This window comes from Crinia signifera, unplaced genomic scaffold (assembly GCF_055691185.1).
Source record: "Crinia signifera unplaced genomic scaffold, ASM5569118v1 HAP2_SCAFFOLD_61, whole genome shotgun sequence".
NCBI lineage: Eukaryota > Metazoa > Chordata > Amphibia > Anura > Myobatrachidae > Crinia > Crinia signifera.
The window spans coordinates 1,448-73,536 of NW_028142503.1; the positions used below are offsets into that span (position 1 = coordinate 1,448).

The 72,089-nt window shown below is 46.7% G+C and overlaps 1 protein-coding gene across 1 annotated transcript; it reads right to left on the bottom strand.

Moving 5' to 3' along the window:
* Positions 1-29,114: 29,114 nt before the first annotated feature.
* LOC146055807 (uncharacterized) lies at positions 29,115-45,619 on the bottom strand. Its single transcript, XM_083168318.1, has 13 exons — positions 45,555-45,619; positions 45,411-45,464; positions 44,372-44,452; positions 43,903-43,980; positions 43,227-43,307; positions 42,758-42,835; positions 42,203-42,313; positions 41,531-41,615; positions 41,386-41,450; positions 31,944-32,157; positions 31,580-31,738; positions 30,811-31,064; positions 29,115-30,679 (listed from the first exon to the last, which is right to left on the bottom strand). The coding sequence occupies exons 4-13, from the start codon at positions 43,964-43,966 to the stop codon at positions 30,501-30,503; spliced, it is 1,290 nt and encodes a 429-aa protein (XP_083024444.1). The 5' UTR covers positions 43,967-43,980; positions 44,372-44,452; positions 45,411-45,464; positions 45,555-45,619; the 3' UTR covers positions 29,115-30,500.
* Between the last annotated feature and the right edge of the window lie 26,470 nt (positions 45,620-72,089).

Here is a 72,089-nt window from a genome sequence, read left to right on the forward strand (position 1 = left end):
CCATTCAGAGTATAGATCATGACATGGCTGAGGGTTGAGATACTTATGGCCACGCCCCTTTTGCCTAGGAGCCCATAAACCCATTGAAATAGCTTTGGGGGTTTAAATTCGTTAGGCCCCGCCCCTTTGGGTCCAGAAGCCCAGAATACCATTCAGAGTATAGATCATGACATGGCTGAGGGTTGAGATACTTTTGGCCACGCCCCTTTTGCCTAGAAGCCCCTAAACCCATTGAAATAGCATTAAGGGTTTAAATTCGTTAGGCCCCGCCCCTTTGGGTCCAGAAGCCCAGAATACCATTCAGAGTATAGACCATGACATGGCTGAGGGTTGAGATACTTTTGACCACGCCCCTTTTGCCTAGAAGCCCCTAAACCCATTGAAATAGCATTAAGGGTTTAAATTCGTTAGGCCCCGCCCTTTTAGGTCCAGAAGCCCAGAATACCATTCAGAGTATAGATCATGACATGGCTGAGGGTTGAGATTCTTTTGGCCACGCCCCTTTTGCCTAGAAGCCCCTAAACCCATTGAAATAGCATTAAGGGTTTAAATTCGTTAGGCCCCGCCCCTTTGGGTCCAGAAGCCCAGAATACCATTCAGAGTATAGATCATGACATGGCTGAGGGTTGAGATTCTTTTGGCCACGCCCCTTTTGCCTAGAAGCCCCTAAACCCATTGAAATAGCATTAAGGGTTTAAATTCGTTAGGCTCCGCCCCTTTGGGTCCAGAAGCCCAGAATACCATTCATAGTATAGACCATGACATGGCTGAGGGTTGAGATTCTTTTGGCCACGCCCCTTTTGCCTAGAAGCCCCTAAACCCATTGAAATAGCATTGGGGGTTTAAATTCGTTAGGCCCCGCCCCTTTGGGTCCAGAAGCCCATAATACCATTCAGAGTATATACCATGACATGACTGAGGGTTGAGATACTTTTAGCCACGCCCCTTTTGCCTAGAAGCCCCTAAACCCATTGGAATAGCATTAAGGGTTTAAATTCGTTAGGCCCCGCCCCTTTGGGTCCAGAAGCCCAGAATACCATTCAGAGTATAGACCATGACATGGCTGAGGGTTGAGATACTTTTAGCCACGCCCCTTTTGCCTAGAAGCCCCTAAACCCATTGAAATAGCTTTGGGGGTTTAAATTCGTTAGGCCCCGCCCCTTTGGGTCCAGAAGCCCAGAATACCATTCAGAGTATAGATCATGACATGGCTGAGGGTTGAGATACTTTTGGCCACGCCCCTTTTGCCTAGAAGCCCCTAAACCCATTGAAATAGCTTTGGGGGTTTAAATTCGTTAGGCCCCGCCCCTTTGGGTCCAGAAGCCCAGAATACCATTCAGAGTATAGATCATGACATGGCTGAGGGTTGAGATACTTATGGCCACGCCCCTTTTGCCTAGGAGCCCATAAACCCATTGAAATAGCTTTGGGGGTTTAAATTCGTTAGGCCCCGCCCCTTTGGGTCCAGAAGCCCAGAATACCATTCAGAGTATAGATCATGACATGGCTGAGGGTTGAGATACTTTTGGCCACGCCCCTTTTGCCTAGAAGCCCCTAAACCCATTGAAATAGCATTAAGGGTTTAAATTCGTTAGGCCCCGCCCCTTTGGGTCCAGAAGCCCAGAATACCATTCAGAGTATAGACCATGACATGGCTGAGGGTTGAGATACTTTTGACCACGCCCCTTTTGCCTAGAAGCCCCTAAACCCATTGAAATAGCATTAAGGGTTTAAATTCGTTAGGCCCCGCCCTTTTAGGTCCAGAAGCCCAGAATACCATTCAGAGTATAGATCATGACATGGCTGAGGGTTGAGATTCTTTTGGCCACGCCCCTTTTGCCTAGAAGCCCCTAAACCCATTGAAATAGCATTAAGGGTTTAAATTCGTTAGGCCCCGCCCCTTTGGGTCCAGAAGCCCAGAATACCATTCAGAGTATAGATCATGACATGGCTGAGGGTTGAGATTCTTTTGGCCACGCCCCTTTTGCCTAGAAGCCCCTAAACCCATTGAAATAGCATTAAGGGTTTAAATTCGTTAGGCTCCGCCCCTTTGGGTCCAGAAGCCCAGAATACCATTCATAGTATAGACCATGACATGGCTGAGGGTTGAGATTCTTTTGGCCACGCCCCTTTTGCCTAGAAGCCCCTAAACCCATTGAAATAGCATTGGGGGTTTAAATTCGTTAGGCCCCGCCCCTTTGGGTCCAGAAGCCCATAATACCATTCAGAGTATATACCATGACATGACTGAGGGTTGAGATACTTTTAGCCACGCCCCTTTTGCCTAGAAGCCCCTAAACCCATTGGAATAGCATTAAGGGTTTAAATTCGTTAGGCCCCGCCCCTTTGGGTCCAGAAGCCCAGAATACCATTCAGAGTATAGACCATGACATGGCTGAGGGTTGAGATACTTTTAGCCACGCCCCTTTTGCCTAGAAGCCCCTAAACCCATTGAAATAGCTTTGGGGGTTTAAATTCGTTAGGCCCCGCCCCTTTGGGTCCAGAAGCCCAGAATACCATTCAGAGTATAGATCATGACATGGCTGAGGGTTGAGATACTTTTGGCCACGCCCCTTTTGCCTAGAAGCCCCTAAACCCATTGAAATAGCATTAAGGGTTTAAATTCGTTAGGCCCCGCCCCTTTAGGTCCAGAAGCCCAGAATACCATTCAGAGTATAGATCATGACATGGCTGAGGGTTGAGATTCTTTTGGCCACGCCCCTTTTGCCTAGAAGCCCCTAAACCCATTGAAATAGCATTAAGGGTTTAAATTCGTTAGGCCCCGCCCCTTTGGGTCCAGAAGCCCAGAATACCATTCAGAGTTTAGACCATGACATGGCTGAGGGTTGAGATACTTATGGCCACGCCCCTTTTGCCTAGAAGCCCCTAAACCCATTGAAATAGCATTAAGGGTTTAAATTCGTTAGGCCCCGCCCCTTTAGGTCCAGAAGCCCAGAATACCATTCAGAGTATAGACCATGACATGGCTGAGGGTTGAGATACTTTTGGCCACGCCCCTTTTGCCTAGAAGCCCCTAAACCCATTGAAATAGCATTGGGGGTTTAAATTAGTTAGGCCCCGCCCCTTTGGGTCCAGAAGCCCATAATACCATTCAGAGTATAGACCATGACATGGCTGAGGGTTGAGATACTTTTGGACACGCCCCTTTTGCCTAGAAGCCCCTAAACCCATTGAAATAGCATTAAGGGTTTAAATTCGTTAGGCCCCGCCCCTTTGGGTCCAGAAGCCCAGAATACCATTCAGAGTATAGATCATGACATGACTGAGGGTTGAGATACTTTTGGTCACGCCCCTTTTGCCTAGAAGCCCCTAAACCCATTGAAATATCATTAAGGGTTTAAATTCGTTAGGCCCCGCCCCTTTGGGTCCAGAAGCCTAGAATACCATTCAGAGTATAGACCATGACATGGCTGAGGGTTGAGATACTTTTGGCCACGCCCTTTTTTGCCTAGAAGCCCCTAAACCCATTGAAATAGCATTAAGGGTTTAAATTCGTTAGGCCCCGCCCCTTTGGGTCCAGAAGCCCAGAACACCATTCGGAGTATAGATCATGACATGGCTGAGGTTTGAGATACTTTTGGCCACGCCCCTTTTGCCTAGAAGCCCCTAAACCCATTGAAATAGCATTGGGGGTTTAAATTCGTTAGGCCCCGCCCCTTTGGGTCCAGAAGCCCATAATACCATTCAGAGTATAGACCATGACATGGCTGAGGGTTGAGATACTTTTGGACACGCCCCTTTTGCCTAGAAGCCCCTAAACCCATTGAAATAGCATTAAGGGTTTAAATTCGTTAGGCCCCGCCCCTTTGGGTCCAGAAGCCCATAATACCATTCAGAGTATATACCATGACATGGCTGAGGGTTGAGATACTTTTAGCCACGCCCCTTTTGCCTAGAAGCCCCTAAACCCATTGGAATAGCATTAAGGGTTTAAATTCGTTAGGCCCCGCCCCTTTGGGTCCAGAAGCCCAGAATACCGTTCAGAGTATAGATCATGACATGGCTGAGGGTTGAGATACTTTTGGCCACGCCCCTTTTGCCTAGAAGCCCCTAAACTCATTGAAATATCATTAAGGGTTTAAATTCGTTAGGCCCCGCCCCCTTTGGGTCCAGAAGCCAAGAATACCATTCAGAGTATAAACCATGGCATGGCTGAGGGTTGATATACTTTTGGCCACGCCCCTTTTGCCTAGAAGCCCCTAAACCCATTGAAATATCTTTGGGGGTTTAAATTCGTTAGGCCCCGCCCCTTTGGGTCAAGAAGCCCATAATACCATTCAGAGTATAGACCATGACATGGCTGAGGGTTGAGATACTTTTGGCCACGCCCATTTTGCCTAGAAGCCCCTAAACCCCTTGAAATAGCATTAAGGGTTTAAATTCGTTAGGCCCCGCCCCTTTGGGTCCAGAAGCCCATAATACCATTCAGAGTATATACCATGACATGGCTGAGGGTTGAGATACTTTTAGCCACGCCCCTTTTGCCTAGAAGCCCCTAAACCCATTGGAATAGCATTAAGGGTTTAAATTCGTTAGGCCCCGCCCCTTTGGGTCCAGAAGCCCAGAATACCATTCAGAGTATAGACCATGACATGGCTGAGGGTTGAGATACTTTTGGCCACGCCCCTTTTGCCTAGAAGCCCCTAAACTCATTGAAATATCATTAAGGGTTTAAATTCGTTAGGCCCGCCCCCTTTGGGTCCAGAAGCCCAGAATACCATTCAGAGTATAGACCATGGCATGGCTGACGGTTGATATACTTTTGGCCACGCCCCTTTTGCCTAGAAGCCCCTAAACCCATTGAAGTAGCTTTGGGGGTTTAAATTCGTTAGGCCCCGCCCCTTTGGGTCCAGAAGCCCATAATACCATTCAGAGTATAGACCATGACATGGCTGAGGGTTGATATACTTTTAGCTTCGCCCCTTTTGCCTAGAAGCCCATAAACCCATTGAAATAGCTTTGGGGGTTTAAATTCGTTAGGCCCCGCCCCTTTGGGTCCAGAAGCCCAGAATACCATTCAGAGTATAGATCATGACATGGCTGAGGGTTGAGATACTTTTGGCCACGCCCCTTTTGCCTAGAAGCCCCTAAACCCATTGAAATAGCATTAAGGGTTTAAATTCGTTAGGCCCCGCCCCTTTGGGTCCAGAAGCCCAGAATACCATTCAGAGTATAGACCATGACATGGCTGAGGGTTGAGATACTTTTGACCACGCCCCTTTTGCCTAGAAGCCCCTAAACCCATTGAAATAGCATTAAGGGTTTAAATTCGTTAGGCCCCGCCCTTTTAGGTCCAGAAGCCCAGAATACCATTCAGAGTATAGATCATGACATGGCTGAGGGTTGAGATTCTTTTGGCCACGCCCCTTTTGCCTAGAAGCCCCTAAACCCATTGAAATAGCATTAAGGGTTTAAATTCGTTAGGCCCCGCCCCTTTGGGTCCAGAAGCCCAGAATACCATTCAGAGTATAGATCATGACATGGCTGAGGGTTGAGATTCTTTTGGGCCACGCCCCTTTTGCCTAGAAGCCCCTAAACCCATTGAAATAGCATTAAGGGTTTAAATTCGTTAGGCTCCGCCCCTTTGGGTCCAGAAGCCCAGAATACCATTCATAGTATAGACCATGACATGGCTGAGGGTTGAGATTCTTTTGGCCACGCCCCTTTTGCCTAGAAGCCCCTAAACCCATTGAAATAGCATTGGGGGTTTAAATTCGTTAGGCCCCGCCCCTTTGGGTCCAGAAGCCCATAATACCATTCAGAGTATATACCATGACATGACTGAGGGTTGAGATACTTTTAGCCACGCCCCTTTTGCCTAGAAGCCCCTAAACCCATTGGAATAGCATTAAGGGTTTAAATTCGTTAGGCCCCGCCCCTTTGGGTCCAGAAGCCCAGAATACCATTCAGAGTATAGACCATGACATGGCTGAGGGTTGAGATACTTTTAGCCACGCCCCTTTTGCCTAGAAGCCCCTAAACCCATTGAAATAGCTTTGGGGGTTTAAATTCGTTAGGCCCCGCCCCTTTGGGTCCAGAAGCCCAGAATACCATTCAGAGTATAGATCATGACATGGCTGAGGGTTGAGATACTTTTGGCCACGCCCCTTTTGCCTAGAAGCCCCTAAACCCATTGAAATAGCATTAAGGGTTTAAATTCGTTAGGCCCCGCCCCTTTAGGTCCAGAAGCCCAGAATACCATTCAGAGTATAGATCATGACATGGCTGAGGGTTGAGATTCTTTTGGCCACGCCCCTTTTGCCTAGAAGCCCCTAAACCCATTGAAATAGCATTAAGGGTTTAAATTCGTTAGGCCCCGCCCCTTTGGGTCCAGAAGCCCAGAATACCATTCAGAGTTTAGACCATGACATGGCTGAGGGTTGAGATACTTATGGCCACGCCCCTTTTGCCTAGAAGCCCCTAAACCCATTGAAATAGCATTAAGGGTTTAAATTCGTTAGGCCCCGCCCCTTTAGGTCCAGAAGCCCAGAATACCATTCAGAGTATAGACCATGACATGGCTGAGGGTTGAGATACTTTTGGCCACGCCCCTTTTGCCTAGAAGCCCCTAAACCCATTGAAATAGCATTGGGGGTTTAAATTAGTTAGGCCCCGCCCCTTTGGGTCCAGAAGCCCATAATACCATTCAGAGTATAGACCATGACATGGCTGAGGGTTGAGATACTTTTGGACACGCCCCTTTTGCCTAGAAGCCCCTAAACCCATTGAAATAGCATTAAGGGTTTAAATTCGTTAGGCCCCGCCCCTTTTGGTCCAGAAGCCCAGAATACCATTCAGAGTATAGATCATGACATGACTGAGGGTTGAGATACTTTTGGCCACGCCCCTTTTGCCTAGAAGCCCCTAAACCCATTGAAATATCATTAAGGGTTTAAATTCGTTAGGCCCCGCCCCTTTGGGTCCAGAAGCCTAGAATACCATTCAGAGTATAGACCATGACATGGCTGAGGGTTGAGATACTTTTGGCCACGCCCCTTTTGCCTAGAAGCCCCTAAACCCATTGAAATAGCATTAAGGGTTTAAATTCGTTAGGCCCCGCCCCTTTGGGTCCAGAAACCCAGAATACCATTCAGAGTATAGACCATGACATGGCTGAGGGTTGAGATACTTTTGGCCACGCCCCTTTTGCCTAGAAGCCCCTAAACCCATTGAAATAGCATTAAGGGTTTAAATTCGTTAGGCCCCGCCCCTTTGGGTCCAGAAGCCCAGAATACCATTCAGAGTATAGACCATGACATGGCTGAGGGTTGAGATACTTTTGGCCACGCCCCTTTTGCCTAGAAGCCCCTAAACCCATTGAAATAGCATTAAGGGTTTAAATTCGTTAGGCCCCGCCCCTTTAAGTCCAGAAGCCCAGAATACCATTCAGAGTATAGACCATGACATGCCTGAGGGTTGAGATACTTTTGGCCACGCCCCTTTTGCCTAGAAGCCCCTAAACTCATTGAAATAGCATTAAGGGTTTAAATTCGTTAGGCCCCGCCCCTTTAGGTCCAGAAGCCCAGAATACCATTCAGAGTATAGATCATGACATGGCTGAGGGTTGAGATTCTTTTGGCCACGCCCCTTTTGCCTAGAAGCCCCTAAACCCATTGAAATAGCATTAAGGGTTTAAATTCGTTAGGCCCCGCCCCTTTGGGTCCAGAAGCCCAGAATACCATTCAGAGTATAGATCATGACATGGCTGAGGGTTGAGATACTTTTGGCCACGCCCCTTTTGCCTAGAAGCCCCTAAACCCATTGAAATAGCATTAAGGGTTTAAATTCGTTAGGCCCCGCCCCTTTGGGTCAAGAAGCCCATAATACCATTCAGAGTATAGACCATGACATGGCTGAGGGTTGAGATACTTTTGGCCACGCCCATTTTGCCTAGAAGCCCCTAAACCCCTTGAAATAGCATTAAGGGTTTAAATTCGTTAGGCCCCGCCCCTTTGGGTCCAGAAGCCCATAATACCATTCAGAGTATATACCATGACATGGCTGAGGGTTGAGATACTTTTAGCCACGCCCCTTTTGCCTAGAAGCCCCTAAACCCATTGGAATAGCATTAAGGGTTTAAATTCGTTAGGCCCCGCCCCTTTGGGTCCAGAAGCCCAGAATACCATTCAGAGTATAGACCATGACATGGCTGAGGGTTGAGATACTTTTGGCCACGCCCCTTTTGCCTAGAAGCCCCTAAACTCATTGAAATATCATTAAGGGTTTAAATTCGTTAGGCCCCGCCCCCTTTGGGTCCAGAAGCCCAGAATACCATTCAGAGTATAGACCATGGCATGGCTGACGGTTGATATACTTTTGGCCACGCCCCTTTTGCCTAGAAGCCCCTAAACCCATTGAAATAGCTTTGGGGGTTTAAATTCGTTAGGCCCCGCCCCTTTGGGTCCAGAAGCCCATAATACCATTCAGAGTATAGACCATGACATGGCTGAGGGTTGATATACTTTTAGCTTCGCCCCTTTTGCCTAGAAGCCCATAAACCCATTGAAATAGCTTTGGGGGTTTAAATTCGTTAGGCCCCGCCCCTTTGGGTCCAGAAGCCCAGAATACCATTCAGAGTATAGATCATGACATGGCTGAGGGTTGAGATACTTTTGGCCACGCCCCTTTTGCCTAGAAGCCCCTAAACCCATTGAAATAGCATTAAGGGTTTAAATTCGTTAGGCCCCGCCCCTTTGGGTCCAGAAGCCCAGAATACCATTCAGAGTATAGACCATGACATGGCTGAGGGTTGAGATACTTTTGACCACGCCCCTTTTGCCTAGAAGCCCCTAAACCCATTGAAATAGCATTAAGGGTTTAAATTCGTTAGGCCCCGCCCTTTTAGGTCCAGAAGCCCAGAATACCATTCAGAGTATAGATCATGACATGGCTGAGGGTTGAGACTCTTTTGGCCACGCCCCTTTTGCCTAGAAGCCCCTAAACCCATTGAAATAGCATTAAGGGTTTAAATTCGTTAGGCCCCGCCCCTTTGGGTCCAGAAGCCCAGAATACCATTCAGAGTATAGATCATGACATGGCTGAGGGTTGAGATTCTTTTGGCCACGCCCCTTTTGCCTAGAAGCCCCTAAACCCATTGAAATAGCATTAAGGGTTTAAATTCGTTAGGCCCCGCCCCTTTGGGTCCAGAAGCCCAGAATACCATTCAGAGTATAGATCATGACATGGCTGAGGTTTGAGATACTTTTGGCCACGCCCCTTTTGCCTAGAAGCCCCTAAACCCATTGAAATAGCATTAAGGGTTTAAATTCGTTAGGCCCCGCCCCTTTGGGTCCAGAAGCCCATAATACCATTCAGAGTATAGATCATGACATGGCTGAGGGTTGAGATTCTTTTGGCCACGCCCCTTTTGCCTAGAAGACCCTAAACCCATTGAAATTGCATTAAGGGTTTAAATTCGTTAGGCCCCGCCCCTTTGGGTCCAGAAGCCCAGAATACCATTCGGAGTATAGATCATGACATGGCTGAGGTTTGAGATACTTTTGGCCACGCCCCTTTTGCCTAGAAGCCCCTAAACCCATTGAAATAGCATTGGGGGTTTAAATTCGTTAGGCCCCGCCCCTTTGGGTCCAGAAGCCCATAATACCATTCAGAGTATAGACCATGACATGGCTGAGGGTTGAGATACTTTTGGACACGCCCCTTTTGCCTAGAAGCCCCTAAACCCATTGAAATAGCATTAAGGGTTTAAATTCGTTAGGCCCCGCCCCTTTGGGTCCAGAAGCCCATAATACCATTCAGAGTATATACCATGACATGGCTGAGGGTTGAGATACTTTTAGCCACGCCCCCTTTGCCTAGAAGCCCCTAAACCCATTGGAATAGCATTAAGGGTTTAAATTCGTTAGGCCCCGCCCCTTTGGGTCCAGAAGCCCAGAATACCGTTCAGAGTATAGATCATGACATGGCTGAGGGTTGAGATACTTTTGGCCACGCCCCTTTTGCCTAGAAGCCCCTAAACTCATTGAAATATCATTAAGGGTTTAAATTCGTTAGGCCCCGCCCCCTTTGGGTCCAGAAGCCAAGAATACCATTCAGAGTATAAACCATGGCATGGCTGAGGGTTGATATACTTTTGGCCACGCCCCTTTTGCCTAGAAGCCCCTAAACCCATTGAAATAGCTTTGGGGGTTTAAATTTGTTAGGCCCCGCCCCTTTGGGTCCAGAAGCCCATAATACCATTCAGAGTATAGACCATGACATGGCTGAGGGTTGAGATACTTTTAGCTTCGCCCCTTTTGCCTAGAAGCCCCTAAACCCATTGAAATAGCTTTGGGGGTTTAAATTCGTTAGGCCCCGCCCCTTTGGGTCCAGAAGCCCAGAATACCATTCAGAGTATAGATCATGACATGGCTGAGGGTTGAGATACTTTTGGCCACGCCCCTTTTGCCTAGAAGCCCCTAAACCCATTGAAATAGCATTAAGGGTTTAAATTCGTTAGGCCCCGCCCCTTTGGGTCCAGAAGCCCAGAATACCATTCAGAGTATAGATCATGACATGGCTGAGGGTTGAGATTCTTTTGGCCACGCCCCTTTTGCCTAGAAGCCCCTAAACCCATTGAAATAGCATTAAGGGTTTAAATTCGTTAGGCTCCGCCCCTTTGGGTCCAGAAGCCCAGAATACCATTCATAGTATAGACCATGACATGGCTGAGGGTTGAGATACTTTTGGCCACGCCCCTTTTGTCTAGAAGCCCCTAAACCCATTGAAATAGCATTGGGGGTTTAAATTCGTTAGGCCCCGCCCATTTGGGTCCAGAAGCCCATAATACCATTCAGAGTATATACCATGACATGACTGAGGGTTGAGATACTTTTAGCCACGCCCATTTTGCCTAGAAGCCCCTAAACCCATTGGAATAGCATTAAGGGTTTAAATTCGTTAGGCCCCGCCCCTTTTGGTCCAGAAGCCCAGAATACCATTCAGAGTATAGATCATGACATGACTGAGGGTTGAGATACTTTTGGCCACGCCCCTTTTGCCTAGAAGCCCCTAAACCCATTGAAATATCATTAAGGGTTTAAATTCGTTAGGCCCCGCCCCTTTGGGTCCAGAAGCCCAGAATACCATTCAGAGTATAGACCATGACATGGCTGAGGGTTGAGATACTTTTGGCCACGCCCCTTTTGCCTAGAAGCCCCTAAACCCATTGAAATAGCATTGGGGGTTTAAATTAGTTAGGCCCCGCCCCTTTGGGTCCAGAAGCCCATAATACCATTCAGAGTATAGACCATGACATGGCTGAGGGTTGAGATACTTTTGGACACGCCCCTTTTGCCTAGAAGCCCCTAAACCCATTGAAATAGCATTAAGGGTTTAAATTCGTTAGGCCCCGCCCCTTTTGGTCCAGAAGCCCAGAATACCATTCAGAGTATAGATCATGACATGACTGAGGGTTGAGATACTTTTGGCCACGCCCCTTTTGCCTAGAAGCCCCTAAACCCATTGAAATATCATTAAGGGTTTAAATTCGTTAGGCCCCGCCCCTTTGGGTCCAGAAGCCTAGAATACCATTCAGAGTATAGACCATGACATGGCTGAGGGTTGAGATACTTTTGGCCACGCCCATTTTGCCTAGAAGCCCCTAAACCCATTGAAATAGCATTAAGGGTTTAAATTCGTTAGGCCCCGCCCCTTTGGGTCCAGAAACCCAGAATACCATTCAGAGTATAGACCATGACATGGCTGAGGGTTGAGATACTTTTGGCCACGCCCCTTTTGCCTAGAAGCCCCTAAACCCATTGAAATAGCATTAAGGGTTTAAATTCGTTAGGCCCCGCCCCTTTGGGTCCAGAAGCCCAGAATACCATTCAGAGTATAGACCATGACATGGCTGAGGGTTGAGATACTTTTGGCCACGCCCCTTTTGCCTAGAAGCCCCTAAACCCATTGAAATAGCATTAAGGGTTTAAATTCGTTAGGCCCCGCCCCTTTAAGTCCAGAAGCCCAGAATACCATTCAGAGTATAGACCATGACATGCCTGAGGGTTGAGATACTTTTGGCCACGCCCCTTTTGCCTAGAAGCCCCTAAACTCATTGAAATAGCATTAAGGGTTTAAATTCGTTAGGCCCCGCCCCTTTAGGTCCAGAAGCCCAGAATATCATTCAGAGTATAGATCATGACATGGCTGAGGGTTGAGATTCTTTTGGCCACGCCCCTTTTGCCTAGAAGCCCCTAAACCCATTGAAATAGCATTAAGGGTTTAAATTCGTTAGGCCCCGCCCCTTTGGGTCCAGAAGCCCAGAATACCATTCAGAGTATAGACCATGACATGGCTGAGGGTTGAGATACTTATGGCCACGCCCCTTTTGCCTAGAAGCCCCTAAACCCATTGAAATAGCATTAAGGGTTTAAATTCGTTAGGCCCCGCCCCTTTGGGTCCAGAAGCCCAGAATACCATTCAGAGTATAGACCATAACATGGCTGAGGGTTGAGATACTTTTGGACACGCCCCTTTTGCCTAGAAGCCCCTAAACCCATTGAAATAGCATTAAGGGTTTAAATTCGTTAGGCCCCGCCCCTTTGGGTCCAGAAGCCCAGAATACCATTCAGAGTATAGATCATGACATGACTGAGGGTTGAGATACTTTTGGTCACGCCCCTTTTGCCTAGAAGCCCCTAAACCCATTGAAATATCATTAAGGGTTTAAATTCGTTAGGCCCCGCCCCTTTGGGTCCAGAAGCCTAGAATACCATTCAGAGTATAGACCATGACATGGCTGAGGGTTGAGATACTTTTGGCCACGCCCTTTTTTGCCTAGAAGCCCCTAAACCCATTGAAATAGCATTAAGGGTTTAAATTCGTTAGGCCCCGCCCCTTTGGGTCCAGAAGCCCAGAACACCATTCGGAGTATAGATCATGACATGGCTGAGGTTTGAGATACTTTTGGCCACGCCCCTTTTGCCTAGAAGCCCCTAAACCCATTGAAATAGCATTGGGGGTTTAAATTCGTTAGGCCCCGCCCCTTTGGGTCCAGAAGCCCATAATACCATTCAGAGTATAGACCATGACATGGCTGAGGGTTGAGATACTTTTGGACACGCCCCTTTTGCCTAGAAGCCCCTAAACCCATTGAAATAGCATTAAGGGTTTAAATTCGTTAGGCCCCGCCCCTTTGGGTCCAGAAGCCCATAATACCATTCAGAGTATATACCATGACATGGCTGAGGGTTGAGATACTTTTAGCCACGCCCCTTTTGCCTAGAAGCCCCTAAACCCATTGGAATAGCATTAAGGGTTTAAATTCGTTAGGCCCCGCCCCTTTGGGTCCAGAAGCCCAGAATACCGTTCAGAGTATAGATCATGACATGGCTGAGGGTTGAGATACTTTTGGCCACGCCCCTTTTGCCTAGAAGCCCCTAAACTCATTGAAATATCATTAAGGGTTTAAATTCGTTAGGCCCCGCCCCCTTTGGGTCCAGAAGCCAAGAATACCATTCAGAGTATAAACCATGGCATGGCTGAGGGTTGATATACTTTTGGCCACGCCCCTTTTGCCTAGAAGCCCCTAAACCCATTGAAATAGCTTTGGGGGTTTAAATTCGTTAGGCCCCGCCCCTTTGGGTCCAGAAGCCCATAATACCATTCAGAGTATAGACCATGACATGGCTGAGGGTTGAGATACTTTTAGCTTCGCCCCTTTTGCCTAGAAGCCCCTAAACCCATTGAAATAGCTTTGGGGGTTTAAATTCGTTAGGCCCCGCCCCTTTGGGTCCAGAAGCCCAGAATACCATTCAGAGTATAGATCATGACATGGCTGAGGGTTGAGATACTTTTGGCCACGCCCCTTTTGCCTAGAAGCCCCTAAACCCATTGAAATAGCATTAAGGGTTTAAATTCGTTAGGCCCCGCCCCTTTGGGTCCAGAAGCCCAGAATACCATTCAGAGTATAGACCATGACATGGCTGAGGGTTGAGATACTTTTGGCCACACCCCTTTTGCCTAGAAGCCCCTAAACCCATTGAAATAGCATTAAGGGTTTAAATTCGTTAGGCCCCGCCCCTTTGGGTCCAGAAGCCCAGAATACCATTCAGAGTATAGATCATGACATGGCTGAGGGTTGAGATACTTTTGGCCACGCCCCTTTTGCCTAGAAGCCCCTAAACCCATTGAAATAGCATTAAGGGTTTAAATTCGTTAGGCCCCGCCCCTTTGGGTCCAGAAGCCCAGAATACCATTCAGAGTATAGATCATGACATGGCTGAGGGTTAAGATTCTTTTGGCCACGCCCCTTTTGCCTAGAAGCCCCTAAACCCATTGAAATAGCATTAAGGGTTTAAATTCGTTAGGCTCCGCCCCTTTGGGTCCAGAAGCCCAGAATACCATTCATAGTATAGACCATGACATGGCTGAGGGTTGAGATACTTTTGGCCACGCCCCTTTTGTCTAGAAGCCCCTAAACCCATTGAAATAGCATTGGGGGTTTAAATTCGTTAGGCCCCGCCCCCTTTGGGTCCAGAAGCCCAGAATACCATTCAGAGTATAGACCATGGCATGGCTGACGGTTGATATACTTTTGGCCACGCCCCTTTTGCCTAGAAGCCCCTAAACCCATTGAAATAGCTTTGGGGGTTTAAATTCGTTAGGCCCCGCCCCTTTGGGTCCAGAAGCCCATAATACCATTCAGAGTATAGACCATGACATGGCTGAGGGTTGATATACTTTTAGCTTCGCCCCTTTTGCCTAGAAGCCCATAAACCCATTGAAATAGCTTTGGGGGTTTAAATTCGTTAGGCCCCGCCCCTTTGGGTCCAGAAGCCCAGAATACCATTCAGAGTATAGATCATGACATGGCTGAGGGTTGAGATACTTTTGGCCACGCCCCTTTTGCCTAGAAGCCCCTAAACCCATTGAAATAGCATTAAGGGTTTAAATTCGTTAGGCCCCGCCCCTTTGGGTCCAGAAGCCCAGAATACCATTCAGAGTATAGACCATGACATGGCTGAGGGTTGAGATACTTTTGGCCACGCCCCTTTTGCCTAGAAGCCCCTAAACCCATTGAAATAGCATTAAGGGTTTAAATTTGTTAGGCCCCGCCCCTTTGGGTCCAGAAGCCCAGAATACCATTCAGAGTATAGATCATGACATGGCTGAGGGTTGAGATTCTTTTGGCCACGCCCCTTTTGCCTAGAAGCCCCTAAACCCATTGAAATAGCATTAAGGGTTTAAATTCGTTAGGCCCCGCCCCTTTGGGTCCAGAAGCCCAGAATACCATTCAGAGTATAGATCATGACATGGCTGAGGTTTGAGATACTTTTGGCCACGCCCCTTTTGCCTAGAAGCCCCTAAACCCATTGAAATAGCATTAAGGGTTTAAATTCGTTAGGCCCCGCCCCTTTGGGTCCAGAAGCCCATAATACCATTCAGAGTATAGATCATGACATGGCTGAGGGTTGAGATTCTTTTGGCCACGCCCCTTTTGCCTAGAAGACCCTAAACCCATTGAAATAGCATTAAGGGTTTAAATTCGTTAGGCCCCGCCCCTTTGGGTCCAGAAGCCCAGAATACCATTCGGAGTATAGATCATGACATGGCTGAGGTTTGAGATACTTTTGGCCACGCCCCTTTTGCCTAGAAGCCCCTAAACCCATTGAAATAGCATTGGGGGTTTAAATTCGTTAGGCCCCGCCCCTTTGGGTCCAGAAGCCCATAATACCATTCAGAGTATAGACCATGACATGGCTGAGGGTTGATAAACCAGATATTTATCTGATAAGATTAGATATGATTGATAACCCAAACCAAATATATTTACTTTATTACCTTTAAATATAACGGCAACGCTGAAATGATTGCACACCCACACAACCTTTTTATAAAATGTATGGCAATGCTTTACTTAAAGAATAGCTTCGTTACAGGTATTTGCAAATGCAGACTAACACAAGAAACATAAAATTGATTAGCTAATACTTAAACAGTAATTCTAAATCAAATCAAAATGGACACCTTTCAAGGACAGTGATCAGCCATGATTAAACCTCCTTCATAATTACCTCCAGCCCCCTGTGCTTCCTTGTTCTTTCTCAACTGCCTTCCCCCTCCTTCTATCACTCTGATATTTAAACCTTTATCACATTAATTAATTAATTACTCATAAGCATTGAGTCTTATTGGAAAGCTCTGCTTTCAATCATGATGTCATAATTAACCCAACACCCAACTTCAGTGGCCTTGTGGGTCTACGCATGTGTGGCCTTGTTCCCATCTTATTCAGTTTGTGGAGACTAACTTTCTGTCCTTGCTACATTATACTGTCAACATCACATTCTTAAGCTTCTAAAACCAAAAACAATATTCTATGAGAAATCACTTTTACAGCTCTGTTCTGAATGATCAGCCATTTTAATAATATTATTATGCAAGTCATGCCTAACAAAATGGCTGCTGCTTCTAACAAACACCTGCTGCTTAGCGCAAAGGGTAGGCCTCATACGGCGTGGCTAGTACCTTGTGCAACAAGCTAACGCCACCTGCAGCAATAAATAACAATATTTGAGAAAACAGAGTATAACAAAAGTATATAATTATTGATGCGTTATTTCAGTTTTAACAGTCCATCCTCTGAACTTCTCCAAAGAAAGTTCATATCTCTTGCAAAACGCATCATTTGTTTCTCTCTTAATACATCGGAAAACCTTCTTGAAGCATTTCACTAGTATACAGAAAAATCAATAATATTATCTTGGCAAAAACATCAAACTTCTTAAAGCATATATAACATTGACTTATGCGAACCAGTTATTGGGGTTCAACCAAATAAACCAACTGTAGGGAATCACATCACTCACACCTGTTCAATAAACTAAAAAAATTTTTCAACCCAAATCATTTAATTCAACTTTCCTTTTAACGTCACCATCAGTTTAGTATTTGTGATGCTTGTACCATATTTTAATTATATTCACAAATTCAAATACAATTTTATAAACTTGGGATAATGTAACTAAGTGTGTTTCTTTAATATACCATGTGTTACTTTCAACTCTTCATGTTGAATCACCACTGTATTAATTAGTAAAAGTAACATTTTCTTACAATAGATCGTGTTTGTAACCATTTAGAAACCTTATAATCCTTGTGGTAATGTCCATGGCTTATGAGACGGTATGTTTGAGAAAACATCATAAGAAACAATTCAATGAGTACCCCTTTTTATTAAGATTTTCCACTAGCTCACCCAACTCTGTCACATGATAACTACATGTTTTGTTGTACTCCAAAATATCTACTGTTATTACACTCTTTACCAATTTTAAACCTAGGGAGAGTCAGTAACCTTATAAGATTCACTTGTGTAAATCCTACATAGAAAATGAAGTGTTGTTTGATTTGACTGCAAATATAAGTAGCCATTAACCCAACATTACCAGAGTGATACCGTAGATGACAATATAAACAACAATCAGTTTACCTTATTGTTCTTTTTATCAGCTCATGATGAGCGTCTTAAAGAAGAAATGTCAGTTTGCATATAGATATTATATTTGCACCATTGTTACCATCCTTATTTAGAATGCCTCTTCTTTACTGATACCTTACTAGATGTATTCTATCAATGGTTCTGGTGTGGATGTTCTTAGTTACTTTTATGTTATTACTCATATATTTATTTTAAACCTTCTAATTAGTTTAACATATTGGCTATCAGTATTTTATTACCATCCTCTGATGCATACCGAAACCTGGGAGCATCAGTAGTATGATGTATATGTGTGTCTGTTATGATTATTACTTGTGGGATTAAAATTAAAAGCAGAAGTAGAATACACCACCATGACTCTAGTAGTACCTCTTTGATAACTATACACACTGTCCTTGCCAGCAACCAATCCCTGGTAACCCTCATTCACTATAAAAATATGAAAACTTAAAAAAACAAAAATGACTTCTTCAGTTAGTTAATGTATGGGAAACTTGGTCACTCATGGGGATCATTGTTTTACACCTTGTCCACAACCCGCAGGGACACCACTAAGGGTATCCCCCGATTCCGTGGACCTCTTCTTGCCCACAACCCGCAGGGACACCACTAAGGATGCCCCCCGATTCCGTGGACCTTGTCTTGGTCTGTGTGGGGGCCCTGGACAAGCCCATCATCAAATAAGTTTATTAAGTTAGAATCACAGTCACAATATTTATCTGCATCAGTTTCTTTTTCTTTCAACTGATATCACCACCAGGTCGGAAACCTTCTTGCAGTGAGACGCATTAATTCAATCGGTTTGTTTCACAGGGACGGGTCTTGCCTTTGATCTACGAGACATTTAATTGTAAGAATTTTCTCACCATTGCATAGTCTCCAGGCTGGACCTTATAACAACATCCCTTCATAAGCTTGTTTGCTTTTCTGGTAAAGTATTTAGATGATGTGAGAATTAGAGTGACAAGTCTGCTGCTGGATGTTGAATAGGGATTGATGGTCTCCCAAAAAAAAAAAAATGTTTATATCAATTAAAATAATGATCTTATAAGGGGACAGGTTTAGTGGCTGCTGAGGAGTAGTGTGAATGTCATACAAAACCGAAGACAAAACTTCAAGTCAACTCATGGTAATTTCTACACCCACCCTAAATAATGTGTTCTCAATGTGCATTTGTTAACATGTTCAATTTTGACTAAAACCTTTAAGTGTGTGGTGAGTGCAACCAAATTTTCATACCCATATTTTGACTTATTCCTTAGAATACCCTTCCTGTCAAATATGTACCTCTATAATTTTTTTTTTTAATACCATATACCTTATGGGATAACATATCTGAACACCAATTTCTCAATAAATTTCTTTGCTGTAAAGGATGCTGTACATGGGACAGCTGGGATGTTCCTTATAATCAAGATAACATCAGATACCATTTAAATATAATGACAATTTTAAATGCATGTAAATTCTCAAAAAAATATTTTTAACCTTAGGAATGGACCAGTGGTAGGAGAAATGTTTGATGGTTCTATAGGAATAATTTTCCTGAGTTCATTCTTCTGCAGATGCGTTTGGGCCTCTGCATAAGATGAAATCAACATACATGCCCTCTCTCTCCTTACATGGGTCATCCCATGGGCAGCTTCCGCATATGCCAGGAGGAGGGGTTTGGGGAGCTACTGATCTGCCCCCACCATCTTTACATAGGCCATTAGCCTTTTGACTGTATCCATTCATCATCCATTGGCACATTCCTTTTAAATACACAACTCTTGATGCTTTATGAGCTTCTGCTAAAAAAACATTAAATTGTATAGTGGTGTGATTCACAACAGTGGTCATCCTGTTTTTTTGTTACCAAGTGAAACAAGATCACTTTATAACATGTGAGCTTGACACTTAACAACTACTGCCTTTGCAGGGAGTTGCACAGCCTCGATGAGCTCCTTTACTTGCTGTGATATTAGCGTATTATATCATAGCAAAATCACGATGGAAAATGAGGATCTCTAAATCCAATACTACCGCATATCCCGTATATGGCCATCCTGAGTCTCCTTGTTGGTGACAACTACAATCTTTGTAGATGGTAGTGGCGTGTCAGAGATATCAGGTCTAATTGGAGAAATTTTGCTTTAAATATTCCTCACAATCATGTTCTAAATCCTGCATCTCATCCATCCTCTGGGACTCCCGGGTCCCACCAGGTAGCAGAGTAGCAGGATTTAGCGTACCACACCTGACAATAGTCAGGTCATGTGGCGCTGGGAGCAAAAGTTCCCAACGAGAGAACCATGCACTGGAAATGTATCTTGTCCGTGAAAAGTTCATTAGAAAAGATGTAGCATTAGAGACACATTGTGTGCGGTGTTCTGTAATTTCTATACAAAGGCTGCAGCAGCCGCCACAGTCCTTAAACATGTTGGTAAAGCAGATGCCACTCGGTCAAGTGTGCAACTGTAACACCTGATGGGTCTATGTGAACCCCAATGTATATGTGTTCAAACTCCCAAGGCCTCTGCTTGTTGTTCATTACAGTAAAGACAGGTATATGATAAATCTGATATATCCAGTGCTGTGGTTTCTGTCAGTGCGTGTCTCAGAGCCTCAAATGAAGCAATGATGTCAGTATATTGTTCTTTGCCAGCTCTGTGTCAGTTAGATTCAGTAGTAGTAATAGAAAAGGTGTCAGTAAGAGAATCCTGTAAAGAATTTAAACACATCATTAGATCATAAGCATATTGAATCAGCAATGTGGTAGGAATCATGCAACTCATTGTGGGACATAGTGGGGCTGTCCATAAAACTTTGGCTTAATTGAGTCCACGTATATTGGACTGTGCTGTAAATAAATGTAGTAAGTACTGACTATCTGCTATTTGATAGTAAGAGATATGCAGATCATAAATCAATGATTAGATGACTGTAATACTTCCATAACTGTAAAGTGAATTGATTTACACTAAAAAAATAATCAGAATAATCGCATTGGGTAGATAACCTGCAATAACGGAGTGTTGCAACTACTATGGGTATTAGATAATACAGATGGCGCCGGCCTTATTATTGCCGCCTGGACGCCATGGCGGAGGTTCTGGCGCATCGATATTTTTATGGCGCTGGCGTCCGCCAAGCGACATGGTTGCTCGCCATGTAATACAATCTGCCACCACTGGGTGGCTAATGCTCCATCAAGATACAGTCGGAGTGATTCCTCCATTCGCCGTATTACTATACTGTATGAGAAGCTCGTGCGCGATTAGACGCTCATGCACGATGAGGTGCTCGTGGGAAATGATAAAGTACAGTACAGTACAGTAAAGTAAATTAAAATGAGACACTAGTGAACGTACAATACAGTACAAGTGAGCAAATGGAGGAGGCGCTGAAGTCAAAGTGCCTCCTGCCTTTCCAGAGTTGGACGGTATCGACTTGCGCTAAAATAAAGTACAGTACTACAGTACATGACAGCACTAATCTATGAAAGGACAAACTCAGACAATCCATGAAAGAACTACAGGTATCAGACGCTGGCGGGCCGTCCTCGGGGTTCTCGCAAGGGGGGCGTCTCAGAGGCTGCAGGGGTACTGGTTTTGCCATCACATCCTGCCACGGATTACATGACAGTACAGTAGTCTAGTGGTTAGCTGCGCGGCAAACCAAGCAGGAGGCCCGAGTTCGATTACGGAGGGGAGGGGGTTGTAAGATAATTTTGATGTTTATTTATTTATTTATTTATTCATTTATTCATTCATTTATTTATTTATTTATTTATTTATTTATTTATTTATAAATGCACAGTAATCAATAAAGCTAGCGTAGACCACTAAATGTGTACTGAAGGATTCACAAGCCGAGTCCTGACAGACCAGACTTCACGGAGGTTCAGGCGCATCTGCGTCCGAATCTAGATAGTACACTCGGGAGATTTAGCCGCTAATGCGACTGAACCTCCGCGAGGACCAAGAGTTACAGTATGAGTTGAAGCGTCCAGTGCGAGGTTTGCCGGGGGTGACTGGTTTAAGAAAGCCCTATTTCACACGCTGCAATACTGTATTGTCTCTTGCAAGGAGTAATGAAGTCAAGCGCCTCCTCCCCTCCCCCCAGGGGTGGAGGGGGTCGGCTAATACAGGTCATTACACTTCAACATCTCCTGCAGAGCAAAGAATCCACGAAGGGGCGGGCCGTGCCGTCCTCGGGGTTCTCGCCAGGGGGGCGTCTCAGAGGCTGCAGGGGTACTGGTTTTGCCATCACAACTGCTGCTCCTCCTCCTCCTGCCACGGTTTACATGACCGTGCAGTAGTCTAGTGGTTAGCTGCACGGCAATCCAAGCAGGAGGCCCGAGTTCGATTACGGAGGGGAGGGGGTTGTAAGATAATTTTGATGTTTATTTATTCATTCATTCATTTATTTATTTATAAATGCACAGTAATCAATAAAGCTAGCGTAGACCACTAAATGTGTACTGAAGGATTCACAAGCCGAGTCCTGACAGACCAGACTTCACGGAGGTTCAGGCGCATCTGCGTCCGAATCTAGATAGTACACTCGGGAGATTTAGCCGCTAATGCGACTGAACCTCCGCGAGGACCAAGAGTTACAGTATGAGTTGAAGCGTCCAGTGCGAGGTTTGCCGGGGGTGACTGGTTTAAGAAAGCCCTATTTCACACGCTGCAATACTGTATTGTCTCTTGCAAGGAGTAATGAAGTCAAGCGCCTCCTCCCCTCCCCCCAGGGGTGGAGGGGGTCGGCTAATACAGGTCATTACACTTCAACATCTCCTGCAGAGCAAAGAATCCACGAAGGGGCGGGCCGTGCCGTCCTCGGGGTTCTCGCCAGGGGGGCGTCTCAGAGGCTGCAGGGGTACTGGTTTTGCCATCACAACTGCTGCTCCTCCTCCTCCTGCCACGGTTTACATGACCGTGCAGTAGTCTAGTGGTTAGCTGCGCGGCAATCCAAGCAGGAGGCCCGAGTTCGATTACGGAGGGGAGGGGGTTGTAAGATAATTTTGATGTTTATTTATTTATTCATTCATTCATTTATTTATTTATAAATGCACAGTAATCAATAAAGCTAGCGTAGACCACTAAATGTGTACTGAAGGATTCACAAGCCGAGTCCTGACAGACCAGACTTCACGGAGGTTCAGGCGCATCTGCGTCCGAATCTAGATAGTACACTCGGGAGATTTAGCCGCTAATGCGACTGAACCTCCGCGAGGACCAAGAGTTACAGTATGAGTTGAAGCGTCCAGTGCGAGGTTTGCCGGGGGTGACTGGTTTAAGAAAGCCCTATTTCACACGCTGCAATACTGTATTGTCTCTTGCAAGGAGTAATGAAGTCAAGCGCCTCCTCCCCTCCCCCCAGGGGTGGAGGGGGTCGGCTAATACAGGTCATTACACTTCAACATCTCCTGCAGAGCAAAGAATCCACGAAGGGGCGGGCCGTGCCAGACGTGCTTCCAGAGCTGGCGGGCCATCCTCAGGGTTTTTTCTATTGGAATACAGTGTGTACAGTATTTTGTAGAATGATATTTAATAAAACTATACAGTACAGTATGTCCTAGCGATTTAGTATCTCCAAACTCTTTTAAATAAAGTTTTGGGCGCATGATGAAAGTCATGTGTCTAGGACCCCCGCGCCGAAATTTTGCGTCACCTGTGCTTTATTGTACTGTATGCTGTGCACCACTGCATTGTACAGTACAATGGCGGAGCGCAGAGAGGGCCCGTACAGCACCCGGGAGCTGAGGCACCTTGTGCGCTGGAGAGACAGGACTCTCTCCAGCAACAAGGAGAAAATGAAGGCCTACAGAAAGACCCGCAGGGCTATCCTTAGGGACACTGGCCGTCAGCGGTCTATCCGCTCCTTAGAGCGGCGCTGGAGTGACCTGGTCAGGAGGGATCCTGAGAGACTTCAGGCCATCAGGCGCTGTAAGCACAGTACTGTACCGAGGGGGGTACAGGGAGGGGGGGTTGGCGGCTCTAGAGAGCACCGTCGATATGGTCTGTGTGGGCCCTGGGCAGCAGACCATATCAACGGCGCACTTTCACAGTACGGGATGCGGTCATAATGTCGAATGACATAATGTCGAATGTCAAAATGTCGACACCACAATGTCAAATGTGTAAAAATGCCCTAAGCATCGCGAGCGAAGCGAGCGATGCGAGGGTCCGATTCACTATGTCAATAGTGTCCATGTCGACACTGTTGACATTTCGGGCCAAAAAAAACCCAAAAGAGCAATTCGACATAACCCCAGTCAACATTATGGCAGTCGACATTTTTGAAATGTCGACATTAACCCATGTCGACATTTTTACACATTTGACATTGTGGTGTCGACATTTTGACATTCGACATTATGTCATTCGACATTTCAATCCACACCCTACAGTACATGTACTGTACAGTACACCATAAACAATTGGGGCTGTGTGTGAATAGGGATCAACAATGCGGTGTACTGTAGGAAGGAAGAGGAGGATGAGGTGGAGCAGCAGGAGGACCAGGAGCCAGGCAGTGAGTACAGTGGTCCGGTGGAGGGGGTGCTTTGTGGGATGCGGACATAGGCGTGCGCAGCCCGTTTTATTAGGGGGTGCACCATTGGAGGGGGCGTGTCCATCACTATCTACTGGGCGTGTTCATCATCTCCTATTATTACACATAATGAAACACACTAGATATAATGTCACGCACAATAATGCCCATCACACATGCCACACACCGTAATGCCCATTACACATTATGTTAGGGCTTAAAAAAAAATATTATTAAAACAGGGACAATAGGGACTGTGCACGTCGAAGGCGCGCGCCAAAAATTAACACATACTTACATGCATATTACACATCACACAGCCATTACTGTACATAGTATACCACATTCCATAATGCCCATTACACGTTGTACGTGTAATTCCCATTACATGTTACGCCTCACACCATGATGCCCATTACACGTTACGCCTCAGACTGTGATGGCCATTACAGATTATGCCATGGGGGGGGATGTGAAATGTTCTTTGCCAGAAGTCACATGCTCCCTGGGAAGGGGGTGGTTAAATGCTCATTGACAAGGGGAGTTTCATGCTCATTGCTGGGGGTGCGCATTGCACACCAGTGCTCCCGTGAATCCGCACTTACGGGTAGCGCTGTGCACTCTTCTTATAAGATGCCCACCGGAGCCGCAGCCTCCTTCCCTTTTGAGCCGCTGGCCGGATGCTGCACGCCGCACACTGAAGCTACTTTACCTGTCAGCGGCAGGCAGCATCTGGTCAGCCGCTCAAAAGGGAAGGAGGCTGTAGCGGGCACGGGACACTTGTACCCCAAGTGCCCAGGGGCAAATGCCCGCCCGCACACATAGTGTACACACACACACACACACACATACAAACAAACAAAAAAAAACGGTTTAACCTCAATATCCCTGGAATCAAATAATCCATATGGATCCGCCTGGTATCAGATTGAAGGCCCAGCGATTTGGGTTCGACTGAAATCAACCTCGAGCTTCAGTGATGCCGAAGGGGGAATTGGCAGCCATTGAACTGGGTGGGGGTCGGAATTAGCGGGTCCCATGTTATCCTATAGGGAAAACGTTCCAGCTTTGCCTGGCAGTATCTCCGGTTCCCAGGGGGCTAGAGACACGGGGCTGGGCTCGTTGGAAAGCCCCATCCCTCAGCTATGATTAGGAGGTGCCTGTGCACCCCCGGCACCCCCCTTGCGCACGCCTATGGATGCGGAGGTGGGGGTTGGCTGTTGAAGTGGTTGGAAGTGCAGGTGGTTCTGGAGGAACTGAAGATGCCGTTCAGCGAAGGCATTCACTTTGGGGTGCACTGCATTGAGTGTCACGCAGCCTTTGGGCCTTTGCTGGTTGTACAGTACATATGTACACATCCCAGCATGCCACTTTTTGTATACAGTACAGTATGATGGATTGTTAAAACTGTGGCATGGCATGCTGGGTGGGATGTGTACAGTACTTCCACAACAATTGGAGGGCCATGACTTTGACACAACCGTTCTATGGAGTTCTAAAAGTAGAAGGGAATTTACTGTACAGTACAGTACGTTTACAATGTTTTTTTTTTTTTTTTTTAATGCAGCATTACTAGGCCACACCCGGGAAGAAGAGGCGGTTCCCCTCGACACCGAGGAGGAAGAGGAGGATGAGGTGGAGCAGCAGGAGGACCAGGAGCCAGGCAGTGAGTACAGTGGTCCGGTGGAGGGGGTGCTTTGTGGGATGCGGAGGTGGGGGTTGGCTGTTGAAGTGGTTGGAAGTGCAGGTGGTTCTGGAGGAACTGAAGATGCCGTTCAGCGAAGGCATTCACTTTGGGGTGCACTGCATTGAGTGTCACGCAGCCTTTGGGCCTTTGCTGGTTGTACAGTACATATGTACACATCCCAGCATGCCACTTTTTGTATACAGTACAGTATGATGGATTGTTAAAACTGTGGCATGGCATGCTGGGTGGGATGTGTACAGTACTTCCACAACAATTGGAGGGCCATGACTTTGACACAACCGTTCTATGGAGTTCTAAAAGTAGAAGGGAATTTACTGTACAGTACAGTACGTTTACAATGTTTTTTTTTTTTTTTTTAATGCAGCATCACTAGGCCACACCCGGGAAGAAGAGGCGGTTCTCCTCGACACCGAGGAGGAAGAGGAGGATGAGGTGGAGCAGCAGGAGGACCAGGAGCCAGGCAGTGAGTACAGTGGTCCGGTGGAGGGGGTGCTTTGTGGGATGCGGAGGTGGGGGTTGGCTGTTGAAGTGGTTGGAAGTGCAGGTGGTTCTGGAGGAACTGAAGATGCCGTTCAGCGAAGGCATTCACTTTGGGGTGCACTGCATTGAGTGTCACGCAGCCTTTGGGCCTTTGCTGGTTGTACAGTACATATGTACACATCCCAGCATGCCACTTTTTGTATACAGTACAGTATGATGGATTGTTAAAACTGTGGCATGGCATGCTGGGTGGGATGTGTACAGTACTTCCACAACAATTGGAGGGCCATGACTTTGACACAACCGTTCTATGGAGTTCTAAAAGTAGAAGGGAATTTACTTTACAGTACAGTACGTTTACAATGTTTTTATTTTTTTTTATTTTTAATGCAGCATCACTAGGCCACACCCGGGTAGAAGAGGCGGTTCTCCTCGACACCGAGAAGGAACAGGAGGAGGAGGTGGAGCAGCAGGAGGACCAGGAGCCAGGCAGTGAGTACAGTGGTCCGGTGGAGGGGGTGCTTTGTGGGATGCGGAGGTGGGGGTTGGCTGTTGAAGTGGTTGGAAGTGCAGGTGGTTCTGGAGGAACTGAAGATGCCGTTCAGCGAAGGCATTCACTTTGGGGTGCACTGCATTGAGTGTCACGCAGCCTTTGGGCCTTTGCTGGTTGTACAGTACATATGTACACATCCCAGCATGCCACTTTTTGTATACAGTACAGTATGATGGATTGTTAAAACTGTGGCATGGCATGCTGGGTGGGATGTGTACAGTACTTCCACAACAATTGGAGGGCCATGACTTTGACACAACCGTTCTATGGAGTTCTAAAAGTAGAAGGGAATTTACTTTACAGTACAGTACGTTTACAATGTTTTTATTTTTTTTTATTTTTAATGCAGCATCACTAGGCCACACCCGGGTAGAAGAGGCGGTTCTCCTCGACACCGAGAAGGAACAGGAGGAGGAGGTGGAGCAGCAGGAGGACCAGGAGCCAGGCAGTGAGTACAGTGGTCCGGTGGAGGGGGTGCTTTGTGGGATGCGGAGGTGGGGGTTGGCTGTTGAAGTGGTTGGAAGTGCAGGTGGTTCTGGAGGAACTGAAGATGCCGTTCAGCGAAGGCATTCACTTTGGGGTGCACTGCATTGAGTGTCACGCAGCCTTTGGGCCTTTGCTGGTTGTACAGTACATATGTACACATCCCAGCATGCCACTTTTTGTATACAGTACAGTATGATGGATTGTTAAAACTGTGGCATGGCATGCTGGGTGGGATGTGTACAGTACTTCCACAACAATTGGAGGGCCATGACTTTGACACAACCGTTCTATGGAGTTCTAAAAGTAGAAGGGAATTTACTTTACAGTACAGTACGTTTACAATGTTTTTATTTTTTTTTATTTTTAATGCAGCATCACTAGGCCACACCCGGGTAGAAGAGGCGGTTCTCCTCGACACCGAGAAGGAACAGGAGGAGGAGGTGGAGCAGCAGGAGGACCAGGAGCCAGGCAGTGAGTACAGTGGTCCGGTGGAGGGGGTGCTTTGTGGGATGCGGAGGTGGGGGTCAGCTGTTGAAGTGGTTGGAAGTGCAGGTGGTTCTGGAGGAACTGACAATGCCTTTGGTGTAGGACTTCACTTTGGGGGGGCTCTGCGCTGGGTGTCACGCAGACTTTGGGCCTTGCCTGTTTGTACAGTACACTACTGTAGGTGGGTGGTGCCCGCTTGGAGATGGTGTGTAGACATTTCAATCTACACCATTAGGACCTTCTTCTATGGAGTTGTACTGTACAGTACATGTTCAGTACAGTACCTGTAAGTAGGCAAATGATGTTTTTTTTCCTGTACTACTGTATTTTCCTTTCTCCACTCAGACATCATTGAGGTGGAGGCCATGGAGCTGGAGGAAGATGAGGAGGAGGACGATGAAAGTGGTAAGAATTACTGTAGTACTGCACTGTAACCAGAGGTGTAAAAGTGATGGGCAACTGGTTTCCAATGGTAGAGGGAACTGAGTTCCGCCTCTGACACAGTCCTGAACAGTAATTCCAATAGAAAAGCCTGTCCCACCCACCAGCTTCTTCTTTTGGCATGGCATGCTTTATTTTATGGCATACTGTACAGTACAGTACGACCACCACCGTTGAAGTGAAGAAGGGCCACTAAGTGGAACAGGTTCTGTACATGCTGTATTGTAATGCTCACTTTTTCTCCCACTACAGTGCCAATCGTCCATGGGGGCCCAAGACACCAACTGCGGATAAGCCAGCACAGGCCAGGATCAGACTCGCAGGGGCCTGGCCCGGGTCCCGGCCCCAATTATAGAGGTACAGTTACAGTACAGTATGTCAGTGGTTGGGATTGCTTTTGTAGAATAATAATACAGTACAGTACAGTACTTACCGTACAGTACACTATAGTAACGTTAACATTTTACTTCCCCACCACAGAACAACAACAGAGGGCTCAGCGGCTCAGGGCGCTTGAGGCGGTGCGGGTGCTGATGCACCAGTTCATTGATTTCATTTTCCAATTTTTAGTTCGTTTAATTTAATTGTTATTCTGGCGTTGTTTCTTTTTTTTTCATACTGTATTTATAAATATTTTATTGTTACTCCAATGTATCCTTGTCTTTTTTCCAGCGTGAGACGATACTGTACAGTAACTTATTGTATGCTACTGCAAATACTGAATACTGTAGTAAACACTTTTATTGACAGCAGATGGATGATATGGCATACAGTACAATCAGTGGGGAAAATGTAGCAAGGTACAGTACAGTACAGAATAGAAAAAAAAAAAAAATCACACACAGATTATTTTTTTTTTTTTATTTGTTTGGGGTGGGGGTTCAGCAAGACACACAAATACAGTAAAACAGACTGTCTACAGTACAGTACATTGCACCGAATCAACATTTTTCTACTTGTTATCCACATGTACAGTACAGTAAAATACTTTTATTGACAACAGATGGATAATATGGCATACAGTACAATCAGAGGGGACAAGGTACAGTTCAGTAGCAAGGTGCAGGACAGAATAATAAACAAAAGGTACTGTACAGCAGTGGTGCAGGTAGAATTTTTTTCTTGGTGGTACAGTACTCATGGGCTCTACCAAATACTGTATGGGTGTGGCCATGTGTCATGAGTGTTCGTGGTCACACAAAGCTAGAAGAGTGACTAAGGGCCTTATTCGAATTTACTCTTTCTGACAAAATTCTTCTTAGATGGACAAAACCATGTGCACTGCAGGTGGGGTAGATTTTACTATTGCAGAGAGAATTAGATTTGGGTGGGGTTTTACTGTACTGTACTTCAAAGTACAGTACAGTAAGCTCTATATTGCAGTGTAACAATAAAGCAGTCAGTATTTTTCCTGCACAGAAACAAAATACTGTAACTCACCCAAATCTAATTCTCTCTGCTCATTATACTGTACATCTGCCCCACCTGCAGTTTTGTCCATCTAAGAAGAATTGTGACAGAAAGAGTGAATGCGAATAAGGCCCTAAATGACAATAGTGGCGTGGCATCAGGAGACAGGGAATGAGAAGCAGGAAATGACTGGGGGTCGGTTGGCTCTTGCTTGGCGGAGAGCTGGGCAGATTGTGCTTACAATTGTGGAGCCTGCTCTTCATGCTATCGCCACTGCAGATGCCTGTCAGTGTGACAGGCTAAATCAGCAGTAGCGGTAGCTACGCCAATCATAACGCTGAGTGGGCGGGCTGCGGATGTATTATATTTAGACTTAAATTAAAAATAGAATTGACAGTGGGTCAGGGAGTAAGTGGTACTGCGTACCTGCAACATACTGTATTTCTTACAGGTACTGTACAGTACTCTGTACCACACCGTACCCCCTTGCTTGCAACACTGCTGTACAGTACTGTAACATCACACACACAACTTTTATTTTTATTATACAGTATTTTGGGGTGGGGGTTCATAGAGAAACACACAGAAAACAGACTGATTAAGTACTTCTATACTATTTTAATACAGTACTACATACCACTGGGTTGTCCATTTATTTTGACTATAACAGGCAATACTTTATATAGATGATTTATGCAATTATTACAAATGTCCGGTGTCAGCACTTCTTGCCAAAATTTACGGATCCCATCCAACAGCTGCTGTTTTGTTGTCGGCTTCGCAGTGTTCCTGATGTAATACTTCATTTGAGCCCATACCAATTCAATTGGATTCATGACCGGGGATCTAAAGTAAACAGTATGATACAATAAAGGTATTTCAATAATGTTTCTTTTAGAACATAAAAGTACAGTACAATATTAAAGCAATACTCACTCTGGTGGTGTGCGTTCCCAATTGATGCCTTTCTCTTCCATGAATTTTGCAGAGGCAGAGTGTTTAGGATCATTGTCCTGGAATAGTCTATGATGCGATGGGAAACGTTTCCGCACATATGGCACCATACATCCCTCTACTATTCTTTCTTGAAAGAATTGTTTATCCATGATCCCTAGAGAAAAAAGCAGTATTGTTTATTAATAACCACTGCATTCAATTTTAATTATTGTAGTGTACAGTATAGTACATTATTTCTTACAAACACAGACAACGCATGGTACTGTATACTGTACTATACTGTACCTTCGAACATTAACAATGGGCCAGCTCCCAATCGTGATATGGCTCCCCATACGTGGACTTTCAGTGGATGCTTTGGCCGTGGCTTCAATGAGATATGGTCCTTCTTACGGAATGACATTCGCGAGAACCTCTCGAGTGCAACTGAGGATTCATCGGTGAAAAGGACATCCTGAAAAGTTTCACCGCTCTCAATCCAACGACGTGCCTGTTCCACTCTCTTCTCTTTGTTGACATCTCTAACCATGGGAGTTATCCTGTCAACAGCACAAAAATATACAGGTAATTTAATACAGTACTGTATTATAGACATCATTAAACAACCGTGCAGTACTGTATGCAAATAATGTAGGTATTAACCACTTGAGTGGTACTGTACTGAATGCCTGGAGATTTTCCGGATTCAGCTGTGCTGGTGCAGTGGGCTGTCCCGGAAAATCTCAAGGCATGCCACTATACAGTAGGTGTACGCCAGTGGTGTCCTTGTGTGCACCACTGGTGCAGCACCTCCAGTCAATTCCCCCACCCCTCCCCCACTGCCGGGTATGGTTGGTGCGGCTTGTGGGGGCTGGCGAGTGCTCAGGCCGAGTCCTCCAGAGCTGCCACGAAAATCCCTCATCATGACGCCATTGTCACTATGAGGAACAGTAGCATCAAGCTCTGCCGCCGCTGCCCTGGTACTGTAGGTTTGTACAGCAAAACCCACCACTCAAGGGGTTAATGTGAAATGGCGCGCATTACTGCTCTATACAAAACTCTTACTGTACTGTACCTTGTAGCACAATATTTCCATCCCATTCTCCGACGCATTTTTCGAATGCTGGTGAGTGATATGTCAAAATCATACTCTGTTTTGAAGATGTTTTTAATTTGTCGAGCAGAGATTTCATCATTCTCACGAGTTATTTTCTCCACAATTTTTTCAGCTCTCCTACAGTGCACACAGTAAATAAGAGTTAATGTACAGTACAGTACAAGGCAATGACTGAAACGTTTCATGTTCTATATTACTGTAGTACAGCAAAGGTTAATACTACTGGACATACTGTACAGTACAGTAGTTTATACAGTACCAGTTTAACAAACAATACAGTACAGTACATTACAGGTAATTTACTACACAACACTGATCTTACCAAGAGCACTTTGGAGCAAATATTTCCTTTCTGGCCGTTGTTCTCTCGAAAGCATGATAGCGCACTGTTTGTAAAGTGACTACAATCCCACTTTCCCTCAGCCAAGCCTGGATCTCTTTGGTAGTTTTATTTTCTTTTTTCATGTTTGCAATTATTTTGCTCATCGCCTTGTTGATCTTAACTGGCATTTTGGACAGCTGTACTAGAGACTTCCCTGTATGAAGAGAAGACAGTACATTTAGAAATACAGTACATGGACTTTTTCGCAATACAAATTACTATAGTACATTAAACATTTTTTTTAAAAAATGTTACAGTACCTTTACCCCCCCCCTCCCCCCCCCCCAAAAAAAACAACGTTGGTGGTAATAATTGACAATGATGTACTGTACAGCACTCATTTGCTAATGCGTCAACTTCTCGTTAGCTCGAGCGTCTCATTAGCTCAAGCGTCCCAGGCTCCGGGGAGGAGGGGTCGGTGTGCTATACGGGCAAGCGTCGGTCGCTCGATATACCGCCAAACGCCTAGGGGCCTCGTGGAAGCGGGGGGGGGGAGGGAACACTGGGAGAGGTTTGGGAAAGGTTGGAAGCACAGAGAAAGGACGGGGAAACCAGGGCCGTGCGACGGGGAGCGGGCATACAGTATCCCCGGGGAGGAGGGGCAGCGTCGCTCGAGAGCGCTCGAGGCAGTTTCGCTCGGAGGCAGGGTTACACAAAATGGCCGCCAAATGTCTACGGGCCTCGTGGAAGCGGGGGGGAGGGAACACTGGGAGAGGCTGGAAGCATGGCTGCACGGAGAAAAGACGGGGAAAGCAGGGCCGAGCGACGGGGAGCGGATACCGTCGTTGCTGCTCGAGCGTCTCATTAGCTCGAGCGTCCCATTAGCTCGAGCGTCCCATTAGCTCGAGCGTCCCAGGCTCCGGGGAGGAGGGGTCGGTGTGCTATACGGGCAAGCGTCGGTCGCTCGATATACCGCCAAACGCCTAGGGGCCTCGTGGAAGCGGGGGGGGGGAGGGAACACTGGGAGAGGTTTGGGAAAGGTTGGAAGCACAGAGAAAGGACGGGGAAACCAGGGCCGTGCGACGGGGAGCGGGCATACAGTATCCCCGGGGAGGAGGGGCAGCGTCGCTCGAGAGCGCTCGAGGCAGTTTCGCTCGGAGGCAGGGTTACACAAAATGGCCGCCAAATGTCTACGGGCCTCGTGGAAGCGGGGGGGAGGGAACACTGGGAGAGGCTGGAAGCATGGCTGCACGGAGAAAAGACGGGGAAAGCAGGGCAGAGCGACGTGGAGCGGATACCGTCGTTGCTGCTCGAGCGTCTCATTAGCTCGAGCGTCCCATTAGCTCGAGCGTCCCATTAGCTCGAGCGTCCCAGGCTCCGGGGAGGAGGGGTCGGTGTGCTATACGGGCAAGCGTCGGTCGCTCGATATACCGCCAAACGCCTAGGGGCCTCGTGGAAGCGGGGGGGGGGAGGGAACACTGGGAGAGGTTTGGGAAAGGTTGGAAGCACAGAGAAAGGACGGGGAAACCAGGGCCGTGCGACGGGGAGCGGGCATACAGTAGCCCCGGGGAGGAGGGGCAGCGTCGCTCGAGAGCGCTCGAGGCAGTTTCGCTCGGAGGCAGGTTTACACAAAATGGCCGCCAAATGTCTACGGGCCTCGTGGAAGCGGGGGGGAGGGAACACTGGGAGAGGCTGGAAGCATGGCTGCACGGAGAAAAGACGGGGAAAGCAGGGCCGAGCGACGGGGAGCGGGCATACAGTATCCCCGGGGAGGAGGGGCAGCGTCGCTCGAGAGCGCTCGAGGCAGTTTCGCTCGGAGGCAGGGTTACACAAAATGGCCGCCAAATGTCTACGGGCCTCGTGGAAGCGGGGGGGAGGGAACACTGGGAGAGGCTGGAAGCATGGCTGCACGGAGAAAATACGGGGAAAGCAGGGCCGAGCGACGGGGAGCGGATACCGTCGTTGCTGCTCGAGCGTCTCATTAGCTCGAGCGTCCCATTAGCTCGAGCGTCCCATTAGCTCGAGCGTCCCAGGCTCCGGGGAGGAGGGGTCGGTGTGCTATACGGGCAAGCGTCGGTCGCTCGATATACCGCCAAACGCCTAGGGGCCTCGTGGAAGCGGGGGGGGGGAGGGAACACTGGGAGAGGTTTGGGAAAGGTTGGAAGCACAGAGAAAGGACGGGGAAACCAGGGCCGTGCGACGGGGAGCGGGCATACAGTAGCCCCGGGGAGGAGGGGCAGCGTCGCTCGAGAGCGCTCGAGGCAGTTTCGCTCGGAGGCAGGTTTACACAAAATGGCCGCCAAATGTCTACGGGCCTCGTGGAAGCGGGGGGGAGGGAACACTGGGAGAGGCTGGAAGCATGGCTGCACGGAGAAAAGACGGGGAAAGCAGGGCCGAGCGACGGGGAGCGGGCATACAGTATCACCGGGGAGGAGGGGCAGCGTCGCTCGAGAGCGCTCGAGGCAGTTTCGCTCGGAGGCAGGGTTACACAAAATGGCCGCCAAATGTCTACGGGCCTCGTGGAAGCGGGGGGGAGGGAACACTGGGAGAGGCTGGAAGCATGGCTGCACGGAGAAAAGACGGGGAAAGCAGGGCCGAGCGACGGGGAGCGGATACCGTCGTTGCTGCTCGAGCGTCTCATTTGCTCGAGCGTCCCATTAGCTCGAGCGTCCCATTAGCTCGAGCGTCCCAGGCTCCGGGGAGGAGGGGTCGGTGTGCTATACGGGCAAGCGTCGGTCGCTCGATATACCGCCAAACGCCTAGGGGCCTCGTGGAAGCGGGGGGGGGGAGGGAACACTGGGTGCAATGAGCGTTTACATACAGAATACAGTTTAAAAATAAGGTATATTTATATCGAAATACTGATAGAAAAAGATTTACCGTTCAGGAACTTTTGCTAGTAGCACTTGAAACCAGCCGAGTTCCGTGAGGCCAGCAAAGATTTCAAATGCAAGCAGAAGTACAGGAACGGTATCAGGAAACTTCAAGAAGTCTTGAGAGGAGAGGAGCCGAACAGCAAGTCTGCTTACGAGGAAACAGGTTTGCCGAGTGGTAGCTGGAGTGCCTGGGGACGCCCTTTTTATGTGAAACAAACAAAAGGTTTTTCCCGCCCAAGATCCAGACCCTGAGATTGGTCTCTGCAGATATGTTTGGGGCGTGAACAATTTCCATAATCCAATCACAGGACCTGCTTTGGGCGTGGAAAAAACCTTTTGTTTGTTTCACATAAAAAGGGCGTCCCCAGGCACTCCAGCTACCACTCGGCAAACCTGTTTCCTCGTAAGCAGACTTGCTGTTCGGCTCCTCTCCTCTCAAGACTTCTTGAAGTTTCCTGATACCGTTCCTGTACTTCTGCTTGCATTTGAAATCTTTGCTGGCCTCACGGAACTCGGCTGGTTTCAAGTGCTACTAGCAAAAGTTCCTGAACGGTAAATCTTTTTCTATCAGTATTTCGATATAAATATACCTTATTTTTAAACTGTATTCTGTATGTAAACGCTCATTGCACCCAGTGTTCCCTCCCCCCCCCCCCGCTTCCACGAGGCCCCTAGGCGTTTGGCGGTATATCGAGCGACCGACGCTTGCCCGTATAGCACACCGACCCCTCCTCCCCGGAGCCTGGGACGCTCGAGCTAACGGGACGCTCGAGCTAACGGGACGCTCGAGCTAATGAGACGCTCGAGCAGCAACGACGGTATCCGCTCCCCGTCGCTAGGCCCTGCTTTCCCCTATTTTCTCCGTGCAGCCATGCTTCCAGCCTCTCCCAGTGTTCCCTCCCCCCCGCTTCCACGAGGCCCGTAGACACTTGGCGGCCATTTTGTGTAACCCTGCCTCCGAGCGAAACTGCCTCGAGCGCTCTCGAGCGACGCTGCCCCTCCTCCCCGGGGATACTGTATGCCCGCTCCCCGTCGCTCGGCCCTGCTTTCCCCGTCTTTTCTCCGTGCAGCCATGCTTCCAGCCTCTCCCAGTGTTCCCTCCCCCCCGCTTCCACGAGGCCCGTAGACATTTGGCGGCCATTTTGTGTAACCCTGCCTCCGAGCGAAACTGCCTCGAGCGCTCTCGAGCGACGCTGCCCCTCCTCCCCGGGGCTACTGTATGCCCGCTCCCCGTCGCACGGCCCTGGTTTCCCCGTCCTTTCTCTGTGCTTCCAACCTTTCCCAAACCTCTCCCAGTGTTCCCTCCCCCCCGCTTCCACGAGGCCCGTAGACATTTGGCGGCCATTTTGTGTAACCCTGCCTCCGAGCGAAACTGCCTCGAGCGCTCTCGAGCGACGCTGCCCCTCCTCCCCGGGGCTACTGTATGCCCGCTCCCCGTCGCACAGCCCTGGTTTCCCCGTCCTTTCTCTGTGCTTCCAACCTTTCCCAAACCTCTCCCAGTGTTCCCTCCCCCCCCCGCTTCCACGAGGCCCCTAGGCGTTTGGCGGTATATCGAGCGACCGACGCTTGCCCGTATAGCACACCGACCCCTCCTCCCCGGAGCCTGGGACGCTCGAGCTAATGGGACGCTCGAGCTAACGGGACGCTCGAGCTAATGAGACGCTCGAGCAGCAACGACGGTATCCGCTCCCCGTCGCTAGGCCCTGCTTTCCCCGTCTTTTCTCCGTGCAGCCATGCTTCCAGCCTCTCCCAGTGTTCCCTCCCCCCCGCTTCCACGAGGCCCGTAGACATTTGGCGGCCATTTTGTGTAACCCTGCCTCCGAGCGAAACTGCCTCGAGCGCTCTCGAGCGACGCTGCCCCTCCTCCCCGGGGATACTGTATGCCCGCTCCCCGTCGCTCGGCCCTGCTTTCCCCGTCTTTTCTCCGTGCAGCCATGCTTCCAGCCTCTCCCAGTGTTCCCTCCCCCCCGCTTCCACGAGGCCCGTAGACATTTGGCGGCCATTTTGTGTAAACCTGCCTCCGTGCGAAACTGCCTCGAGCGCTCTCGAGCGACGCTGCCCCTCCTCCCCGGGGCTACTGTATGCCCGCTCCCCGTCGCACAGCCCTGGTTTCCCCGTCCTTTCTCTGTGCTTCCAACCTTTCCCAAACCTCTCCCAGTGTTCCCTCCCCCCCCCCGCTTCCACGAGGCCCCTAGGCGTTTGGCGGTATATCGAGCGACCGACGCTTGCCCGTATAGCACACCGACCCCTCCTCCCCGGAGCCTGGGACGCTCGAGCTAATGGGACGCTCGAGCTAATGAGACACTCGAGCTAATGAGACGCTCGAGCAGCAACGACGGTATCCGCTCCCCGTTGCTCGGTCCTGCTTTCCCCGTCTTTTCTACGTGCAGCCGTGCTTCCAACTTTTCCCAAACCTCTCCCAGTGTTCCCTCCCCCCCCCGCTTCCACGAGGCCCCTAGACATTTGGCGGCCATTTTGTGTAACTCTATTAACATATTACTTAAACAGTAAAGATGGGCCCCCTGCAGCTCTGGGCCCCATAGCAGCTGCACCCCTTGCACCTACTGTATGGTACAGTAGTTACGGCCATGACAGTACAGTACATACAGTACTGTACAGTCATGTACTGTACTGTAATCTACTGGACATTATTGTGCTACTGTAAAACTGCTTTACTGGATAGTGGAACACAATTTCATGTGTAATTATTTTTTTGTAGACAAACAACAATGAATGTATCAAGTGCAACATTCTATGGAAAACGCAGTGCACGTTCCAACAAGAGACAATTGGCCTTGGATGCATTGGTTCCACAGAATGCACCCAAAAAGGCAAAGAAGACTACTGCCAAAAAAGAGAACATTCCAGTCACAGTAAAGCCAAGGAAAAATGCCAAGGCAAAGAATGGTGTTTTAGAGCAGATTGTAGGTAACGATAACAACGTCCCTTTCTCTATTACAGATATTGAAGCTGGTCCTTCATACAAGGAGACTGTGTTGGCTAAAGATGTACCTGTACCAGTGGTCAGCATTGATCAAACACTGGTACAGGCAGTAAGTATTGATCCAAATGAGGAGTTTGTTGTTTTGGATTTTGTTTCGACCCCAGGTCAACAAGAACATTCTTCACCAAGAAGAAAGCTGGAGACTGTGTTGGCTAAAGATGTACCTGTACCAGTGGTCAGCATTGATCAAACACTGGTACAGGCAGTAAGTATTGATCCAAATGAGGAGTTTGTTGTTTTGGATTTTGTTTCGACCCCAGGTCAACAAGAACATTCTTCACCAAGAAGAAAGCTGGAGACTGTGTTGGCTAAAGATGTACCTGTACCAGTGGTCAGCATTGATCAAACACTGGTACAGGCAGTAAGTATTGATCCAAATGAGGAGTTTGTTGTTTTGGATTTTGTTTCGACCCCAGGTCAACAAGAACATTCTTCACCAAGAAGAAAGCTGGATTTTGGAAATCTTTCAGGAACAAAAGAATTGATGGACAACCTGCAAGACGACCATGGTGCACAGGAGCTTCAAGAAAAGGTACATCGGCTGGAGATCGAAAATGCTGTATTAAAAGATACATTGAAGAACACCGTTGAATCAATGAAGGAGGTCCTCATTGAATCAGTGAAAGAAGACCTCATCAAATCGGTAAGTAATACCATCATGACATCAGTCAATGCCCTCATCGAATCAGCGACTCACACCATCACAACATCAGTGAATGACCGGATCATCTGCGCAATGGAAGACATCATCGTTAACACAGTGAAAAAAGCAACACCACAAACCCATGAAGTAGCTGTGCAGATGTGTCGAATTGAAGATGGACCTGGCAGAATAGATGCACTCTGCGAATTGGATGAACCGGGTGAAGTGAATTCATTTGGCGAACTGGGTGCACTCGGTGGATTGGATGGCCCGGGCGAAGTGTCTACATTCAGCGAACTGGGTGCACTCTGTGAAGTGGATTTTGGCGGCGAAGTGAATGCACCCAGTGAAGTGGACACCACAATAGTCGTGAATAGACACGTAGAACTGCCTTCTACAGCACACCAAGTGATGGACTTTGGTGAAGTGACTCTGCAGCTTCCTCGAGCACCCACTCAGTGCAGCACCCCTGCAGAGCCAGACAACGAGACAGACTGTGGACCTGTTCTGCCCAATATTCCACTGTGCGACATCACAGATGCAACGGACGACCTGCTTTATGGAAAGGCACATGAACAACTGAACAGATATGCACAATTTATTTTTCAAGAACATGTGCCACATGACCTTTATTTGTCATGGGCAAACCATGTGAATTACAATGGGAAGAATGGGAAATCTGCACTGCCAAAAAATGTAAGAAAAGACATCATGAGAAGATGTGGCAAACGGATTATACTTCAGAAGCACCATAAAACTTCCATCATCAATACCCTCAACGGACTACTACGAATGAAGAGGAGAACAGCATGGAGACGCCTCGATCATGTAAGGCAACCGTTACCACCGTTGCCAACAGTTTGCCCTCCCTTGTGCACAACTCGGTGATGAAGCAGTGGTGTTACTGTACTGTACTTTTAACCGAATACTGAATTTTCCGTGAGTTTGTCTCAGTTCCTTCAAAAGTAAACCTACAGTAAAACAAAACATACTGTACAGTACAAATATACATTACTACTGTATACAGGAATAACAACAAAACATGATATCATTAAAAAATAAATAAAAAAAAATAAATAATAATAATAATAATAATAATAATAATAATAATAATAATAATAATAATAATAAAAAAGTTGCAAAGTGTTTCTCTTCACCGGTCGGTTTTCCGAGTGTGTGTGCTGCTGTTCCTACACCCCACCCCAAAGACAGTAAATCTAAAAAAAAAAATTCCCCAAAACAAAAATTAATAATAATAATAAAAAAATAAAAAAAAATACCTGTACAAAATTCCCAAAAAAAAAAAAAAAAAAGTTGTGTGTTTTGTTAACATGGTTTTTCTTGTTCTGTGTCGTGGTTACCTTTTTCCCCACTGCATCCAATATTTTCCTTCAGCAGGCTTACTGTACAGTACCTCTGTGTGTGTCAGTGTTCCAAAGTAATGGTAACCCCCTCCATCCCTCCAAAAAAGGGAAAAAAAACCCCAAAAAATACAAAATTCCAAAAAGCAAAAAAAAAGTTGTGTGTTTTGTTAACATGGTTTTTCTTGTTCTGTGTCGTGGTTACCTTTTTCCCCACTGCATCCAATATTTTCCTTCAGCAGGCTTACTGTACAGTACCTCTGTGTGTGTCAGTGTTCCAAAGTAATGGTAACCCCCTCCATCCCTCCAAAAAAGGGAAAAAAAAAACAAAAAATACAAAATTCCAAAAAGCAAAAAAAAAAGTTGTGTGTTTTGTTATCATGGTTTTCATCGTTCTGTGTCGTGGTTACCTTTTTCCCCACTGCGTCCGATATTTTCCTTCAGCAGGCTTACTGTATAGTACCTCGGTGTGTGTCAGTGTTCCAAAGTAATGGTAACCCCCTCCATCCCTCCAAAAAAGGGAAAAAAACCCAAAAAAATACAAAATTCCAAAAAGCAAAAAAAAAGTTGTGTGTTTTGTTAACATGGTTTTTCTTGTTCTGTGTCGTGGTTACCTTTTTCCCCACTGCATCCAATATTTTCCTTCAACAGGCTTACCTCGGTGTGTGTCAGTGTTCCAAAGTAATGGTAACCCCCTCCATCCCTCCAAAAAAGGGAAAAAAACCCCAAAAAATACAAAATTCCAAAAAGCAAAAAAAAAGTTGTGTGTTTTGTTAACATGGTTTTTCTTGTTCTGTGTCGTGGTTACCTTTTTCCCCACTGCATCCAATATTTTCCTTCAACAGGCTTACCTCGGTGTGTGTCAGTGTTCCAAAGTAATGGTAACCCCCTCCATCCCTCCAAAAAAGGGAAAAAAACCCCAAAAAATACAAAATTCCAAAAAGCAAAAAAAAAGTTGTGTGTTTTGTTAACATGGTTTTTCTTGTTCTGTGTCGTGGTTACCTTTTTCCCCACTGCGTCCGATATTTTCCTTCAGCAGGCTTACTGTATAGTACCTCGGTGTGTGTCAGTGTTCCAAAGTAATGGTAACCCCCTCCATCCCTCCAAAAAAGGGAAAAAAACCCAAAAAAATACAAAATTCCAAAAAGCAAAAAAAAAGTTGTGTGTTTTGTTAACATGGTTTTTCTTGTTCTGTGTCGTGGTTACCTTTTTCCCCACTGCATCCAATATTTTCCTTCAACAGGCTTACTGTACCTCGGTGTGTGTCAGTGTTCCAAAGTAATGGTAACCCCCTCCATCCCTCCAAAAAAGGGAAAAAAACCCCAAAAAATACAAAATTCCAAAAAGCAAAAAAAAAGTTGTGTGTTTTGTTAACATGGTTTTTCTTGTTCTGTGTCGTGGTTACCTTTTTCCCCACTGCATCCAATATTTTCCTTCAGCAGGCTTACTGTACAGTACCTCTGTGTGTGTCAGTGTTCCAAAGTAATGGTAACCCCCTCCATCCCTCCAACCCAAAAAAATAAAAAATTCCAAAAAAAAAAATTTGTGTCTTCCTCACCTTGTAACCTTTTCCCCACTGATTGGACTACTGTACTGTACAGTATATCCCTTGTCGCACATGTGCTGTCAATAAAGAGACAATACTACAGTAGTGAACATACAGTAAACCCTTTTATGTACAGCATTTAAAAATAAAAAATTACAGCCGTTGGAAGGCCACCGTAAAAGCATGGTCCACGAGCTGGTGCATGGTGGCTTCTATGTTGGCCATGGTGCGATGGAAGTTTTCTGTTGGGGAATAAAAAGGATACTGTAGTATTACTGTACGATACAGTAAGCAAAAAACTACTGTACTTTAAGAAACATACAGTACAGTACTGTACTGTAACTACAGTACAGTATAGAAACATAGGGGAAAAAGGGACCTTTTCATTTCCCTACTATCCAATTACAGTACACATGGAGTTGGATATACTGTACTGTAAACCCGAAGCGTGGCGAGCACACGCGGATTCGTTAAAAAGTACAGTATTCCACGCTCTATCGTGGGGCGCCACGCTTCGGGCTTGGCCAGGTTAACAGTACAGTATATCCAACTCCGTGCGTAGTTCGATAGTAGGGAAATGAACAGGTCCCTTTTTTCCGATAAAATTCTACGTACTGTATGTTAAAATGGACTCAGTCCATTTTAACATTGCATCCTATGTAAAAATAGGGACGATCACGTTGGTTGCATCACATGCGATTTGGTCGGATGTGATGTGATCGACGAGATTATCGTGTCTGCCTAAATTTAAGGTCACTAAAATCTAGAGGTCACAAAAATCAGCATTCCAGTTACTACTGTACCTACAGTACAGTGCAATATGATTTACCTCTGGATACTGGGTCCTCGGGGAGAGGATGGCTGTTTGCCACAGCTCTGCAGACAAACCGAATCATCCTATGAAAAAGTGGCCAGAGAAGCCGCAGCCTCTCACGGTTGTCTGTGAAAATGCAAAGTACAGTACAGTGAAAAACTGTAGGTTTGTTTGCAGAGGTCACGCTGCGCAGAGCCAAGGACGCCGCCCCCGCAGGACGCCGGACATCCCTCCCGACGCTCACCGCCACAGCCCGCCCGCCCCCCCCCCGACAGGCTCCCTGGCCGCACCGCAATGTACAGTACAGTAAGTACAGTAGATATGCGGGGCGGCCGGGGAGTTTTTTTTTTTTTTAATGGGGAGCCAATCCCGGGATCTGGCATTTTTCAATCCCGAATCATGGGATTGAAAAAATGCCCCGGGATTGGCCACCCTAGTCGCCATGCTGGGAGGAGAGGGGAAGTCGTATGGACAGTATAATCCATGTACAGTAGCCCCTTTTTCAGTGACTCCATGCTGTCTCTGTCCCAGATGAAATCAGAGTAATGTACAGTACTGTACAGTACTTACCAGCTGCCACTGGCCTGGGGTGGGATGGTTCGGTTGGTCTGCGGGGGCGGGGGCGGAGGGTCATGTGGATGGGTGGGACTGCAGAAAAGAACAGAAAAAGAGGTTAGTTTGCAACATATTGTAATTTACTGTACAGTGTTATGGTCACCAAAATCTATTTTGGCTGAGGCATCCAGATGTGCCACATGGTTGGACCCCAGATACAGTACAGTAGGTACCGTATAAGGTACAGTACACACAATGACATGGACCCTTTTTCCCATACAATTCTACTGTACTGTATGTTGAATCGTATGGAAAATCGCATCGCATACAATTTGGGCGCATGTGATGCGATGCGATAATCACATTGAATCGGATTGTACTGTATGCCTTAAATTAAGGCATACAGTACAATCGTACAATAATATCGGGCGTGCAGATGCAGCATTACACCAGTACTGTACAGTACCTACAATACTGTACTTACCGACCGCGCTTGGACTAGGCTCCGGCAGGGTGGCGGCGAGGGTGGCCCTCTCCTCGAGGTGGGGGGGGAAGCTTTCAGATGCTGCAAATGTACAAAAAAGACGAAATAAAGACACTGTACAGTATAATCTCAAGCAGGGGTGTTTTTCAACAGGCTCCAGCAGGAACTGATGCCCTTATTCTGCCTCCTACAGTAGATGGACAAACCCATGTGCACTGCAGGGGAGGCAGTGCAAAATGACACACCCAAATCTAACTGCACAAGTACTGTATAGTAACACTGCCTCACCAGGGGCCAGATTCTATAAGCTTTAAAAGTGATAAGTTTCACAGTGATAAACAGCCAGCCAATCAGCTCCTACCTGCCATGTCACAGACTGTGTTTGAAAAAGTACTGTAAGTACAGTAGATATGCGGGGCGGCCGGGGAGTTTTTTTTTTTTTTTTTAATGGGGAGCCAATCCCGGGAATCCCGGGATCTGGCATTTTTCAATCCCGAATCATGGGATTGAAAAAATGCCCCGGGATTGGCCACCCTAGTCGCCATGCTGGGAGGAGAGGGGAAGTCGTACAGTATGGACAGTATAATCCATGTACAGTAGCCCCTTTTTCAGAGACTCCATGCTGTCTCTGTCCCAGATGAAATCAGAGTAATGTACAGTACTGTACAGTACTTACCAGCTGCCACTGGCCTGGGGTGGGATGGTTCGGTTGGTCTGCGGGGGCGGGGGCGGAGGGTCATGTGGATGGGTGGGACTGCAGAAAAGAACAGAAAAAGAGGTTAGTTTGCAACATATTGTAATTTACTGTACAGTGTTATGGTCACCAAAATCTATTTTGGCTGAGGCATCCAGATGTGCCACATGGTTGGACCCCAGATACAGTACAGTAGGTACCGTATAAGGTACAGTACACACAATGACATGGACCCTTTTTCCCATACAATTCTACTGTACTGTATGTTGAATCGTATGGAAAATCGCATCGCATACAATTTGGGCGCATGTGATGCGATGCGATAATCACATTGAATCGGATTGTACTGTATGCCTTAAATTAAGGCATACAGTACAATCGTACAATAATATCGGGCGTGCAGATGCAGCATTACACCAGTACTGTACAGTACCTACAATACTGTACTTACCGACCGCGCTTGGACTAGGCTCCGGCAGGGTGGCGGCGAGGGTGGCCCTCTCCTCGAGGTGGGGGGGGAAGCTTTCAGATGCTGCAAATGTACAAAAAAGACGAAATAAAGACACTGTACAGTATAATCTCAAGCAGGGGTGTTTTTCAACAGGCTCCAGCAGGAACTGATGCCCTTATTCTGCCTCCTACAGTAGATGGACAAACCCATGTGCACTGCAGGGGAGGCAGTGCAAAATGACACACCCAAATCTAACTGCACAAGTACTGTATAGTAACACTGCCTCACCAGGGGCCAGATTCTATAAGCTTTAAAAGTGATAAGTTTCACAGTGATAAACAGCCAGCCAATCAGCTCCTACAGTACCTGCCATGTCACAGACTGTGTTTGAAAAATAACAGGCAGGAGCTGATTGGCTGGCTGTTTATCACTGTGAAACTTATCTCTTTTGAAGCTTATAGAATCTGGCCCCTGATGAGCACATGGGTTTGTCCATCTACAGTAAGAAGGATTTTGCCAGAGAGTGAAGCAGGTGTTACACAGTACACATGTCGGTCCCACAGATACTGTACTGTACTATACAGTATTTTCCGTTGCACAAGGTGGACCCACAGTTACAGTACTGTGCAGTATATGGCACACATGTGGGCACCACAAGTACTGTACTGTACTTTGCTGTACAGCAGGGGCGGACAAACCGGTCCTCAAGATCTACCAACGGTCCAGGTTTTCCATATCACCAAGCTGGAGCACAGCTGCAGTCATTACTACAGTACAGTAACTGTCACATTTTCAAACCTGCTGCATTCATTCCTACTATACAGATCCACGGGTTGCCTGAAAAACATGAACTGTTGGTACTGTAGATCTTGAGGAAAGGTTTGGCCACCCCTGCTGTACAGTATGTACAGTACTGTACAGTATTAGAGGGTTCACATGGTGGGCCCACAGATGTGATTAAGTACACATGTTGGGCCCACAATTACTGTAATATCCGGTACATGCTGTGTGCTGTTGTACAGTACAATACTGTACTTACCATCTGCACTGGGCAACTCCTGCTCCTCCGCACTGGTATCAATCACCAGGCGTCCTGTGTGTAAAAGATGGAGTACGTATCAAGTATCGTCATACAGTATACAGTTAAATAATAGTAGAAAATAGTGACCATAACAATGATTACCACTATCAGAGCTGTCAGACTCCTCCTCCAGCTGGGTGGGGGCAGAGGTGGCCCTCTCCTCCTGGGTGGCGGCAGGGAGGCTTTCTGGAGCTGCAAATGTCAAAAAAAAAAAGGACAAAATAAAGAGGGTGTATCGTGCAAGCAGGGGTATTTTTGAACAGGCTCCAGCAGGAACTGATGCCCTTACTCTGCTTCACTCTCTGACAAAATCCTCCCCACAGTAGATGGACAAACCCATGTGCACAGCAGGCGAGGCAGTGCAAAATGACACACCCAAATCTACTGTACAGTAGATACTGTAATTCTCTCTGCGCAAGTCCAGTAACACCGGCCTCACCTGCAGTGCACATGGGTTTGTCCATCCAAGAAGGATTTTGTCAGAGAGTGAAGAAGAACAAGGGCCTTAGTACATGCTGGAGCCTGTTCAAAAATACTTTTCCGGTACAGATGGTGAGAGCCCTGGTGTTATACTGTACAATACTTACCAACCGCGCTCAGAGACTCCTCCTCCAGCTGGGTGGGGGCAGAGGTGGCCCTCTCCTCCTGGGTGGCGGCTGGGAGGCTTTCTGGAGCTGCAAATGTCAAAAAAAAAAGGACAAAATAAAGAGGGTGTATCGTGCAAGCAGGGGTATTTTTGAACAGGCTCCAGCAGGAACTGATGCCCTTACTCTGCTTCACTCTCTGACAAAATCCTCCCCACAGTAGATGGACAAACCCATGTGCACAGCAGGCGAGGCAGTGCAAAATGACACACCCAAATCTACTGTACAGTAGATACTGTAATTCTCTCTGCGCAAGTCCAGTAACACCGGCCTCACCTGCAGTGCACATGGGTTTGTCCATCCAAGAAGGATTTTGTCAGAGAGTGAAGAAGAACAAGGGCCTCAGTACATGCTGGAGCCTGTTCAAAAATACTTTTCCGGTACAGATGGTGAGAGCCCTGGTGTTATACTGTACAATACTTACCAACCGCGCTCAGAGACTCCTCCTCCAGCTGGGTGGGGGCAGAGGTGGCCCTCTCCTCCTGGGTGGCGGCTGGGAGGCTTTCTGGAGCTGCAAATGTCAAAAAAAAAAAGGACAAAATAAAGAGGGTGTATCGTGCAAGCAGGGGTATTTTTGAACAGGCTCCAGCAGGAACTGATGCCCTTACTCTGCTTCACTCTCTGACAAAATCCTCCCCACAGTAGATGGACAAACCCATGTGCACAGCAGGCGAGGCAGTGCAAAATGACACACCCAAATCTACTGTACAGTAGATACTGTAATTCTCTCTGCGCAAGTCCAGTAACACCGGCCTCACCTGCAGTGCACATGGGTTTGTCCATCCAAGAAGGATTTTGTCAGAGAGTGAAGAAGAACAAGGGCCTCAGTACATGCTGGAGCCTGTTCAAAAATACTTTTCCGGTACAGATGGTGAGAGCCCTGGTGTTATACTGTACAATACTTACCAACCGCGCTCAGAGACTCCTCCTCCAGCTGGGTGGGGGCAGAGGTGGCCCTCTCCTCCTGGGTGGCGGCTGGGAGGCTTTCTGGAGCTGCAAATGTCAAAAAAAAAAAGGACAAAATAAAGAGGGTGTATCGTGCAAGCAGGGGTATTTTTGAACAGGCTCCAGCAGGAACTGATGCCCTTACTCTGCTTCACTCTCTGACAAAATCCTCCCCACAGTAGATGGACAAACCCATGTGCACAGCAGGCGAGGCAGTGCAAAATGACACACCCAAATCTACTGTACAGTAGATACTGTAATTCTCTCTGCGCAAGTCCAGTAACACCGGCCTCACCTGCAGTGCACATGGGTTTGTCCATCCAAGAAGGATTTTGTCAGAGAGTGAAGAAGAACAAGGGCCTCAGTACATGCTGGAGCCTGTTCAAAAATACTTTTCCGGTACAGATGGTGAGAGCCCTGGTGTTATACTGTACAATACTTACCAACCGCGCTCAGAGACTCCTCCTCCAGCTGGGTGGGGGCAGAGGTGGCCCTCTCCTCCTGGGTGGCGGCTGGGAGGCTTTCTGGAGCTGCAAATGTCAAAAAAAAAAAGGACAAAATAAAGAGGGTGTATCGTGCAAGCAGGGGTATTTTTGAACAGGCTCCAGCAGGAACTGATGCCCTTACTCTGCTTCACTCTCTGACAAAATCCTCCCCACAGTAGATGGACAAACCCATGTGCACAGCAGGCGAGGCAGTGCAAAATGACACACCCAAATCTACTGTACAGTAGATACTGTAATTCTCTCTGCGCAAGTCCAGTAACACCGGCCTCACCTGCAGTGCACATGGGTTTGTCCATCCAAGAAGGATTTTGTCAGAGAGTGAAGAAGAACAAGGGCCTCAGTACATGCTGGAGCCTGTTCAAAAATACTTTTCCGGTACAGATGGTGAGAGCCCTGGTGTTATACTGTACAATACTTACCAACCGCGCTCAGAGACTCCTCCTCCAGCTGGGTGGGGGCAGAGGTGGCCCTCTCCTCCTGGGTGGCGGCTGGGAGGCTTTCTGGAGCTGCAAATGTCAAAAAAAAAAAGGACAAAATAAAGAGGGTGTATCGTGCAAGCAGGGGTATTTTTGAACAGGCTCCAGCAGGAACTGATGCCCTTACTCTGCTTCACTCTCTGACAAAATCCTCCCCACAGTAGATGGACAAACCCATGTGCACAGCAGGCGAGGCAGTGCAAAATGACACACCCAAATCTACTGTACAGTAGATACTGTAATTCTCTCTGCGCAAGTCCAGTAACACCGGCCTCACCTGCAGTGCACATGGGTTTGTCCATCCAAGAAGGATTTTGTCAGAGAGTGAAGAAGAACAAGGGCCTCAGTACATGCTGGAGCCTGTTCAAAAATACTTTTCCGGTACAGATGGTGAGAGCCCTGGTGTTATACTGTACAATACTTACCAACCGCGCTCAGAGACTCCTCCTCCAGCTGGGTGGGGGCAGAGGTGGCCCTCTCCTCCTGGGTGGCGGCTGGGAGGCTTTCTGGAGCTGCAAATGTCAAAAAAAAAAGGACAAAATAAAGAGGGTGTATCGTGCAAGCAGGGGTATTTTTGAACAGGCTCCAGCAGGAACTGATGCCCTTACTCTGCTTCACTCTCTGACAAAATCCTCCCCACAGTAGATGGACAAACCCATGTGCACAGCAGGCGAGGCAGTGCAAAATGACACACCCAAATCTACTGTACAGTAGATACTGTAATTCTCTCTGCGCAAGTCCAGTAACACCGGCCTCACCTGCAGTGCACATGGGTTTGTCCATCCAAGAAGGATTTTGTCAGAGAGTGAAGAAGAACAAGGGCCTCAGTACATGCTGGAGCCTGTTCAAAAATACTTTTCCGGTACAGATGGTGAGAGCCCTGGTGTTATACTGTACAATACTTACCAACCGCGCTCAGAGACTCCTCCTCCAGCTGGGTGGGGGCAGAGGTGGCCCTCTCCTCCTGGGTGGCGGCTGGGAGGCTTTCTGGAGCTGCAAATGTCAAAAAAAAAAAGGACAAAATAAAGAGGGTGTATCGTGCAAGCAGGGGTATTTTTGAACAGGCTCCAGCAGGAACTGATGCCCTTACTCTGCTTCACTCTCTGACAAAATCCTCCCCACAGTAGATGGACAAACCCATGTGCACAGCAGGCGAGGCAGTGCAAAATGACACACCCAAATCTACTGTACAGTAGATACTGTAATTCTCTCTGCGCAAGTCCAGTAACACCGGCCTCACCTGCAGTGCACATGGGTTTGTCCATCCAAGAAGGATTTTGTCAGAGAGTGAAGAAGAACAAGGGCCTCAGTACATGCTGGAGCCTGTTCAAAAATACTTTTCCGGTACAGATGGTGAGAGCCCTGGTGTTATACTGTACAATACTTACCAACCGCGCTCAGAGACTCCTCCTCCAGCTGGGTGGGGGCAGAGGTGGCCCTCTCCTCCTGGGTGGCGGCTGGGAGGCTTTCTGGAGCTGCAAATGTCAAAAAAAAAAAGGACAAAATAAAGAGGGTGTATCGTGCAAGCAGGGGTATTTTTGAACAGGCTCCAGCAGGAACTGATGCCCTTACTCTGCTTCACTCTCTGACAAAATCCTCCCCACAGTAGATGGACAAACCCATGTGCACAGCAGGCGAGGCAGTGCAAAATGACACACCCAAATCTACTGTACAGTAGATACTGTAATTCTCTCTGCGCAAGTCCAGTAACACCGGCCTCACCTGCAGTGCACATGGGTTTGTCCATCCAAGAAGGATTTTGTCAGAGAGTGAAGAAGAACAAGGGCCTCAGTACATGCTGGAGCCTGTTCAAAAATACTTTTCCGGTACAGATGGTGAGAGCCCTGGTGTTATACTGTACAATACTTACCAACCGCGCTCAGAGACTCCTCCTCCAGCTGGGTGGGGGCAGAGGTGGCCCTCTCCTCCTGGGTGGCGGCTGGGAGGCTTTCTGGAGCTGCAAATGTCAAAAAAAAAAAGGACAAAATAAAGAGGGTGTATCGTGCAAGCAGGGGTATTTTTGAACAGGCTCCAGCAGGAACTGATGCCCTTACTCTGCTTCACTCTCTGACAAAATCCTCCCCACAGTAGATGGACAAACCCATGTGCACAGCAGGCGAGGCAGTGCAAAATGACACACCCAAATCTACTGTACAGTAGATACTGTAATTCTCTCTGTGCAAGTCCAGTAACACCGGCCTCACCTGCAGTGCACATGGGTTTGTCCATCCAAGAAGGATTTTGTCAGAGAGTGAAGAAGAACAAGGGCCTCAGTACATGCTGGAGCCTGTTCAAAAATACTTTTCCGGTACAGATGGTGAGAGCCCTGGTGTTATACTGTACAATACTTACCAACCGCGCTCAGAGACTCCTCCTCCAGCTGGGTGGGGGCAGAGGTGGCCCTCTCCTCCTGGGTGGCGGCTGGGAGGCTTTCTGGAGCTGCAAATGTCAAAAAAAAAAAGGACAAAATAAAGAGGGTGTATCGTGCAAGCAGGGGTATTTTTGAACAGGCTCCAGCAGGAACTGATGCCCTTACTCTGCTTCACTCTCTGACAAAATCCTCCCCACAGTAGATGGACAAACCCATGTGCACAGCAGGCGAGGCAGTGCAAAATGACACACCCAAATCTACTGTACAGTAGATACTGTAATTCTCTCTGCGCAAGTCCAGTAACACCTGCCTCACCTGCAGTGCACATGGGTTTGTCCATCCAAGAAGGATTTTGTCAGAGAGTGAAGAAGAACAAGGGCCTCAGTACATGCTGGAGCCTGTTCAAAAATACTTTTCCGGTACAGATGGTGAGAGCCCTGGTGTTATACTGTACAATACTTACCAACCGCGCTCAGAGACTCCTCCTCCAGCTGGGTGGGGGCAGAGGTGGCCCTCTCCTCCTGGGTGGCGGCTGGGAGGCTTTCTGGAGCTGCAAATGTCAAAAAAAAAAAGGACAAAATAAAGAGGGTGTATCGTGCAAGCAGGGGTATTTTTGAACAGGCTCCAGCAGGAACTGATGCCCTTACTCTGCTTCACTCTCTGACAAAATCCTCCCCACAGTAGATGGACAAACCCATGTGCACAGCAGGCGAGGCAGTGCAAAATGACACACCCAAATCTACTGTACAGTAGATACTGTAATTCTCTCTGCGCAAGTCCAGTAACACCTGCCTCACCTGCAGTGCACATGGGTTTGTCCATCCAAGAAGGATTTTGTCAGAGAGTGAAGAAGAACAAGGGCCTCAGTACATGCTGGAGCCTGTTCAAAAATACTTTTCCGGTACAGATGGTGAGAGCCCTGGTGTTATACTGTACAATACTTACCAACCGCGCTCAGAGACTCCTCCTCCAGCTGGGTGGGGGCAGAGGTGGCCCTCTCCTCCTGGGTGGCGGCTGGGAGGCTTTCTGGAGCTGCAAATGTCAAAAAAAAAAAGGACAAAATAAAGAGGGTGTATCGTGCAAGCAGGGGTATTTTTGAACAGGCTCCAGCAGGAACTGATGCCCTTACTCTGCTTCACTCTCTGACAAAATCCTCCCCACAGTAGATGGACAAACCCATGTGCACAGCAGGCGAGGCAGTGCAAAATGACACACCCAAATCTACTGTACAGTAGATACTGTAATTCTCTCTGCGCAAGTCCAGTAACACCGGCCTCACCTGCAGTGCACATGGGTTTGTCCATCCAAGAAGGATTTTGTCAGAGAGTGAAGAAGAACAAGGGCCTCAGTACATGCTGGAGCCTGTTCAAAAATACTTTTCCGGTACAGATGGTGAGAGCCCTGGTGTTATACTGTACAATACTTACCAACCGCGCTCAGAGACTCCTCCTCCAGCTGGGTGGGGGCAGAGGTGGCCCTCTCCTCCTGGGTGGCGGCTGGGAGGCTTTCTGGAGCTGCAAATGTCAAAAAAAAAAAGGACAAAATAAAGAGGGTGTATCGTGCAAGCAGGGGTATTTTTGAACAGGCTCCAGCAGGAACTGATGCCCTTACTCTGCTTCACTCTCTGACAAAATCCTCCCCACAGTAGATGGACAAACCCATGTGCACAGCAGGCGAGGCAGTGCAAAATGACACACCCAAATCTACTGTACAGTAGATACTGTAATTCTCTCTGCGCAAGTCCAGTAACACCGGCCTCACCTGCAGTGCACATGGGTTTGTCCATCCAAGAAGGATTTTGTCAGAGAGTGAAGAAGAACAAGGGCCTCAGTACATGCTGGAGCCTGTTCAAAAATACTTTTCCGGTACAGATGGTGAGAGCCCTGGTGTTATACTGTACAATACTTACCAACCGCGCTCAGAGACTCCTCCTCCAGCTGGGTGGGGGCAGAGGTGGCCCTCTCCTCCTGGGTGGCGGCTGGGAGGCTTTCTGGAGCTGCAAATGTCAAAAAAAAAAAGGACAAAATAAAGAGGGTGTATCGTGCAAGCAGGGGTATTTTTGAACAGGCTCCAGCAGGAACTGATGCCCTTACTCTGCTTCACTCTCTGACAAAATCCTCCCCACAGTAGATGGACAAACCCATGTGCACAGCAGGCGAGGCAGTGCAAAATGACACACCCAAATCTACTGTACAGTAGATACTGTAATTCTCTCTGCGCAAGTCCAGTAACACCGGCCTCACCTGCAGTGCACATGGGTTTGTCCATCCAAGAAGGATTTTGTCAGCGAGTGAAGAAGAACAAGGGCCTCAGTACATGCTGGAGCCTGTTCAAAAATACTTTTCCGGTACAGATGGTGAGAGCCCTGGTGTTATACTGTACAATACTTACCAACCGCGCTCAGAGACTCCTCCTCCAGCTGGGTGGGGGCAGAGGTGGCCCTCTCCTCCTGGGTGGCGGCTGGGAGGCTTTCTGGAGCTGCAAATGTCAAAAAAAAAAAGGACAAAATAAAGAGGGTGTATCGTGCAAGCAGGGGTATTTTTGAACAGGCTCCAGCAGGAACTGATGCCCTTACTCTGCTTCACTCTCTGACAAAATCCTCCCCACAGTAGATGGACAAACCCATGTGCACAGCAGGCGAGGCAGTGCAAAATGACACACCCAAATCTACTGTACAGTAGATACTGTAATTCTCTCTGCGCAAGTCCAGTAACACCGGCCTCACCTGCAGTGCACATGGGTTTGTCCATCCAAGAAGGATTTTGTCAGAGAGTGAAGAAGAACAAGGGCCTCAGTACATGCTGGAGCCTGTTCAAAAATACTTTTCCGGTACAGATGGTGAGAGCCCTGGTGTTATACTGTACAATACTTACCAACCGCGCTCAGAGACTCCTCCTCCAGCTGGGTGGGGGCAGAGGTGGCCCTCTCCTCCTGGGTGGCGGCTGGGAGGCTTTCTGGAGCTGCAAATGTCAAAAAAAAAAGGACAAAATAAAGAGGGTGTATCGTGCAAGCAGGGGTATTTTTGAACAGGCTCCAGCAGGAACTGATGCCCTTACTCTGCTTCACTCTCTGACAAAATCCTCCCCACAGTAGATGGACAAACCCATGTGCACAGCAGGCGAGGCAGTGCAAAATGACACACCCAAATCTACTGTACAGTAGATACTGTAATTCTCTCTGCGCAAGTCCAGTAACACCGGCCTCACCTGCAGTGCACATGGGTTTGTCCATCCAAGAAGGATTTTGTCAGAGAGTGAAGAAGAACAAGGGCCTCAGTACATGCTGGAGCCTGTTCAAAAATACTTTTCCGGTACAGATGGTGAGAGCCCTGGTGTTATACTGTACAATACTTACCAACCGCGCTCAGAGACTCCTCCTCCAGCTGGGTGGGGGCAGAGGTGGCCCTCTCCTCCTGGGTGGCGGCTGGGAGGCTTTCTGGAGCTGCAAATGTCAAAAAAAAAAAGGACAAAATAAAGAGGGTGTATCGTGCAAGCAGGGGTATTTTTGAACAGGCTCCAGCAGGAACTGATGCCCTTACTCTGCTTCACTCTCTGACAAAATCCTCCCCACAGTAGATGGACAAACCCATGTGCACAGCAGGCGAGGCAGTGCAAAATGACACACCCAAATCTACTGTACAGTAGATACTGTAATTCTCTCTGCGCAAGTCCAGTAACACCGGCCTCACCTGCAGTGCACATGGGTTTGTCCATCCAAGAAGGATTTTGTCAGAGAGTGAAGAAGAACAAGGGCCTCAGTACATGCTGGAGCCTGTTCAAAAATACTTTTCCGGTACAGATGGTGAGAGCCCTGGTGTTATACTGTACAATACTTACCAACCGCGCTCAGAGACTCCTCCTCCAGCTGGGTGGGGGCAGAGGTGGCCCTCTCCTCCTGGGTGGCGGCTGGGAGGCTTTCTGGAGCTGCGACATCCACTGGGACTGCGGAAAAGCACACAAAAAAACTACTATAAAGTACAATGTGTTAAGGTACTGTATCAACACTACAGTACATACTGTACTGTGCAGTACATAACAGTACAGTACAGTACAGTACAGTACCTGCCAAAATGACCCATTCCAGGAGGGATGAAATGCTGTGGTCCTGTACAGTATCCCACATGTTTGAAAGTCAATATGCAATGTTCCGCTCTGTACTGTATACAGTATACTGTACTGTACTTACAGTGGCGGTGCTGTCTCTCCCGCAGCGTCATCCTGCTGATACCTGGAAAAATAAGAAATACAGTGCGTAAGGCATACTGTAATTACTGCAGATACAGTATTTGTAGGCCCCATATCAAAAGTTTGTAAGGGCCCACAATTTACTGTACAGTACTGTACAGTATGTCATGAAAACCAATGCTGTAGGAAATCACCCATGGCAACAAGCATGTACTGTACAGCATACAGTAGTTGCCTTCCCTCTTCAGCAGGAGACTCCCTGAAATACTGCACAGTACTGTAGCAGCAATCTCCATCTCTCTCTCATTAGTCCTACACATTATGCCATACTGTACACCAAAATACTGTACAGTACCTACTGTATTACAGTACAGTATGTACAGTATTTTACCACATTCCATAATGTCCATTACCCATTACTACACACACTATAATGCTCATTGCATATTAGGGGGTTAACATGCTCGTTGCCATGGGATGAACCTGGTCTTCCAGGTGTTGCACACTCTGGAAGGGATTAACATGCTCATTGCAAAGAATTTACTGTACAGTACATGATCTGCCATGGATTCCGGGGGTTAACATGTTGACATCACCCCAACCATGGGCTGGAAACCAGGTCTGGTGGCTGCAGGAATGGGAATGTAAGAAGTGGGGTCCAGGCCCTGGAGTTGGAGAGCGGAACAATGCTCAGAAGGACCTGTCTAATACTGCTCCCCCCAAATCTGTATCAATACCACTGCTGAACAGCTGACTCTGGCGCTCTCAGACCCGGTCCAAAAAACCTCTCTGTCCAGGTCAGCGCCCCCCCCCCCCCCCACACAATACAGTATCTCCATGTACAGTACAGTAGTGTACTGTATGGAAGTACTGTAGACACACCCTTCAGGTGGAGAATGACACACCCCCTAATTCTAAATTCTAATTCTAATAGCAAGTTCTGTAAAATCTACCTGAACAGTTGTACAGCAATCAGCACATTAAAAAAAAATACAGGTACAGTATACTGTAAAATCCACCATGGCAACAAGTAAAAAAATACTGTATACAATAGCACTCAACATTGTACAGGTACAGTATGTACAGTACTTACTTTGCCTGAGGGAGTGCAGCAGTTGAGGGTCCCGACGGACCAGGTCGGACCATCTCCTCTGGAGGCTCCTAACTGGCCTGTCTCTATGGAACCTCACCCTGATGGCTTGACGGGCCCCCTGGTAGGCCTCCACAATCTCCCGATTAGAGACCAGGAGCCTGTCCCGCCAAGCCACCAGGGTGAGGAGCTCCCCTCTGCCAAAGGGCCTTGCCCTCCTGACTCTGCCAGTGTCCGACATACTGTACTGAACAGATACTAGCGATACAGATAATGGCGCCTACAGTACACTGCATTAGCGTGTGCGCCGTGCGTCCTATGCGCCGTGCGTGCTATGCGCCGTGCGTGCTATGCGCCGTGCGTCCTGTGCGGAACAGCGTCCCATTCTGTGCGCCCGCCGCTGAGTAGTGGGTACAGTAGTTTATCAGTAGTTTATCAGTAGTTTTTATATACTGTAATAAATTACTTATACAATATACTGTAAAATGTAATACTATACTGTAAATATAAATAATTATATTTTAATCACACAGTATATTGTCAATAATTATATCTTAGTTAAAACTGTAAAATTTGATACTATAATATTAAAGGTTTAACGCCGTAATCGAACACGGGTCTCCGGCGTGAAACACCATGCAGATAACCACTACACTACAGCCAAGAACTGTACAGTGTAATGACTACTATACTACCATGACTGATTCTACACCCAGCCTGTAGCTTAACAGTCAGGAGCTGACGGGGAAAGCAGGGCCTAGCGACGGGGAGCGGATACCGTCGTTGCTGCTCGAGCGTCTCATTAGCTCGAGCGTCTCATTAGCTCGAGCGTCCCGTTAGCTCGAGCGTCATGCGTAATGCTGCAAAACCATATTGTGACCAAGTTTCCAATATTGTGACCGCCTTTAGAACAATACTGTACTGTATACTGAGACGCATAGCGTCCGTGTCGTACAACCTTTAGAACTACAGTACGGTGTTTGATGTTACGCATTAGCCTCTGTGCGGCTACATCTCCTAACTGTCACTGCGTCTATAGACGCAGTGACAGTTAGAAGCCATGACGTACATGTACGTCATGTGTCGGGAAGTACCTCCCGGCCATGACGTACATGTACGACACTCTCTGTCCGCATCAGCATGATGCACTCTCGGCTGAAGAGACTGGATCACGCTCGTGCCAGCGGCATTAGAGAGGTGCTCATCGTATAATAAAGTTCATGTAATTCCTGCGCATCATGCACGCGCTGAAGCACAAATCTTACGCATGCGCAAATGAGGTTTTTAAAAGTGACATCTGGTGGTTGGTCTGTGATATTGCACTCGTCGTGAAGCGCCACGGCGATTCGCTACATGTATGCGCCATGGCGTGTGTCGGAAACATCGCCATAGGCGGCAATAATAAGGCCGGCGCCATCTGTATGCTTTGTTGTAAAATCGGAAAAAAACTATTTCTTGTGGTCCATAGATGTTTAGAAACTTGTGACATGATTAGTAATGAAAAACTCATCAAAATCCTCAAACCCCGTGAGGGTCCTCATATCGGTTAGTGCCTTCTGACAGCAGTCTCTCATGGATTCCTGTTAATAATAAACAATTTCTTCCAAACCACTCTGAGAAAAAACAATCATTAAATCATTACAAATATTTGAGAGAATATCATGATTAGTTGTACAGCAAATGCGATTACTAATAGCAGTACCTAGTAGTGCTGCACCTAATTGTGACCTCCATTCCTTATTTGTGGGCTCATATGCATGACCAATGGATCTAGTAAAGTGGCAACATGCAATCAGATAAATAAGTAAGCATAAAAATGCAACTCAATATGCATCTTATAATAATCACTATAAAATCTGTATTTTTCAATAAGGGCTTTGATAAGGATTTTGCAGAGGTACCTGCAGACTCAATATTTTTTCTAAATAATTTCTAGTGGCTCAGTAGTAATAATAATAATAATAATAATAATAATAATAATAATAATATTTTTTTATTTTTTTTTTAAACACTTGCTTTTTCTGTGCAAAATAAAATGCATCAATTTGTAAATTAATCTTTTCTCTGGAATGGTCACACCTCTATTGGCTGGGATTTAATTAATAAAACAAGCAAAAGCAATAGCATTATTAAGCTCAGACATCATATTAGCATTTGTCATTTGGAAAAAAAAAATGGCAGTTTTTAAACAGATGTTGATAAAACAACATTATCACATGAGGGAAGCAGAGGGGAGGGGGCTGGAGGTCATCCTTGGGTATGGCTGATCACTGTCCCATACAGAACATAGCAATAACTTTAATCTATTCATTGTGCTTTTTCAAAAGGGTAAACAATATCTTCAATTATAAAATCTTTCATCACATAATTGTTTATATGTCCTTGTTATGGAAAACAGTTCTGTAACACTCCTTGGATATTTCACATCATTTAGGAATAAAACTTTTTACTCTCTTATCAATCTCATTAACCATTTCCTGCCTTTAATCTCCTACAGAGTTATTTCTGATGTTACTCTCACCTCATCATTGAAAAAAACTTCTTCCCTTCTGCTTTTTCAAAAATAAACAAAAAATTTCAAAATTATTCTTTTTTTTCCCCATTTTTTTTTCTCCCTAAGGCTCTAAAAAACATATCACCTCTCCTCACTTCTCACTGAACAGAATTAACCCCTCAGTGGGACAGTACAATCTTTCCAAACATATGTGGGTTAGTGGGATATACTATCTCAATTCTTGAAGCTTTCACCACCTGTCACCAGACCATTGCGCGTTCACTCTCATCAAATAATCATTACCTCACAGGTGCATCATCATCGCCAATTCCAACTTAACTATGACCAGCATAGTATTTTCTATTCCTTCTCACTTGCTCACACTAGTCACATACTCAGAACTTTCTGTGATCCCATACAAATGCTTAAAAAGGTGTTACCTCTTTCAAAGACAAAAATGTAAATAAAATAAATGAAAAATTTCCCAAAAAAACCTAACCTAGCGTTATATGTCACCCAAATGTTATCATACCTACGCTGCGTTATATGTCACCCAAATGTTATCATACCTACGCTTTCCACGCTGCGTTATGTGTCACCCAATGTTATCACACCTACGCTTCCACGTGTCCCACCCCCACCCTGTCTTCTTTTATTATGTTTCCCCATATATTCTACCTTGTACGTAGGTGGCAGATACCCCCTGTGAATCTCGCTACCGGTCAGCACGCTCACAGGAAAAAAAATCGACTCATCAAATCAGAAAAAAAAATTATATGCAATATGTCATTCTTTGTTACCATATCTGCACATTGTCTAAGTGATCATTACACGATTAGATCACTATCTCCCCTGGTTATCTAGCTAACTGTGGCCACAGTATTAACCCCTTAAAATACTCTATCAATTTAGTACCCTCCCCCTTTCAAAACAAACAAAATTAAATTAACACAAATCAAAAACAAAACAAAAATTGGCTTAAAGAAAACCCCACAGCCTTGAGTCAGTTATCACTGATTACCTTCCATTCATAAGAATAAAAATAAACCCAGGACTTATCTGCGCATTACTCAAGGTATATCTGATTCAATATATGTATCCAGATTAAGCAAATAGGCAACAGAAATTGCAAACAGAAAACATGGTCTAATATATCAATATGAACCTTTAAGAATAGATGTTATATTGGACTTATATCTCATCGATATATATCACTTTTCTTATTCAAAATGTATTACTCATTAACTGAAAAAAACATTGAATTCACATGATCATTTCCTGTTTCTTCACCTAACATGGACAACTCCTTATCTCGCATTACATCAACTGAATCCATCACTTTAGAGTTTCCAACTCACAGCTGCTTTGTTTAATAAACCAAAAAAATTTAATCAAAAACCCATAGCAGAAAAACATCAGTCCTACATTACGGACTTCATCTTCGCAAGACAGGAGACCCAAAAAAACTTTACAATGAGATAAACTCGATCTTACTTTCTTTGTTATAAACAATATTCCAATTAACTTTATTTATTCTGGTGGTAAAAATGAACTGTTACTTGGCTTATAATATTAGCGTCTACTCCTTTAAACTCTGTATTTTAACGGACCTCTGTCTATGGATATACAGAAATTAGCTCAAACTGTTATTGTAATCAGACTGCTTGCTAGCTCTAACAATGCAACGTATACTTAATTATTTATTAACATTTTCTTATATAAACCATATACAGTAGAAAAAATCTGAGGGTTTCCAAACAATACAGATTATGGATAAATCATGCATTCCATTTCTTCCACATGTTGCTGGCCAGACAACCAGGAAGAGACGTAAATGCACAATCTCCTATACCTATCTCTAATCACCAAATTATAAGCACGGGAAAACCTACAACAAATATATGCAACTTCTTTAAAATTTATAGATTGGACAAACAAAAAAACTCTAATTATCAAAACAACCGCTACAGATTAGTTACTTCAGCAATATCCTCAGCAGACAATATACATCAAACAATCCAACCGCGGTCAAAAAATAAAAACAAACAAAAAAAAAAAAATACTGTCATTTAAAGAATATTTTTTTTAAAAAGTAGAAAATTTATTGCCAGCATAACCTTTATACCAATATGCTTGCTATAGTCTGTATGCTTTGCAAATAAACTAAAGAAATACTCTTCCTGACCCAAGCAATGTTGTTTACAACTTCTTGCCAAGTTTCTCGCTGCTCTCCTTATCTATTCTCTGACACAGAGAAGAAATGGGCGATGCGGGGGGGTTTAGCAAGCTGACAGTCTGCAAAATGCAGCGTTGTCTTTCCATGCCTTAAATTACGATCTATTTGTTTTATAATTAAATAGCGAAGTTACTTCAAGTAATTGTGGATTACCATACCTTAACAGATGTTTGAGAAGATTAGGGTACACAAATGCACCGACTTTAAAAAAATTCTACACATTTTTTTTTTTTCCCAATAGCTAATTTTTTTTTTTTCAAACTTTGATCTTCTCAATAACTGATAAAATATGGACACCAACCATCATTGAATCTCGCTGGGGCCTCCAACTGATAAACCAGATATTTATCTGATAAGATTAGATATGATTGATAACCCAAACCAAATATATTTACTTTATTACCTTTAAATATAACGGCAACGCTGAAATGATTGCACACCCACACAACCTTTTTATAAAATGTATGGCAATGCTTTACTTAAAGAATAGCTTCGTTACAGGTATTTGCAAATGCAGACTAACACAAGAAACATAAAATTGATTAGCTAATACTTAAACAGTAATTCTAAATCAAATCAAAATGGACACCTTTCAAGGACAGTGATCAGCCATGATTAAACCTCCTTCATAATTACCTCCAGCCCCCTGTGCTTCCTTGTTCTTTCTCAACTGCCTTCCCCCTCCTTCTATCACTCTGATATTTAAACCTTTATCACATTAATTAATTAATTACTCATAAGCATTGAGTCTTATTGGAAAGCTCTGCTTTCAATCATGATGTCATAATTAACCCAACACCCAACTTCAGTGGCCTTGTGGGTCTACGCATGTGTGGCCTTGTTCCCATCTTATTCAGTTTGTGGAGACTAACTTTCTGTCCTTGCTACATTATACTGTCAACATCACATTCTTAAGCTTCTAAAACCAAAAACAATATTCTATGAGAAATCACTTTTACAGCTCTGTTCTGAATGATCAGCCATTTTAATAATATTATTATGCAAGTCATGCCTAACAAAATGGCTGCTGCTTCTAACAAACACCTGCTGCTTAGCGCAAAGGGTAGGCCTCATACGGCGTGGCTAGTACCTTGTGCAACAAGCTAACGCCACCTGCAGCAATAAATAACAATATTTGAGAAAACAGAGTATAACAAAAGTATATAATTATTGATGCGTTATTTCAGTTTTAACAGGGTTGAGATACTTTTGGACACGCCCCTTTTGCCTAGAAGCCCCTAAACCCATTGAAATAGCATTAAGGGTTTAAATTCGTTAGGCCCCGCCCCTTTGGGTCCAGAAGCCCATAATACCATTCAGAGTATATACCATGACATGGCTGAGGGTTGAGATACTTTTAGCCACGCCCCTTTTGCCTAGAAGCCCCTAAACCCATTGGAATAGCATTAAGGGTTTAAATTCGTTAGGCCCCGCCCCTTTGGGTCCAGAAGCCCAGAATACCGTTCAGAGTATAGATCATGACATGGCTGAGGGTTGAGATACTTTTGGCCACGCCCCTTTTGCCTAGAAGCCCCTAAACTCATTGAAATATCATTAAGGGTTTAAATTCGTTAGGCCCCGCCCCCTTTGGGTCCAGAAGCCAAGAATACCATTCAGAGTATAAACCATGGCATGGCTGAGGGTTGATATACTTTTGGCCACGCCCCTTTTGCCTAGAAGCCCCTAAACCCATTGAAATAGCTTTGGGGGTTTAAATTCGTTAGGCCCCGCCCCTTTGGGTCCAGAAGCCCATAATACCATTCAGAGTATAGACCATGACATGGCTGAGGGTTGAGATACTTTTAGCTTCGCCCCTTTTGCCTAGAAGCCCCTAAACCCATTGAAATAGCTTTGGGGGTTTAAATTCGTTAGGCCCCGCCCCTTTGGGTCCAGAAGCCCAGAATACCATTCAGAGTATAGATCATGACATGGCTGAGGGTTGAGATACTTTTGGCCACGCCCCTTTTGCCTAGAAGCCCCTAAACCCATTGAAATAGCATTAAGGGTTTAAATTCGTTAGGCCCCGCCCCTTTGGGTCCAGAAGCCCAGAATACCATTCAGAGTATAGATCATGACATGGCTGAGGGTTGAGATTCTTTTGGCCACGCCCCTTTTGCCTAGAAGCCCCTAAACCCATTGAAATAGCATTGGGGGTTTAAATTAGTTAGGCCCCGCCCCTTTGGGTCCAGAAGCCCATAATACCATTCAGAGTATAGACCATGACATGGCTGAGGGTTGAGATACTTTTGGACACGCCCCTTTTGCCTAGAAGCCCCTAAACCCATTGAAATAGCATTAAGGGTTTAAATTCGTTAGGCCCCGCCCCTTTTGGTCCAGAAGCCCAGAATACCATTCAGAGTATAGATCATGACATGACTGAGGGTTGAGATACTTTTGGCCACGCCCCTTTTGCCTAGAAGCCCCTAAACCCATTGAAATATCATTAAGGGTTTAAATTCGTTAGGCCCCGCCCCTTTGGGTCCAGAAGCCTAGAATACCATTCAGAGTATAGACCATGACATGGCTGAGGGTTGAGATACTTTTGGCCACGCCCCTTTTGCCTAGAAGCCCCTAAACCCATTGAAATAGCATTAAGGGTTTAAATTCGTTAGGCCCCGCCCCTTTGGGTCCAGAAGCCCAGAATACCATTCAGAGTATAGACCATGGCATGGCTGACGGTTGATATACTTTTGGCCACGCCCCTTTTGCCTAGAAGCCCCTAAACCCATTGAAATAGCTTTGGGGGTTTAAATTCGTTAGGCCCCGCCCCTTTGGGTCCAGAAGCCCAGAATACCATTCAGAGTATAGACCATGACATGGCTGAGGGTTGAGATACTTTTGGCCACGCCCCTTTTGCCTAGAAGCCCCTAAACCCATTGAAATAGCATTAAGGGTTTAAATTCGTTAGGCCCCGCCCCTTTAAGTCCAGAAGCCCAGAATACCATTCAGAGTATAGACCATGACATGCCTGAGGGTTGAGATACTTTTGGCCACGCCCCTTTTGCCTAGAAGCCCCTAAACTCATTGAAATAGCATTAAGGGTTTAAATTCGTTAGGCCCCGCCCCTTTAGGTCCAGAAGCCCAGAATACCATTCAGAGTATAGATCATGACATGGCTGAGGGTTGAGATTCTTTTGGCCACGCCCCTTTTGCCTAGAAGCCCCTAAACCCATTGAAATAGCATTAAGGGTTTAAATTCGTTAGGCCCCGCCCCTTTGGGTCCAGAAGCCCAGAATACCATTCAGAGTATAGACCATGACATGGCTGAGGGTTGAGATACTTATGGCCACGCCCCTTTTGCCTAGAAGCCCCTAAACCCATTGAAATAGCATTAAGGGTTTAAATTCGTTAGGCCCCGCCCCTTTGGGTCCAGAAACCCAGAATACCATTCAGAGTATAGACCATGACATGGCTGAGGGTTGAGATACTTTTGGCCACGCCCCTTTTGCCTAGAAGCCCCTAAACCCATTGAAATAGCATTAAGGGTTTAAATTCGTTAGGCCCCGCCCCTTTGGGTCCAGAAGCCCAGAATACCATTCAGAGTATAGACCATGACATGGCTGAGGGTTGAGATACTTTTGGCCACGCCCCTTTTGCCTAGAAGCCCCTAAACCCATTGAAATAGCATTAAGGGTTTAAATTCGTTAGGCCCCGCCCCTTTAAGTCCAGAAGCCCAGAATACCATTCAGAGTATAGACCATGACATGCCTGAGGGTTGAGATACTTTTGGCCACGCCCCTTTTGCCTAGAAGCCCCTAAACTCATTGAAATAGCATTAAGGGTTTAAATTCGTTAGGCCCCGCCCCTTTAGGTCCAGAAGCCCAGAATACCATTCAGAGTATAGATCATGACATGGCTGAGGGTTGAGATTCTTTTGGCCACGCCCCTTTTGCCTAGAAGCCCCTAAACCCATTGAAATAGCATTAAGGGTTTAAATTCGTTAGGCCCCGCCCCTTTGGGTCCAGAAGCCCAGAATACCATTCAGAGTATAGACCATGACATGGCTGAGGGTTGAGATACTTATGGCCACGCCCCTTTTGCCTAGAAGCCCCTAAACCCATTGAAATAGCATTAAGGGTTTAAATTCGTTAGGCCCCGCCCCTTTGGGTCCAGAAGCCCAGAATACCATTCAGAGTATAGACCATAACATGGCTGAGGGTTGAGATACTTTTGGACACGCCCCTTTTGCCTAGAAGCCCCTAAACCCATTGAAATAGCATTAAGGGTTTAAATTCGTTAGGCCCCGCCCCTTTGGGTCCAGAAGCCCAGAATACCATTCAGAGTATAGATCATGACATGACTGAGGGTTGAGATACTTTTGGTCACGCCCCTTTTGCCTAGAAGCCCCTAAACCCATTGAAATATCATTAAGGGTTTAAATTCGTTAGGCCCCGCCCCTTTGGGTCCAGAAGCCTAGAATACCATTCAGAGTATAGACCATGACATGGCTGAGGGTTGAGATACTTTTGGCCACGCCCTTTTTTGCCTAGAAGCCCCTAAACCCATTGAAATAGCATTAAGGGTTTAAATTCGTTAGGCCCCGCCCCTTTGGGTCCAGAAGCCCAGAATACCATTCGGAGTATAGATCATGACATGGCTGAGGTTTGAGATACTTTTGGCCACGCCCCTTTTGCCTAGAAGCCCCTAAACCCATTGAAATAGCATTGGGGGTTTAAATTCGTTAGGCCCCGCCCCTTTGGGTCCAGAAGCCCATAATACCATTCAGAGTATAGACCATGACATGGCTGAGGGTTGAGATACTTTTGGACACGCCCCTTTTGCCTAGAAGCCCCTAAACCCATTGAAATAGCATTAAGGGTTTAAATTCGTTAGGCCCCGCCCCTTTGGGTCCAGAAGCCCATAATACCATTCAGAGTATATACCATGACATGGCTGAGGGTTGAGATACTTTTAGCCACGCCCCTTTTGCCTAGAAGCCCCTAAACCCATTGGAATAGCATTAAGGGTTTAAATTCGTTAGGCCCCGCCCCTTTGGGTCCAGAAGCCCAGAATACCGTTCAGAGTATAGATCATGACATGGCTGAGGGTTGAGATACTTTTGGCCACGCCCCTTTTGCCTAGAAGCCCCTAAACTCATTGAAATATCATTAAGGGTTTAAATTCGTTAGGCCCCGCCCCCTTTGGGTCCAGAAGCCAAGAATACCATTCAGAGTATAAACCATGGCATGGCTGAGGGTTGATATACTTTTGGCCACGCCCCTTTTGCCTAGAAGCCCCTAAACCCATTGAAATAGCTTTGGGGGTTTAAATTCGTTAGGCCCCGCCCCTTTGGGTCCAGAAGCCCATAATACCATTCAGAGTATAGACCATGACATGGCTGAGGGTTGAGATACTTTTAGCTTCGCCCCTTTTGCCTAGAAGCCCCTAAACCCATTGAAATAGCTTTGGGGGTTTAAATTCGTTAGGCCCCGCCCCTTTGGGTCCAGAAGCCCAGAATACCATTCAGAGTATAGATCATGACATGGCTGAGGGTTGAGATACTTTTGGCCACGCCCCTTTTGCCTAGAAGCCCCTAAACCCATTGAAATAGCATTAAGGGTTTAAATTCGTTAGGCCCCGCCCCTTTGGGTCCAGAAGCCCAGAATACCATTCAGAGTATAGACCATGACATGGCTGAGGGTTGAGATACTTTTGGCCACACCCCTTTTGCCTAGAAGCCCCTAAACCCATTGAAATAGCATTAAGGGTTTAAATTCGTTAGGCCCCGCCCCTTTGGGTCCAGAAGCCCAGAATACCATTCAGAGTATAGATCATGACATGGCTGAGGGTTGAGATACTTTTGGCCACGCCCCTTTTGCCTAGAAGCCCCTAAACCCATTGAAATAGCATTAAGGGTTTAAATTCGTTAGGCCCCGCCCCTTTGGGTCCAGAAGCCCAGAATACCATTCAGAGTATAGATCATGACATGGCTGAGGGTTAAGATTCTTTTGGTCACGCCCCTTTTGCCTAGAAGCCCCTAAACCCATTGAAATAGCATTAAGGGTTTAAATTCGTTAGGCTCCGCCCCTTTGGGTCCAGAAGCCCAGAATACCATTCATAGTATAGACCATGACATGGCTGAGGGTTGAGATACTTTTGGCCACGCCCCTTTTGTCTAGAAGCCCCTAAACCCATTGAAATAGCATTGGGGGTTTAAATTCGTTAGGCCCCGCCCCCTTTGGGTCCAGAAGCCCAGAATACCATTCAGAGTATAGACCATGGCATGGCTGACGGTTGATATACTTTTGGCCACGCCCCTTTTGCCTAGAAGCCCCTAAACCCATTGAAATAGCTTTGGGGGTTTAAATTCGTTAGGCCCCGCCCCTTTGGGTCCAGAAGCCCATAATACCATTCAGAGTATAGACCATGACATGGCTGAGGGTTGATATACTTTTAGCTTCGCCCCTTTTGCCTAGAAGCCCATAAACCCATTGAAATAGCTTTGGGGGTTTAAATTCGTTAGGCCCCGCCCCTTTGGGTCCAGAAGCCCAGAATACCATTCAGAGTATAGACCATGACATGGCTGAGGGTTGAGATACTTTTGGACACGCCCCTTTTGCCTAGAAGCCCCTAAACCCATTGAAATAGCATTAAGGGTTTAAATTCGTTAGGCCCCGCCCCTTTGGGTCCAGAAGCCTAGAATACCATTCAGAGTATAGACCATGACATGGCTGAGGGTTGAGATACTTTTGGCCACGCCCCTTTTGCCTAGAAGCCCCTAAACCCATTGAAATAGCATTAAGGGTTTAAATTCGTTAGGCCCCGCCCCTTTGGGTCCAGAAACCCAGAATACCATTCAGAGTATAGACCATGACATGGCTGAGGGTTGAGATACTTTTGGCCACGCCCCTTTTGCCTAGAAGCCCCTAAACCCATTGAAATAGCATTAAGGGTTTAAATTCGTTAGGCCCCGCCCCTTTGGGTCCAGAAGCCCAGAATACCATTCAGAGTATAGACCATGACATGGCTGAGGGTTGAGATACTTTTGGCCACGCCCCTTTTGCCTAGAAGCCCCTAAACCCATTGAAATAGCATTAAGGGTTTAAATTCGTTAGGCCCCGCCCCTTTAAGTCCAGAAGCCCAGAATACCATTCAGAGTATAGACCATGACATGCCTGAGGGTTGAGATACTTTTGGCCACGCCCCTTTTGCCTAGAAGCCCCTAAACTCATTGAAATAGCATTAAGGGTTTAAATTCGTTAGGCCCCGCCCCTTTAGGTCCAGAAGCCCAGAATACCATTCAGAGTATAGATCATGACATGGCTGAGGGTTGAGATTCTTTTGGCCACGCCCCTTTTGCCTAGAAGCCCCTAAACCCATTGAAATAGCATTAAGGGTTTAAATTCGTTAGGCCCCGCCCCTTTGGGTCCAGAAGCCCAGAATACCATTCAGAGTATAGACCATGACATGGCTGAGGGTTGAGATACTTATGGCCACGCCCCTTTTGCCTAGAAGCCCCTAAACCCATTGAAATAGCATTAAGGGTTTAAATTCGTTAGGCCCCGCCCCTTTGGGTCCAGAAGCCCAGAATACCATTCAGAGTATAGACCATAACATGGCTGAGGGTTGAGATACTTTTGGACACGCCCCTTTTGCCTAGAAGCCCCTAAACCCATTGAAATAGCATTAAGGGTTTAAATTTGTTAGGCCCCGCCCCTTTGGGTCCAGAAGCCCAGAATACCATTCAGAGTATAGATCATGACATGACTGAGGGTTGAGATACTTTTGGTCACGCCCCTTTTGCCTAGAAGCCCCTAAACCCATTGAAATATCATTAAGGGTTTAAATTCGTTAGGCCCCGCCCCTTTGGGTCCAGAAGCCTAGAATACCATTCAGAGTATAGACCATGACATGGCTGAGGGTTGAGATACTTTTGGCCACGCCCTTTTTTGCCTAGAAGCCCCTAAACCCATTGAAATAGCATTAAGGGTTTAAATTCGTTAGGCCCCGCCCCTTTGGGTCCAGAAGCCCAGAATACCATTCGGAGTATAGATCATGACATGGCTGAGGTTTGAGATACTTTTGGCCACGCCCCTTTTGCCTAGAAGCCCCTAAACCCATTGAAATAGCATTGGGGGTTTAAATTCGTTAGGCCCCGCCCCTTTGGGTCCAGAAGCCCATAATACCATTCAGAGTATAGACCATGACATGGCTGAGGGTTGAGATACTTTTGGACACGCCCCTTTTGCCTAGAAGCCCCTAAACCCATTGAAATAGCATTAAGGGTTTAAATTCGTTAGGCCCCGCCCCTTTGGGTCCAGAAGCCCATAATACCATTCAGAGTATATACCATGACATGGCTGAGGGTTGAGATACTTTTAGCCACGCCCCTTTTGCCTAGAAGCCCCTAAACCCATTGGAATAGCATTAAGGGTTTAAATTCGTTAGGCCCCGCCCCTTTGGGTCCAGAAGCCCAGAATACCGTTCAGAGTATAGATCATGACATGGCTGAGGGTTGAGATACTTTTGGCCACGCCCCTTTTGCCTAGAAGCCCCTAAACTCATTGAAATAGCATTAAGGGTTTAAATTCGTTAGGCCCCGCCCCTTTGGGTCCAGAAGCCTAGAATACCATTCAGAGTATAGACCATGACATGGCTGAGGGTTGAGATACTTTTGGCCACGCCCTTTTTTGCCTAGAAGCCCCTAAACCCATTGAAATAGCATTAAGGGTTTAAATTCGTTAGGCCCCGCCCCTTTGGGTCCAGAAGCCCAGAATACCATTCGGAGTATAGATCATGACATGGCTGAGGTTTGAGATACTTTTGGCCACGCCCCTTTTGCCTAGAAGCCCCTAAACCCATTGAAATAGCATTGGGGGTTTAAATTCGTTAGGCCCCGCCCCTTTGGGTCCAGAAGCCCATAATACCATTCAGAGTATAGACCATGACATGGCTGAGGGTTGAGATACTTTTGGACACGCCCCTTTTGCCTAGAAGCCCCTAAACCCATTGAAATAGCATTAAGGGTTTAAATTCGTTAGGCCCCGCCCCTTTGGGTCCAGAAGCCCATAATACCATTCAGAGTATATACCATGACATGGCTGAGGGTTGAGATACTTTTAGCCACGCCCCTTTTGCCTAGAAGCCCCTAAACCCATTGGAATAGCATTAAGGGTTTAAATTCGTTAGGCCCCGCCCCTTTGGGTCCAGAAGCCCAGAATACCGTTCAGAGTATAGATCATGACATGGCTGAGGGTTGAGATACTTTTGGCCACGCCCCTTTTGCCTAGAAGCCCCTAAACTCATTGAAATATCATTAAGGGTTTAAATTCGTTAGGCCCCGCCCCCTTTGGGTCCAGAAGCCAAGAATACCATTCAGAGTATAAACCATGGCATGGCTGAGGGTTGATATACTTTTGGCCACGCCCCTTTTGCCTAGAAGCCCCTAAACCCATTGAAATAGCTTTGGGGGTTTAAATTCGTTAGGCCCCGCCCCTTTGGGTCCAGAAGCCCATAATACCATTCAGAGTATAGACCATGACATGGCTGAGGGTTGAGATACTTTTAGCTTCGCCCCTTTTGCCTAGAAGCCCCTAAACCCATTGAAATAGCTTTGGGGGTTTAAATTCGTTAGGCCCCGCCCCTTTGGGTCCAGAAGCCCAGAATACCATTCAGAGTATAGATCATGACATGGCTGAGGGTTGAGATACTTTTGGCCACGCCCCTTTTGCCTAGAAGCCCCTAAACCCATTGAAATAGCATTAAGGGTTTAAATTCGTTAGGCCCCGCCCCTTTGGGTCCAGAAGCCCAGAATACCATTCAGAGTATAGACCATGACATGGCTGAGGGTTGAGATACTTTTGGCCACACCCCTTTTGCCTAGAAGCCCCTAAACCCATTGAAATAGCATTAAGGGTTTAAATTCGTTAGGCCCCGCCCCTTTGGGTCCAGAAGCCCAGAATACCATTCAGAGTATAGATCATGACATGGCTGAGGGTTGAGATACTTTTGGCCACGCCCCTTTTGCCTAGAAGCCCCTAAACCCATTGAAATAGCATTAAGGGTTTAAATTCGTTAGGCCCCGCCCCTTTGGGTCCAGAAGCCCAGAATACCATTCAGAGTATAGATCATGACATGGCTGAGGGTTGAGATTCTTTTGGCCACGCCCCTTTTGCCTAGAAGCCCCTAAACCCATTGAAATAGCATTAAGGGTTTAAATTCGTTAGGCTCCGCCCCTTTGGGTCCAGAAGCCCAGAATACCATTCATAGTATAGACCATGACATGGCTGAGGGTTGAGATACTTTTGGCCACGCCCCTTTTGTCTAGAAGCCCCTAAACCCATTGAAATAGCATTGGGGGTTTAAATTCGTTAGGCCCCGCCCCTTTGGGTCCAGAAGCCCATAATACCATTCAGAGTATATACCATGACATGACTGAGGGTTGAGATACTTTTAGCCACGCCCCTTTTGCCTAGAAGCCCCTAAACCCATTGGAATAGCATTAAGGGTTTAAATTCGTTAGGCCCCGCCCCTTTGGGTCCAGAAGACCAGAATACCATTCAGAGTATAGACCATGACATGGCTGAGGGTTGAGATACTTTTAGCCACGCCCCTTTTGCCTAGAAGCCCCTAAACCCATTGAAATAGCTTTGGGGGTTTAAATTCGTTAGGCCCCACCCCTTTGGGTCCAGAAGCCCAGAATACCATTCAGAGTATAGATCATGACATGGCTGAGGGTTGAGATACTTTTGGCCACGCCCCTTTTGCCTAGAAGCCCCTAAACCCATTGAAATAGCATTAAGGGTTTAAATTCGTTAGGCCCCGCCCCTTTAGGTCCAGAAGCCCAGAATACCATTCAGAGTATAGATCATGACATGGCTGAGGGTTGAGATTCTTTTGGCCACGCCCCTTTTGCCTAGAAGCCCCTAAACCCATTGAAATAGCATTAAGGGTTTAAATTCGTTAGGCCCCGCCCCTTTGGGTCCAGAAGCCCAGAATACCATTCAGAGTATAGACCATGACATGGCTGAGGGTTGAGATACTTTTGGCCACGCCCCTTTTGCCTAGAAGCCCCTAAACCCATTGAAATAGCATTGGGGGTTTAAATTAGTTAGGCCCCGCCCCTTTGGGTCCAGAAGCCCATAATACCATTCAGAGTATAGACCATGACATGGCTGAGGGTTGAGATACTTTTGGACACGCCCCTTTTGCCTAGAAGCCCCTAAACCCATTGAAATAGCATTAAGGGTTTAAATTCGTTAGGCCCCGCCCCTTTTGGTCCAGAAGCCCAGAATACCATTCAGAGTATAGATCATGACATGACTGAGGGTTGAGATACTTTTGGCCACGCCCCTTTTGCCTAGAAGCCCCTAAACCCATTGAAATATCATTAAGGGTTTAAATTCGTTAGGCCCCGCCCCTTTGGGTCCAGAAGCCTAGAATACCATTCAGAGTATAGACCATGACATGGCTGAGGGTTGAGGTACTTTTGGCCACGCCCTTTTTTGCCTAGAAGCCCCTAAACCCATTGAAATAGCATTAAGGGTTTAAATTCGTTAGGCCCCGCCCCTTTGGGTCCAGAAACCCAGAATACCATTCAGAGTATAGACCATGACATGGCTGAGGGTTGAGATACTTTTGGCCACGCCCCTTTTGCCTAGAAGCCCCTAAACCCATTGAAATAGCATTAAGGGTTTAAATTCGTTAGGCCCCGCCCCTTTGGGTCCAGAAGCCCAGAATACCATTCAGAGT

Bases quoted from the DNA above. Each gene is read 5' to 3' on its own strand.
- LOC146055807 (XM_083168318.1), bottom strand. From the start codon at position 43,966: ATGACCCTCCGCCCCCGCCCCCGCAGACCAACCGAACCATCCCACCCC. The intron at 43,308-43,902 runs GTAAGTACTGTA...GTACATTTGCAG, and splicing joins CCCCAGGCCAGTGGCAGCTG to CATCTGAAAGCTTCCCCCCC. The intron at 32,158-41,385 runs GTGAGGAAGACA...CTCTTCATACAG, and splicing joins AGTGGGGAAAAGGTTACAAG to GGAAGTCTCTAGTACAGCTG.